The sequence below is a fragment of the Phascolarctos cinereus genome, unplaced genomic scaffold (assembly GCF_003287225.1).
Source record: "Phascolarctos cinereus isolate Bilbo 61053 unplaced genomic scaffold, phaCin_HiC Scaffold_4;HRSCAF=312, whole genome shotgun sequence".
Classification (NCBI taxonomy): domain Eukaryota; kingdom Metazoa; phylum Chordata; class Mammalia; order Diprotodontia; family Phascolarctidae; genus Phascolarctos; species Phascolarctos cinereus.
Genome location: NW_027555847.1, coordinates 647,513,166 through 647,585,254, shown reverse-complemented (window position 1 = coordinate 647,585,254; position 72,089 = coordinate 647,513,166). Strand labels below are relative to the sequence as shown.

At 40.2% G+C, this 72,089-nt stretch overlaps 2 pseudogenes; both read left to right on the top strand.

Moving 5' to 3' along the window:
- Nucleotides 1-23,378: 23,378 nt before the first annotated feature.
- LOC110214292 (lysine--tRNA ligase-like) lies at nucleotides 23,379-62,708 on the top strand (annotated as a pseudogene).
- Nucleotides 62,709-69,066: 6,358 nt separating this feature from the next.
- On the top strand, nucleotides 69,067-69,532 carry LOC110214446 (thioredoxin-like protein 4B pseudogene; annotated as a pseudogene).
- Nucleotides 69,533-72,089: the final 2,557 nt, after the last annotated feature.

Sequence of the window (72,089 nt, the reverse complement as noted above, 5' to 3'; positions counted from 1 at the left end):
TATGAGCCTCACTAAGGATATCTTCTTTGCAGTCAACATGGGGGAGCATAATCAGCCTTGGCCTGAGAGTCAGGAGATTTGGATTCTGCTCACTACTTTGCTTTTAGCTCCCTGTGCAACTGTGACAAAGTCACTAATGCTCTCTATTTAATAATGAATGCATAATTAAGATAGGAATAGTATTTAAAAGATGCTATATAAAATCTATTTTCAAAGTGCTTGTTCATTTATGGTGTGCTTTGCTCCCATATCTCTATGATATGGGTAATATGAGTATTATCATCAGCCCTAACTGAGATGAAGAAACAAAGATTCAGAGGACAGAAGGGATTCTCAAGATCTGAGAGTATATAGAGATTGTTTCATTCTTTATATTTATATCTCTGAGGACTCTCACAGTGGCTGGAACATGGTAAGTGCTTAATAAATGTTTGTCACTTTATTGATAGAAGGTCATAGCTCTCAAGCTGGAAAGGACCTCCCCATAGATCACCTAATCTTGGGGTTCCTAAACTCTTGGGTCTCTTGGTGGTCTGGTGAAGCCTGAGTGCCTTTTCAAAGTAATGTACTTAATGCATAAAATAAAATACATGGGATTGCAAAAAAAAAAAAAAGCCCATTATATTAAAATATTGTTGGGGCAGCTAGGTGGCATAGTGGATAGAGCACTGGCCCTGAAGTCAGGAGGATCTGAGTTCAAATCTGACCTCAGACCAAACACTTGACACTTACTAGCTGTGTGACTCTGGGCAAGTCACTTAACCCCAATTGCCTAAAAAAAAATATGTGTGTGTGTGTGTGTGTGTGTGTGTGTGTGTGTGTGTGTGTATATATATATATATATACACACACACATACACGCACATAAATATTGTTAGCAAAATACATATATTTAAAAACCAAGTTCACAGTCCCCAGGTTTAAAACCTTTGTTCTAGTCCAGGACCTTTATTTTACATATGAGAAAACTAAGCCCTGGAGAAGGAAAAAGGGAGAAGGAACAAACATTTGTTAGGCACCTACTATGTACCAGGTACTGTCTAAGTGCTTTACAACAACCCTGAGAGGTAGGTGCTAGTATTATCTTCATTTTTCAGTTGGGGAAACTGAGGCAGACAGAGGCTAAGTGACTTGCCCAAGGTCACGCAGCTCTTAAGAATGTGAGGCTGGATTTAAACCCAGGTTTTTGGAATTCCAGATGAAAGTGATTTTTTTAAGGTCACACAGATACTAGGTGGGAGAGTTGGTATTTTACCCCATGTCTTCTGACTCCCAAAACAGTGTTAATTCCACTGAAGTATGTTGCCTCTAATTGGAGCCAGAATACAAACCCAGGGCTCTGCCTCCAGGACCAGAGCTCTTTTCCCTACTTTGGGCAACTTATTCCATCACCGTCCCACACAGCCTCTGGTAAAGTTCACCCCAATCTGCTCCCACAAAATTGTTGTGAGGCTCTGACGAGACCACGCATGGGAAAGTCTTTGGTGAACCGAAGAGAGTTGGCTTCTTCTAAAGGGTTGTTATTCTTGTGTTTTGGGGAGATTTCTTTGGCTGTCTCAGCTGCCCCTGCTGCCATTGCAAACTTTGTTCCATCACTCCCTTAAAAGCCAGGCCTTCCGAATAGGAAGAAAAGCAAACCTTTGAGCACCTGAGCAGGCAGTGATGCCCAGTGTTCTTTGCACTAAAAACCCTCCCTAATTAAAAGTGTCTGCTCTAATTAGTGACCCCATGAACCATATCTCTGGTAAACCCACCTACTAGGAACACGGGACCATCATATAGTCCCCACCTTCTACTTGCTAGCAAAATTCCTAAATTGCAGGCCGAGGACCTGGGAGGAAATGAATAGTACATGCTAGCCTTGCTATTCCCAACATGTTATTATTATTATTATAAATAATTGCTGATACCTGTGCAGGGTTTTTAACTATAAAGCACTTTTCTCTCCTTTATCTCCCATGACCCTCACTGGTGCCATATGGAGTAGGCATGGCAGAAATCATTACGTTTATTTTGCAGAGACAGAAACTGAGGCCAGGAAATATAACGTGGTATGGTCACACCAACAAGTAAGAGGGCAGTCAGAATTTGAAAACAGTACTTCTGACTCCCATCACACTATTATTTTCCACAATATTATGATACTCCTTGGTAAGATAACAAAATACATCACATCCCTCCACAGAGACGGGATATTAAAAAAGTCAGCAGCCTTTGTTGGCAATATCCTGGAGAGACTATCTCAAGGCAACATCAGACTTAGAAACAGACCCTTGAGATAAGACTCCTCTTTCTATCCCAGGGCTCAGAAATGGAGGCAAGTCAGAAGCCAGGAGAGGGAGGGCTGAGCTTTGATCTCCATATACAATACATGGCCTTTTCAAAGTGTCAGCCCTGAATCCTAGGTAGCCATTGGGCCTGCGTGTATACAGAAGAATTGCATTCTTGCATCAGCTAATGATTTAACATGAGTCTGGATAGCGTATTAGACAACCCCCTGGTAGGAGATATGGGAAATAATGATTTCATTCTTTGCTTTACTTCAAATTTGTTGTGTCATCATCATCATAATTAGCTGGTATTTATACAGCACTGTAAGGTTTGCAGACTATTTATAAATATTATCTCTTTTGATCCTTACAGCAACCCTAAGCGGTAGGTGCTATTATTGTCACCATTTTACAAATAAGGTAATTGAGGCAGGGAGAGGTTAAGTAACTTGCCCAGCTAATAAATAGCAAAGGCCAGATTTGAACTCAGATCTTCCTGACTCCAGGCCCAGAACTCTAACCACTGTACCACCAAGATGTCCAGATAGAATTGGTACAGTGGCATATTTAAAGAATCAGAGAAAAAAAAAAGAGAATCACAAAATCACCAAGGACAACCTTTTAAAGGAGTCTATTCCACATTTTTTGTTTGGTTGTGTCCAACTCTTAATGAGCTCATTTGGGGTTCCTTTGGCCAAGATACTAGAGTGGTTTGCCATTTCCTTCTCCAGATTTTACAAATGAGGAAACTGAGGCAAACATAGTTAAGCGATTTGCCCAGGGTCACAGAGCTAGTAAGTGTCCGAAGTCAGATTGATGAGTCAGGAAGATGAGTTTTCCTGATTCCAGGCCTGGCCCTCTATCCACTGCACCACCTAGCTGCCACACTGGGACAGCTTTAATTTTTAGGAAGTTGGTTTTGTTTGTTTTATCATGTACAAACTCTCAACACGCCCTCAAGGAACAAAGGCAGCTAGGAGGTGCAGTGATTAGAGCAACAGGCCTCTCATAGGGAAGACCTGAGTTCAAACGTAATGCTGGGCAAATCACTTAACCTTTGTCTGCCTCAGTTTCCTCAACTGTAAAATGGAGATAATAATAACACAGGCTTGTTGTGAGGACCAAATGAAGCAATATCCATAAAGTGTTTAACACACTACTGGTCACTTAGGAACTGAGGAAATGCTTGTTTACTTCTTTCCTGGTAGAAGAGACAGTATGTAAATAAGTAGGCATATTCGAGATACATACAGAGTAAACGGAAGGTAACTTTAGAGGCTCTAGTATCTAGGGAAATTGGGAAAGGTTTCCTACAGAAGGTGACATTTGAGCTGAATTTTGAAGGAAACTGGGGATGCACTGAGCTGGTGAGGAGGAAGGGCTTTCCAGATATAGAATACAGCATGAGCAGAGGCCCCGCTTTAGGAGGTGGACTGTCATGTGCAAGGAAAGCTACAGGCCAGGATAGCTGGATTATAGAGAGCATGGCGGGGAGGAGAATGGAACACTCCAGACCCAGAAGGCGGTGAGGCTGTGAAGGGCTTTCTGTTTGATCCTGAAGTCAACAGAGAACCACCAGAGTTTATTAAGCCAAGAAAGTGAGCTTTTCAGACCCATGCTTGAGAAACATTGCACCCGATGTCTGCCAGCACCTTGGTTGCATGGAGCCCTTCCCTGCCATGATTTGGAAGTATCCCTTGCTGCCTTACTGTGGAGTCTCATGCCGTATTCCAGTCATATTTCGCCTTTATTGCCCCAGTCCCTGGGTGTTTTTTTAGTCTTTCCTGGTGTGAGTTCAAGCATGCCACTCAGAAAGGCCTACTGTTCTATAAGCAGTGTGTTTCAGGCTGCAACAAATTGACTTAGGTGTTCTGGGAGATATTCACAGGGTCTAGTATAGCTAACACACAGCAGTAGTTCAGAGCCCTATCATCTAGCAGGAGACACTGAAGACCAGTTTCTTTGATGAAATTTAAAAAAAAAAAAGTACAGAGACAGTGTGATATGGCAAACAGAGTCCTAGACCTGGCATCAGAAAGATCTGGGATCAAATCCTGCCTCTGCTCCTTACAAGCTATATAGTATCATAGCCACGTAGCTAGACATGCCATGTAGATCACTTGATTTCATTTTGAGCTTCTTTTCCTCATCTGTAAAATCAGGGTAATAATACCGACAGTGGATAGAGAGCTGTTCTTCGAAACAGAAAGACCTGAATTCAAGTGGCCCACCCCCTAAGCACATACTGGCTAGGTGACCCTGGCCAAGTCATTTAACTTCTCAAGTTCCAGACAACTCTTGATGACTATAAATTCCAGAAAAGGTGCTGACCTGATTTTTTTGGGGGAAGGAGGGAATGGAAGAGGGGAGTTTCCTTATCTGACAGTGTATTTCCTCATCTGGTATATTCCCTATACCAGTAAAGTCCAGAGCCAGTCTCTATCCCCATTTCTACTACTATGCCCAGGTGTTATTAGAGCTAATCCAATGATGGAAAGTGCTTTGCAAACTTCAAAACATTGTACAAATTTTGGTTATCTATATTAATATGCATCCAGTAGCACTTAACCTATTTTTTTCTGTTCTCTCTGGGTTAGGGCAATGGCTATGAAGGTGAGGGAAGACATAGGGAGAGAGCATAAAGAGCATTAGACAGTAAGGTAGCCAAGGTCAAAGCAATGATCTCCTGGGGGTGGGAAGAGATAGTTCTAGGGCTGATTGGTTCCCCAGCCACAATAGTGTCCTGATACTAATTACAAATTAGTTTTGGCTCAGATTTTGGCCACAAATGCAACATGAACCAGGGTCACTAATTGAATCCTAATGCCATTAACAGGTCGAGCCCTAATCCCAAACTGACAGGGAACCTTAGTCCCCAAAGCTGGCCACAGACTGAACCTTAATCCTGTCATCAGACTGAGCACTGAGTCTGTACCCCAAACTGGGCCCTTATGGTATAGATAGGCTGGGATCTAATCTTCTTAATCATAAGGTAACTTCTAACCTCAGCCATATACTAAGTGACAGGCCCACTCTATACTAAATCCTAAAACCAAGTCAGAGGTTATGGATTAATCCTAACTCAGACAACTAGATGGCACAATGAATAGTGACTGTCTAGAGTTAGGAAGACTCATCTTCTTGAGTTTAACTCTGACCTCAGACACTTACTAGCTATGTGACCCTGGGCAAGCCACATAACCTTGTTTGCCTCAGTTTCCTCTTTTGTAAAATGAGCTGGAGAAGGAAATGGCAAACCACTCCAGTATCTTTGCCAAGAAAACCTCAAATGAGGTCGCAAAAAGTCAGACACAGCTGAACAGGTGCACTTCTCCCCTGTTCTAAGGAAGTGAGGCAGGTGAAGCAAGTCATACCAAGGAATAAAGAGTCAAGAATAGTTATTAAGCGATTTGATCAAGGAGTCAGGAAAAAGGCAACAGTAATCAGTATTGAAAGGGGGTTCACCAGGAAAACATTTCATGCACTGGCAAACTGCCAATGAGATTTATTCTGCTCTCCCCAAGCCCTTGGAATGAGATATTTATAAAACATATATCACAGTGTCTGGTACATAGTAAGTGCTTGATAAATGTTTGTTTTCTTCCTTTGTTCCCTTGTCACATATGTCTACACACGACCAGTGCCCACCCAAAGTCAGATCTGAGAACCCATTTGTGAACTTAAGTCAGTCACTCCCTGGGGCTCAATTTCTTTTTCTGTAAAGTGAGGGCATTTGGACTAGTGAAAGCTTTTAAGCTCTCTTCCAGGTCTTAGATTGTATGATGAGTCAGGGCCCCTCTTCTCATGGACCTTATAGTCTAGGAAAAGGAAAAGACATGGAATTGATTTGATTTAATTCAAAAAACATTTATTGAAAGTGTAATATGTACCAGGCACTCTGTGGGATATACAAAGGAAAAACAAAACAGTATTTCCCCTCAAGGAGTTTATGAGAGAAAGAGGTAGGAGGGAGATGAAGACACAGAGAGAGAGAGAGAGAGAGAGAGAGAGAGAGAGAGAGAGAGAGAGAGAGAGAGAGGTGGGAGGGAGATAAAGACAAAGAGAGAGAGAGAGAGAAAGGAAGGAAAGGGGAGTGGAGGGGAGAGGAGAGAAGAGGAAGAAAGGAGAGGAGAGGAGATATGTTTTGTTTTTATATCACCTTTATTTTTTCGATATACTCCTTTTCCATCTTCTATAACAAAGAATAAAATAAGAAATATAAAAAAGGCAACAGAGAAAAACTAGACAACACACAAACTGAGTTCATCAGTATATGCAGTTTTTCATGCCCACAGTCTACCCCCTTGACCAGAAAGGGAAAGAAGTACATTGTCTTATCTCCAATTTGGGACCAATCTTGGTCATTATAATTACATAGGAGCTTAGTATTACTGGGGGCATAGCTCATGTTTAGATGCCAAGGTGACAGATAACTCTCATACCACAATTGTACCAGTGCCTTAGAGAGAAGTGCAGAGCAGAGCACCACGTGAGACTAGCTGAGGTGTGTTGTATTGAGGGGGCCCTTTGAGGCTAGGCGTGGGCTCCCTCTCCATCACTGTTCCTCAAGCCCGAGCCTGTGCAGGGAGGGGGAGGCAGGCTGTGAGTCATTCTCATGCCGAGCAGGCCTCGCTTCGTCCTCACCGCCCGCACAGTTCTCTACGACACGGCTTCTGAAAATGTCAACTTCTTATCTTGCCAGAATTTTACTGACTTGGAGAATTCAATAAAGCAGCCGAGGAAAACTTAAAATAATAATGATGCCGGATATTTCTAGAGCCAGAGGCCCAGAAGAGCCTGAAGCACCTTTCCCCCACAGGAGTAAGCTAGATTGCCACAACACGCATGGCCCAGCAGCTGAGGATTTGAAAATCCCCAAGACTCAGAGGGGGCGGGGAATTTGCCTTGATGGTCCAATTCGACAAACATTTATTAAATCACGGACTCACTGTGTGGCCTCTGTCTAAGCACTAACTAGTACCTAGAGTCCCAATGCCTGCTTCATAGGAATCTGGTCCATAGCATCATGGAACCAGGGGTGAAAGATACCTTAAAATACATATATAACCCAACCCTCTCATTTTACAGGTGAGGAAATAGAAGCCCAGAAATATAAGGTGGGATGCCCAAGGTCACACAGGGAGTGACTTTAACACAAGTCCTCTGACTCTGGAGTCCACACTTTCCCAAATAGTACTAATATCTCCAGAAAGCAGAATTTGAGTCCAGAGAGGAGAACTTCAACCAAAAGGAGGTGCAATCATATAAAGGCAGATTTGAGTCCAATATAAAAGAACTTCCTAATAATAAGAGTGATACCACAGTGGAATGGAATTCCCTGCTATGTGATCAATGAGCATTAAGTGTTTATCATGTCCTAGGGACTTGGCTAAGTGTTAGAAATACAAAGAAAGGCAAAAGCATGGCCTCTGATCTCAAGAAGCTCATATTCTAATGAGAGAGACTACATGTAAATAAACAGTTGTGTATAAAATATATACAGAGTAGATGGAAGATAGTCTCAGAGGTGAAAATGTGGGGAGTTGGGGATGGGGGGCTGAGAAAGGTCTCCTGAAGATGATGGGATGTGAGCTAAGTTTTTTTCAATTTTTTAAAACATTTTTGTTTAAAGTTTTGAGTTCCAAATTCTATCCCTCCCTCTGTTCCTTCTTCCCTGAGACAGTAAACCATCAGGTATAGGTTTTACATGTGTAATTATGTAAAACATTTTCATATTACTCATTTCGTACAAGAAGATTTGAATAAAAGAAAAATTAAAGAAAGCGAAAAATAGCATACTTCACTTTATATTCAATCAATATCAGTTCGTTCTCTGGAAGTGGATTGTATACTTCATCATTAGTCCCTTGGGATTATCTTGGATCAATATCCATAGATTCTGAGAATATCCAAGTCATTCATAGTTCTTCATCAAATAATATTGCTATTCCTGTGTGCAACATTCTCCTGATTTCATTCACTTCACTATGCATCAGTTTAGGTAAGTTTTTCCAGATTTTTTCTGAAATCATCCTGCTTGTCATTTCTTGTAGTGCAATAATATTCCATTACAATCATATACCCCAGCTTGTTTAGCCATTCCCCAACTGATGGGCATCCCATTGATTTCCAATTCTTAACCACTACAAATTGAGCTCTATAAATATTTTTGTACAAATAGGTTCTTTTCTCTTTTTTTGGATGTCTTTGGGATATAGACCTGTCAATGGTATTGCTGGATCAAAAGGTGTACACAGTTTTATAGCCCTTTGGGCATAGTTCTAAATTGATCTCCAGAATGGTTGGATCCATTCATAACTCCAATAACTGTACATTAGTGTTCCAGTTTTCCCACATACCCTCCAACATCCAACATTTTCCTTTTTTGTCATATTAGCCACTCTGATAGGTGTGAAGCAGTACTTCACAGTTGTTTTAATTTGCATTTCTCTCATCAATAGTGATTTAGAGCATTTTTAGATAGTTTTGATTTATTTATCTAAAAACTGTCTGTTCATATCCTTTCACCATTTATCAATTGTGGAATGACTTGGATTTTTATAAATTTGACTTAGTTTTCCATATATGTGAGAAATAAGGCCTTTATCATAGATACTTGCTGCAAAAATTTTTCCTCAATTTTGTTTTCCTTGTAATTTTTTGTTATGTTGGTTTTGTTTGTGCAAAAACTTTTTAATTGTATATAATCAAAATTATTTATGTTATATTTTACAATGCTTTCTATGTCTTCTTTGATCCTAAATTCTTCCCTTTGACCATAAATCTGACAGATAAACTATTCCATGTTCTCTTAATTCCATGATCTCTCAATTACACCCATTATGCATAAATCATGTACCCATTTTGATTTTATCTTGGTATACGGTGTGAAAGGCTAGTCTATTCCTAGTTTCTGCCATATTGTTTATCAGTCTTCCAAGCAGTTTTTGTCAAAAATAAGCTTTTCTTCCAAAAACTTGGATCTTTGGGTTTATCAAATACTAGATTACTATGCTCATTTATATAATGTAATTTGTACCTAATCTATTTCACTTATCTACCACTCTATTCTTAGCCAGTCCCAGATTGTTTTGATAATTACCACTTTGTAATATCGTTTGTGACCTGGTATGGATAGACCATCTACTTGAGCATTTTTTTCATTGATTTCTTTGATATTGTTGAGCTTTTGTTCTTCCAGATCAATTTTGTTATGTTTTTTTTTTTCCTAGCCTTATAAAATAATGTTTGGTAGTTTGATTGGTATGGCACTGGATAAATAGATTAACCTAGATGGAATTGTCATTTTTTTATTATGTTAGCTCAGCTTACCCATGAGCAATTAATATTTTCCCATTGTTTAGATCTGACTTTGTGTAAAAAGTGTTTTATAGTTTTGTTTTGTTTTCTTTTGTTTTCATATAGTTCCTGGGTTTGTCTTGTCAGGTAGATTGCCAAGTATTTTACGTTGTCTACAGTTATTTTAAGTGGAATTTATTTTTCTGTCTCTTATTGCTGGACTTTGTTGCTAACATGTACAAATGCTGATGATTTATGTGGGTTTATTTTGTATCCTTCAACTGTGCTAAAATTGTTAATAATTTCAAGTAGTTTTTCAGTTGATTTTCTAGGATTTTCTAAGTATATCATCACACCATCTGCAAAGAGTGATTGTTTTATTTCTTCATTGGCTATTCTAATTCCTTCAATTTCTTTTTCATCTCTTCTTGCTAAAGCTAACATTTCTAGTGCAATATTAAGAAATAGAGGTGATAATGGGCAAACTTGCTTAACTTCTAATTATATTGGGAAGGCTTCTAGCTTATCCCTATTAAAGATAATGCTTGCTGATGGTTTTAGATAAATATTACTAATCATTTTAAGGCAAGCTCCATTTATTCCTATGCTCTCTAATGTTTTTAATAGAAATGGGTGACGTATTTTGCAGCAGGATTCTTCTGCATCTATTGAGATAATCATATAATTTCTGTTGGTTTTGTTGTTGATATGGTCAATTATGCTGATAGTTTTCCTAATATTTAACCGGCCCTGCATTCCTGGTATAAATCCCACCTGGTTATAGTTTATGATCCTTCTGATATATTGTTGTAATCTCTTTGCTAGTATGTTATTTTAAAATTTTGCATCAATATTCATTTGGGAAATTGGTCTATAATTTTCTTTCTCTGTTTTGCCTCTTCTTGGTTCAGGTATCAGCATCATGGTTGATACAATTATTAATCATATTTGGAAGGACCCCTTCTTTGCCTACTTTTCCATGTAGTTTATATACTATTGGGATTAATTATTCTTTGAATGTTTGGTAGAATTTGTTTCTGAATCCATCTGGTACCGGGAATATTTTTCTTAGGAATTACATTGATGGCTTGTTCAATTTGCTTTTCTAAGATTGTGTTATTTAAGTAGTTTATTTCTTCTATTAATCTGGGCAATTTATATTTTTGTAGATATTCATCCATTTCATTTATATTGTCAAATTTATTGGCATATATTTAGGCAAAATAGCTCCTAACAATTGTCTTAATTTCCTTTTCATTGGTGGTGAATTCACCCCTTTCATTTTTGATACTAGTAATCTTGTTTTCTTCTTTCTTTTTTTAACCAAATTAACCAATGGTTTATCTATCTTACTTTTTTTTTCATAAAACCAGCTTCTAGTTTCATTTATTAGTTCCATGGTTTTCTTGATTTCATTTTTATTGACCTCTCCTTTGATTTTCAGGATTTCCAATTTGCTGTTTAATTGAGGATTTTTAATTTATTCTTTTCCTAATTATTTTTCTGTTGCACTGACAATTTATTTTTTTATCTATTAGTTTCTCTTTATTTTATTGATGTAAGTAATTGAAGATATAAAATTTTCCCTAAGCACTGCTTTGGCTGCATCTCATAAAGTCTGGTATGTTGTCTCATTGTCACCATTTTCTTTAGTGAAATTATCAATTGTTTCTATGATTTGTTCCTTGACTCATTTATTTTCTAGGGTTATATTATTCAATTTCCAATTAATTTTTCATCTTTCCTTACATTATTTATTCTTGAATCTATTTTTATTTCACTATGATCTAAAAAGGATGCATTTACTATTCCTGCTTTTCAGCATTTAGTTGTGAGGTTTTGTTTTGGCTTTTTGTCTTAACATACTGTCAATTTTTTTGTAGGTGCCACATATTGCTGAGAAAAAAGTACAATCCTTTCTATTCCTGTTCAATTTTTTTCCAGAGATCTATCATATCTAACTTTTCCAGAATTTTATTATCTCCTGAACGTCTTTCTTGTTTATTTATCTAGTTCTTAGAAAGGAAGGTTGAGGTCCACCACTAGTGTAGTTTTACTATCTATTTCTTCCTGTACTTCATTCAACTTCTTCAGAATTTTAGATGCTATGCCACTTAGTATTTCATTGTCTATGGTACCTTTCATCAAAATATAGTTTCCTTCTTTGTCTCTCTTAATTAGATCTATTTTTACTTCTTCTGAGATCGTGATTGTTACCCCTGCTTTCTTTGCTTCAGCTGAAGCATAATAGATTCTGCTCTAGTCCCTTACCTTTACCCTGTGTGCATTTGTGCTTCAAGTGTGTTTCTTGCAAACAACATCTTGTGGGATCCTGGTTTTTAATCCATTCTGCTATCTACTTATGTTTCATGGGTGAATTAATCCCGCTCACATTTATTGTGATGGTAACTAACTATGTATTTCCATCCATGCTATGCTTTGCTTGTTTATTTCCCCTCTTTCTTATACCCCATCCTTTCCCTTCTCACAAGTGTTTTACTATTGATCACTGCCTTCCCCAATTCAGCCTCCATTTCATCAATCTCTTCTTCACCTTCTATTATTCCTATCCCTTTCTACTTTCTTATAGGGTAAGATAGATTTCCATATCCATCTGAATGTCTGCCATTCCCTCTTGGAGTCAATTTTGATAAGAGTAAGGTTGAAACTTTGCCCACAACATTCCTCCACCATCTTCCCCTCCATTATAATAGCTCTTTCATGCCTCTTTTATGTGGGATAATTTACCCCCATTCAATCTCCTCCTTCCTTCTTCCAGTGTAATTTTCTTTCTCATCCTTCATTTTGTTTTGATTTTTTGGGGGGAGTATCATCTCATCAAAGTTGCCTTATATCCATACCTTCTGTCTACCTATACTCATTTTAACTGCTCTCATAGTAATAAAGTTGTTGAGAATTACAAATATTATTTTGCCAAGTAGAAATATAAAGAGTTTAAACTTATTGAATTTCTAATGCTTTCTCTTTCTTGTTTCCTTTTTACCTTTTTATGTTTCCCTTAATTCTTGTGTGTGGAGGTCCTTTTTTTTTTTAATTCAGCTCTGGTCTTTTAGTTGGAAATGCTTGAAAGTCTTCTATTTCATTAAATATCCATTTTCCCCCTGAAAGATTATATTCAATTTTGCTGGGTAGGTGATTATTGGTTGTAATTCTAACTCCTTTGCCTTCTGGCACATCAGATCCCAAGTTCTCCAGATCTTTGATGTGAAAGCTGCCTAATTATATGTAATACTGACTGTAGCTCCATAACATTTGAATTCTTTCCTTTTTGGCTGCTTCCAATACTTTATACTTGATCTATGAACTCTGGAATTTGGCTATGATGTTCCTGAGATTTTTCATTTTGGGGATCTCTTTCAGGCAGTGATTAGTGAGTTATTTCCATTTCTATTTTGCCCATTGTTTCTAACATATCAAGGAAATTTTCTTCAATAATCTCTTGAAAGATGTTGTCCAGGCTTTTCTTTTATTATTATGGTTTTCAGATAGTCCAATAATTCTTATATTATCTCTCCTTGGATTTATTTTCTAGGTCAGTTGCTTTTCCAATAAGAAATTTCACATTTTCTTCTTTTTTTTTTCTTTTTTGTTTTATTTTATTGTTTCTTGATGTCTCATAGAGTCATTGATTCCACTTGTTCAATTCAAAACAATTTAAGGAATTGTTTTCCTCAGTGAGCTTTTGTACTTCATTTTCCAATTGGCCAATACTATTTTTTAGGGAGTTATTTTCTTCAGTAAATTTTTTTGTATATCTTCTCCCATGCTATTGACTCTTTTTTCTTGATTCTCTTACATTGCTCTCATTTCTTTTCTTATTCTCTAATTGTTCTTCTATTTCTCTAATTTGCTTCTTAAAATCCTCTTTAAACTCTTCCAGGAATTCTTTTTGCCTTAAGACCAAATTGCATTTTTCTTTGACACAGTTGTCCTCTTCTAAATTTATGCTTTCATCCTCCCTATTACCACAGTAATTTTCTGTAGTCAACCACTGTTTTTGTTTATTGCTCATTTTTTTTTGACTTTTTTTTTTTTGGTGACTTGGTATTTTCATGTGAGAGCTGGGCTCTGGTCCTACACTGTCCCAAGCTTTTTATTCTTGGGCTCTGGGTCTTACTGCTGGCTTTCACTGGGCTTCAAAGCTTAGCTGCTTGCTTTCTCTGGGGGATGGGACCTCCCTGTTGGTCTCCCCTAGGTGTGGGGTATAGCTTCTGGATTGCTCCAGGGGTGAGGCCTTGCTACTGGGTTGCTGTGGAAACAGGGTCTCCCTGCTAGGCCCCAGGGGCAGGGTCTTGTTGTTGGCCCACACTGGGGGGGGGGGTTCACTACTGGTTGGCAATAGGGTCAAGGCCTGGATGGTGCCTTGTGCTGCGGGTGGGGTCACAGGGGTGAGGCCTTACTGTGCTGCGCAGACTACTCACTTGTCTAAGGGGCTGTTGATTTGCAGAAGAGTGGGTCCTCACTGGTGGATTGCCCCCAGCTTGGAGCCATGATGTAGGCCTCCTGCTGTGAGACTGGCTGCTGCTGCTGCTGCTCTTGGACCTTACTCCCCTCCCACCTTAGGGAGACAGATCTTATCCTGCTGATAAACTGCTTCCCTTCTCTTAGATCAATTCTTAAATGGTTTTCTAGTTGTTTGGAGGGGAATTTGGGAGGGCTTCTAAGGGTCCCTTCCTTAATCTGCCATCTTGGCACCAGAAATCTGTGAGCTAAGTCTTAAAAGAGTCCAGCTAGAAGGAGCTAGATATCAAAGGTGAGCAAGGAGAACTTTTCAGCCTGGGACATGGCCAATGCAAAGGCAAGGAGGTGGGAGGTGGAGTGTCACATGCAAGGAATGCCAACTAGGGCAATGTTGCTGAATCATAGAGGGCATAACATGGAATAAAGTACAAAGGGACTGAAAGGGAAGGAAGGGGGATAGCTAGGGAAGAGTTTTAAATGATATTAGAAGGAATAGAGAGACACTGGACTTTATTAATTTGGGGCAGGGGGAACTCAGGGTGATACAACCAGACTCTAAATAAGACACCTTGGCAGCTGAGTGGAATACGGATTGAAGTGGGGCAAGACAGGAGGCAATGGGATCAATTAAAAGGTTATTGCATAGTCCAGGCAAGGATGAGAGCTTAGGGGCAGCTACATGATGCAGTGGATAGGGCACCAGCCCCGGATTCAGGAGTACCTGAGTTCAAATCCGGCCTCAGACACTTGACCCTTACTAGCTGTGTGACCCTGGGGAAGTCACCCATTGCCTAGCCAAAAAAAAAAAAAGGATAAGAACTTGGATTGGATTAGGGTGGTGAGTATGTGAATGGAGAAATGGGGATGTATCCAAGAATTGTGAAGATGGAAATTAAAAGTCTCAGTGATGTGGGATGAGTTAGAGTAAACATCTAAGGATAACATTGAGATTGCAAAGCTGTGCAACTTCATACTTAGGAAGAGAGAAGGATTTTGGGGAATAGATAATGGATTCTGCCTTGAAAGTGCTAAGTTTGAAATGCCTATGGAACACTTAGTTCAAGATGTCCAAAAATCAATTGGCCGTGTCCACTGTACTTAAGGAGAGAGGTTAAGGCCATATATATAGATCTGGGAATCATTGGCATTAAGATGATAATAGAAACCATGGGAGCTCATGAGATTTCCAAGTCAGAGATATATAGAGATAAAAGAGAACCCAGGACAAAGCCTTAGAGTATAAACAGGGTTAGTGGGCGTGGTCTGAAGGAAGATTAAGCGAAGGAAACTAAGAAGGAACAGTCAGATGAGTAAGAGGACAACCAGCAGAGACCAGTGTCATGAAAAGTCAGAGAGGTAAGAATATTGAGGAGTAGGTAATCAACAGTGTCAAATAATCAAGAATAATCAAGGACAAGTATTCAGCAAAGGTCTTACATTCGGCAAATAAGAGCTCATTGGTCATTTTCGAGAAAGCATTTTCAGCTGAATGAGGAAGAGGAGATGGAGATGGAGGAAGCTAGACAACAGAGCATTTAGGAAGGAGTGAGAGGAAAGTGGAGACACCTAGTCAATGACTTTCTCAAGGAGTTTAGCCACAAAGCAGAGGATAGATATAGAGAATAGGTATATTCTATAGATAGATAGAGGAGAATAGCTGACAAGGATAATTAGATCAAGTGAGGAATGTTTAAGAATGAGGAAGACATTGTTGCTGTCCTTTGTTTTCAAAGAGGACCAAAATGACGTCACCATGACAATCAAGTTCCAGTGTATCTAACTGTAGCTGATCGGACCAATATGAGCTTGCAATATTCTACTACAGGTCAGGCACAAATAGTCCGTGTGAGCCTTTGGGGTGGCTTCTCCAAGTTTGTGTATCTCGTGTTTCTCTTGAGCTATCTCAATTCTGCTTTGCTCATGGAGCACAGCATCTTCTCTGATGTGAGCACCCCATGCTGGGTGGTCCTGTGCCAGTGTCTCCCATGTCACACAATCAATTCCAGAGTTCTTAAGAGAGACCTTGAGAGTGTACTTGTATCACTTCTTCTGACCACCATGTGAATGCTTGCCCTGTGTGAGTTCTCATAAGAATTGGAAAATGAGCTGGTAGTTTGAAAATAAGAGTGGGAGTGGAGATTATAGTGACCTACTGGAACAGAAACAAGTAGACGGGATCAATGATACGTATAGAAGAGTTAGTTTTGACAAAAAGAAGGTCCACTTCTTTATCCAAAATTGAGTGGAGGATATAGTGGGGTAAGGTATCTGAGCGAAACAAGGTGAGGAGGAGAGGATAAAAGGAAGCATTAGATGAATGTTCTCAATATTTTTGATGAATTCTGAGGTACGTTCCTTGGATGAAAGGTAGAAGGGTGGGGGTATAATTGGGGGTGTGAGGGATAAAGGGCTTTCAAACAGGCTTTATGGAAGTTAGATAGTGAATTGCTTAAGTAGGGGGTGGAATTATTGCCTTGCAGTAGTAAATGCACAAATGAGATTAGAAAAACTCCCCCACCAAAAAAAAAATGAAGTGAACCCATTCAGAATGGTTTCTTGATCTCCATCTCTGTTCAGTAGCATATTGATAAAAGTGAAGGAGGCAAATAGTAGGAATAAGCCCTAGCTGCAAACTGGCAATAGGACATGGGGCAAAGGACTCAAGAGTAGAGAATAGTGAAGGGTTGACTAAGTTCACCAAAGGGTGGAGGTAAGAAAAGAAGGAGAGTCTAGCCAGTGTAAGGATGATTATTTGAAAAAAAAGTAAGGGGAGAAGGCAACAGAGGTCTCAGTGAAATTGAAGAGTAGGGTTAAGGGTACTAAGGCATAAGGAAAGATAAAATGAGAAAAGATTATGATCAGGTAAATGAATTTCACAGTACATGAATATGGAAGTGGAACACTTGTGGTTAACAGTAAGATCAAGGGTACAAGTTGGAGTGGAGAAGTAGGTCAGGGAACTGACTGAGTAAATTGAGAAACTAGGAAGTTAGAGTATTTGAGGAAGCATACGTATACACACACACACACACACACACACACACACACACACACACACACATACATTTTGTCCCATCAATTTTCAGTCTTATCCAAATCTTCATGAGCCCATTTGGGGTTTTCTTGGGAGAGATACTGGAATGATTTGCCATTTCCTTCTCCAACTCATTTTATAGATGAGGAAACTGAGACAAAGAGGGTTAAATGACTTCTCCAGGGTGACCGAGCTAGTAAGTGTCTGAGGACAGATTTGAACTCAGGAAAACAAGTCTTCCTAACTCCAGGCCTGCCACTCTATTCACTGTGCCACCTAGTTGCCCATCAAATATATGTACATATTTGTGTGTGTGTGTGTGTGTGTGTGTACGTACGTATCTATGTATGTACGTGACATATATATATGTACGTATGTATGAATACAAAAATATGGATAACAAACATGTATACACATGTATACATATGTGTTAAAATGCTCATAGTATGAAGTCAAGAGTCAAGGAGAAGATATGATGAACAGGGCACTAAGCTCACTTAGAAAGGAAGGAGAATGTCCTGGGAGTTGATTGATAATGCCCGTTATGATCTGGATTGAGTTATAAATTTGTATAGAATGAGTCTCAAAGGAGGAGAAATAACTATGTGATATCCATAGAAATATTGTCTAAGGGGGTGGAGCCAAGATGGCAGAGTAAAAGCAGTGCCTTGCTTCATGTATCCCCTAAACCCCTCCAAAAACCTGTAAAAATGGCTCTAAACAAATTCCAGAGCAGCAGAACCCACAAAAAGACAGAGCAAAATAAATTTCCAGCCCAAGACAACCTGAATGGTTGATTGGAAAGTCCTATTGTGCCAGGCTGGGAGTAGAACACAGTTCAGCATGGGCATACAGGCAAAGACCAGGCCTCAGCGAACCTGGGGCAGAGGACTGAATCATGATTGGCTGTGGTGGTTTCCAGATTTCTGAACCCATAAATGCCAAAGACAACTTAGAAGGTTAGTATGAACAGTCTGTGACCACAGTGATAGAGAAGCTTGGTCCTAGCCTCAGTCCTCACACAGCCCCAGGGAGATGGCTGCTTCTTGAGCTCTGCCTATAGACTAAGGGGGAAGCGAGTGGCTGATGAGAGGGGCATTGCAAGGATGTCTTTGCTGGTGCTGAGGCAGGATTCTCTTGCTTTGTTCATGCTTGGATCTGGGTCACAGTTCTGGGTGGCAGTGTTGGAGAGGTGGAGCTTATAGTGGCAGTAAAGAGATAATCTCCTCACAGTTCCAAGGCAGAAAAGAGCACTTGTGGTCACTCTTAGACCAGAGCACAAGCCAGAAAAGGAGTAAATATCTCTCCCTTGATCATACTACCTTGGAAAAACTGAAAATTTACAGGTTCCTAGAAGTATATCTGAAAACAGCTGCACAAAACCCCTGAAGCTTGGGATAGTACATCTCCCGCACTAGAAGCAGAGACCTACCTTAACAAAGAGTCAAGTAATTGGCTGAGAATATAAGCAAACAGTGCAAAAAAAGTCAGACCACCCAGTCTTACTTTAGTGACAAAGAAGATCAAAACATACAACCAGAAGAAGACAATAAAGTCAAAGCTCCTACATCCGACGCCTGCAAGAAAAATATGAATTGGTCTCAGGCCATGAAAGAGCTCAAAAAGGATTTTGAGAAGCAAGTAAGAGAAGTCAAGAAAAACTAGGAAGATAAGTGAGAGTGATGCAAGAAAATCATGAAAAAAAAGTCAACAGCTTGCTAAAGGAGACCCAAAAAAATACTGAAGAAAATAACACCTTTAAAAATAGACTAAACCAAATGGCAAAAGAGGTCCAAAAAGCCAATGAGGAGAAGAATGCCCTAAGAAGCAAAATTGGCCAAATGGAAAGGGAAGTCCAAAAGCTCACTGAAGAAAATACTTCCTTAAAAATTACAGTGGAGCAATTGGAAGCCAGTGACTTTATGAGAATTCAAGATGCTGTAAAACAAACCCAAAAGAATGAAAAATTAGAAAACAATGTGAAATATCTCATTGGAAAAACAACTAACCTGGAAAATATATCTGGGAGAGAAAATTTTAAAATTATTGGACTATCTGAAAGCCATGATCAAACAAAGAGCCTAGACTTGATCTTTCAAGAAATCATCAAGGAAAACTGGCCTGATATTCTAGAACTAGAGGGCAAAATGGAAATTGAAAGAATCCACTAATCACCTCCCCAAAGGAAAACTCCTAGGAATATTATAACCAAATTCTAGAGTTTCCAGGTCAAGGAGAAAATATTGTAAGCAGCCAGAAAGAAACAATTCAAGTATTGTGGAAACATAGTCAGGATAACACAAGATTTAGCAGCTCCTACATTAAGGGACCAGAGAGCTTGGAATATAATATTGCAGTTGTCAAAGGATATAGGATTACAACCAAGAATCACCTACCCAGCAAAACTGAGTATAATCCTTCAGGGGAAAAATTTGGAAATTTAGTGAAATAGAAGACTTTCAGGCATTCTTGATGAAAAGACCAGAGCTGAATAGAAAATTTGACTTTCAAATACAAGACTCAAGAGAAGCATGAAGAGGTAAACAGGAAAGAGAAATGATAAGGGACTTATTAAGGTTGAACTGTTTACATTCCTGCATGGAAAGATGATAAATGTAACTCATGAGACCTTTGTCAGTATTAGGGTAGTTGGAAGGAAAAAAAAATTAAATGTAGATAGATAGATAGATAGACAGATAAATAGAGGGCACAGGGTGAGTTGAAGGGAGTGATAACTGGAGAATAAAATTAAGGGGTGAGACAGGATTATACCAGTAGGAGAAAGGGAGAGGTAGAATGAGGTAAATTATCTCACATAAAACAGACAAGAAAAGGCATTTGCAGTGGAGGGGAAATGGGGGAAGGTGAGAGGGAATGAATGAATCTAATTCTCATAGGATTTGTCTTAAGGAGGGAATTACATACACACTCAATTGAGTGTGGAAATCTATCTTACCCTACAGAAAAATAGGGGAGGAGGGGATAAGAGAGCAGGAGGTTGATAGAAGGGAGGGCAGATTGGGGGGGGTAATCAGAAACAAACACTTCTAAGGAGAGACAGGGTCAAAAGAGCAATAGAATCAACAAGGGATGGGATAGGATGAAGGGAAATATACTTAGTTTTTCACAACATGACCAATATGGAAGTGCTTTACATGACTACACATGTATAGCCTGTATTGAGTTGCTTGCCCTCTCAATGAAGGTGGGTGGGGAGGGAGGGAGGGAGGGAGAAAATTTGGAATCCAAAGTTTTAAAAACAAGTGTTAAAAATTGTTTTCACATGCAACTGGGAAATAAGATATATAGACAATGCGGTATAGAAATTGATCCTGCCCTACAGGAAAATAGAAAAGGAAGGGGATAAAAGAAGCAATGGGGAGATAGAAAGGACGGCAGATTAGGGGAAGAGGTATTAAGAATGCACACCATCTTTGGGTAAGGGGGAGGGATAAACTGGGGAGAAAATTTGGAATTCAAAATCTTGTGAAAATGAATGTTGAAAAGTAAAAATAAATTGATGAGAGAGAGAGAGAGAGAGAGAGAGAGAGAGAGAGAGAGAGAGAGAGAGAGTTTCTCATTTGCAAATTGTGAGTTCCAACACTAAAAAAAAAAATACTATCTAGAAGTGGCAGTGGGGAACAAGGTTGTTCAGACCCCCCATCTCAACCAATGAATGAGTGTTATGTTGAAAATGTAGCTAGTATGAGAAAGAATATTGAGGGAAGCAGTGTCATTGGGAGAGTGCCACATCTCCTCAAGGGCCAGAGGATGGAAGGAATAAGACAAGAAGAGGTTTAAGATAAATAAACCTTGATAATTATGGAACAGACTTTCTAGAAGGCACAGTAGAAGAGGTGGGCTAATCTGGAGTAAGACATTGTGTTTCAGATGATGGAAGTAAGAAGGCAGTAGATAGTATTAGAGGATGAAGTTTGTACATCAACACCCAAAGCTTCAGAGTCCCTAAGATGGGGAGACTCTGTGGAGTTGGGTATATTCTAACCACTGAGGAGTGCATCCAGTGACAGTATCAGTGGTTAGAGAGAGGTTCATTGAGGGAGACATGTTATTATACCATTCTAGGACCTCACTTCATGTCCAGCCTCAGAGTAGATGATGATGTTATGTCCTGTGAAGATCTAAGAGGGTGACTTCATAGCAGGTAAGAGCAGGAGGAAGCATGTGAGCCTAATTAGAGGGCAGAGGTCCCTTCCAGTGAGAGTGGGAAACAGGAGGTGGAGAGTTTCTTTATGGTGCATCAGGCCCTGGCAATGGCCTCGCAGAGGACTTATAGAGGCCAGAAGCAGATGTCAGAGTCTTTTCCTTGAGAACAGCCGGTCAGGGTCATATACATCCTTTTCCCTGGAGCATAAACTTCCCTACCCTCACACCTTTCTCAGAATGATAATTAAATCAACATTAGCTTTGCTCTTGAGAAGGTTATAACAGCCTATTGCCTGATGACTACATTCAAGATCCCTATGATCCAAGTTATCACTTAGGTTGCCTAAGCAAGAGTTTCCTTCTTTCACCATCATTCACAGTTCTCCTTCTACCTGTCTGGTCATTACTTTAAAGTCTGTTTTGGAGGATCATTATCCATGTCCTAAGTACCCCTTGTGTGTGTGTGTGTGTGTGTGTGTGTGTGTGTGTGTGTGTGTGTGTGCATATGCCAAGGCTCTGCCCTGAGTGTCCTCTCCTTTCCTTTTCTCTCTCTCTCTCTCTCTCTCTCTCTCTCTCTCTCTCTCTCTCTCTCTCTCTCCTAACTTCATCAGTTTCCACAGGTTTATTTATAATTCATATGCAGATGATTCCTAGTTCTTTATAGCTAGTTCTAGTCTCTTTTCTGAATTCTAGTGCATCAATGTATCAATAAAGCAGCATTTGTTTAGTGCTTACTATGTACTAGGCACAATGCTAAGTACTGGTGATAAAAAAAAAAAAAGAAAAAAAGCAATCCTTGCCCTCAAGAAGCTTATAGTGAAATGGAGGACACAGTATATACTGTCCATAAATCAGTACGTATCCTATAAAGGCAGAATAGCGATAGAAGCTAGAGCTGGGGGCACTTGGAAAAAGCATTCTAGATAACCAGCTGCCTATTAGACATGTCAAACTGTAGGAATTGTAGGAAATTATTTAGAACTTATCTAAAACAGAACTCATTATCTTTCCTCCTCAAGCCTTCATTTCTTCTTAATGTCCCTATTTCTTTTTGTTCTGCTTTTTTCTTTTTTATAATTTATTTATTTTTTGTTTTCAGCATTCACCTGCACAAGATTTTGAGCTCCAAATTTTCTCCCCATCTCATCCCTCATCCTTCCCCCATCCACAATCGCATGCATTCTGAATACCCCTTCTCCTAATATTCCCTCCCTTCTATCTCTCCCCCCACTTCTCTTATCCCCTTCCCCCTCTATTTTCCTGTAGGGCAGGATATATTTCTATTCCCTGTTGGAATCTAAATTACTTATGGGTTGACTGTTTCACTTTTGTCTTTGTATTTCCCAGATCTCTGCATAGGGCATGACACTTAATAATCGTCTTTTCATTCATTAGTCACTATCACTATGACTACCAGCACCATCATCATCATTAATTATATCACAGCATTATAGAGGCAGAGAGGACCATAATAAGCTACAATGATGAGGCATTTTGAGTATTGACAAAGAGTAGAAGGGGAGCATGATCAAAAGCTGAAAATGCATTGAGGACTTAAAGAAGGGGAGCCAATGCTTATTAATTCCCCAAACATAAAACATTAGAACATAAGCCCTCTCTTGAAGATGAGAGGAAATGGTTTAAGGCCCCAGTTCTAGAATGCAATCCTTCCAAGTAGAGAGAAGGGGTGGAAAAACAAATCACAAAAGGGAGATAACAGGGACTAAATAAGTCCATTTTCGCCTTTAGGGTGGTTGTGCCAAGTTAGGGTGGGAGCAGGGGGAGGAGAGACATCAGAAATGCTTTAGAAGCTCTGAAAGGCATTCTCACCAAAGACTCAGCCCTCTCTTACCGGAGTATTGATGGTGCATGCACCTACAGGAGACACTCTGATCTATTAAACACACGTGCACACACACGCACACACAGGTGCTTCCTTGGTGCTCACTCCCTGGGTAAGAGATGCTATTATTTGTCCTACGTTCTCAAGGAAGACCATGACATCTGGAAGGTGATGGCATAACTTCCAAATAAATTGGACTTAAGTGAGAGAGGGTTGTGCACAGTCACCAGCCTCACTTTCTCCTCCAGAGCCGTTTGGGTCCAGTGTTATGAGATGGATCAGGATGACTGGAGATGGCCCCCAGGTAAGAAATGCAAAAGCATGGTCAAGGTAGGGAGGTTTCTTCCTGACAACCCAGACAATGTAGTCATCCTCTTCCTACATCACAGAGATGTGGCTGGATCCAAATCTAACTCTGTGGGCAGTCCCAAAGGTCTAATGACACCAATATCATCAAGCCTACTTGGAGCAGCATCACAGATAACAACCTATTCTCAGCCTGCACCACACTGGACAATGATGCCCCCACATGCTTCCTCAGCATTTGTCTTTTCTACCACTATCCCAGTCACAGACGGAGGGAGCAGTGGACTGAGAACTGAACATGGATTCAGAAGACCTGATTTCAAATTTGGCCTAGACACTTACTAGTTGTGTGACCCTGGTTAAGTCATCTAATTTTTGTTTGCCTCAGTTTCCTCAACTGTAAAATGGGGATAACAGTTCCTAATTATATACATATATGTGTGTATATGTAGGTATGCATGTATATATACTCATGTATGTGCATAAATCCATATTCTATCTATTCCTTCCCTCCAACCCTTTATCTAAACCTCTTCTTCATCTTTACCATGACTGTCAATTCTTCGATCCCTTCCTGCTGTCCCTCTCCATTACCACTGTTCTTATTTCTTCCATCAGTTTTAACCCCCAGTTGACCAATTCAATTATATGCTATCCTATATTTCTGAATCCTTTGCCTCCTTACTCAATGACCAGTCATGCTTTTCCAATCTCATCCCCATGGTTAAATGTTCATTGTTGTACAGATATTTTTCAGTCACGTCCAACTCTTCCTGACCCCATTTGGGGTTTTCTTGTCAAAGATACTGGAGTGATTTGCTATTTCCTTCTCCCAACATATTACAGATGAGGAAACTGAGGCAAACAGGATTAAGTGACTCACCCACAGTCACATAGCTAGTAAGTGTCTGAGGCCAGATTAGAACTCAGAAAGATCCAGGCCTATCCCTCTATCCACTGCACCACCTAGCTGCCTACAGTTAAACCTACCATTTGCTTTTTCTGGATATAGATAAGGTGCAGTACCTCCATAGATGGACAATCAGAATAGCAAAGATTCTCAAGCCCATGCCACATAAGCTGAAGGAAATGCAGACACTTAGCCTGGGTCAGAGAAGACTCAGGGAAATATGATAGCTTCCTTTAAGCACTTGAAATGCTGTCATGTTGGAGAGGAATCAAGCTTGTTCTATTTGGTGTTAGAGAGTAGAGACAGGAGCAATGGTGGGATTTGTAAGGAGACAAATTTAAGCTTGATGTGAGGAAAGACTTACTAATCATTTGAACCATCCATAACTGGAATGGGCTGTCACTGGAGATCTCCAAAGGCTAGACGACTATCAATGTGTTGTATAATAGGAGGTATTCTTGCCTGGTATGCAGTAAGTGCTTAATAAATGCTTCTGACTGACTGGGAGGGGGATGATTAAACGCTCACTGAGGACCCTTGTAAGTCTGAACGTTTATGTCTCTAGCTTCAAGCCAGGGAACATTTTTAACATTGTTAGGTTATTACTCAAGGGCATAGATTCACTTGTTATCTGAAAACTCCACAGCCAAAGAAACCAAGAAATTTCTGTTGCTGCATAAACTTTCCCTAGAGTGGTAATCCACCCTGCCTTTGGTCTCCTAAGGTCAATGACCTCCCCTTTGGTAGCTGATTTTACCTTCCATGCAACACTCCTTTGAGGTTGAATTTTCCACAGGCTTTTGTTTAGAGATAAAAACAGGGTTGGTTTATGCCATCTTTTCTTCTAAGAAGATTTAATAATAACCCTTCACATCTGTCTCAGTACCAGGTGACACAATCACCTTTGGAGTATAAAAGCATAGAATCACAAGAGTTAAGAGCAACCTTTGACCATAGGGAGAAGGGGAGGGAGTAGTCCTATGATTTCACTGATGAGGGGAAATCCTGAGTGAGGAAAGTCCCTTTACCAATTCAAAATGGCACTTTCTTTGTTACTTATAGTCTTGAGGAGTTGCCTAGATTATTGAAAAGTTAAGTGACTTGCCCAGGGTCATACAGGCAGCATGTGTCAGAGGGCAAATTTGAATTAAATCTTACTGGCTTTGAGGCCAGACTCACTATTCTATCGTACTTCCTACTGTTTGGGTGCCCGGTGACATCCATCAACTTGATCATAAAACCATAGATAATCAGAGCAAGAAGGAACTTTTGAACATAGAACATAGAATCTCAGAGCTGGGAAACATTTTAGAACACAGAATTTTAGGAATGAAGTCCACTTTGGAAGCTAGAACATAGGTTGTTAAATCTGGAAGGGACTTCAGAAATTTTTTTAAAAATAGCATATTAGAGATAAGAAGCAAATTAAAGCATAATATAAGGAATTCCCAAGCTAAAAGGGGCCTTGGATATCGCCAAGTCCAACTAAGCTAGATGAGAAAACTAGGGCCAAGACACTAAATAGGATTTCTAGAATTTGGAGCTGGAAGAAACCTGAGATTGACTAGTCCTGTTCACCTTCCACTGGAGGAAACAGATTTGCCTGGAGAGATGAAGTGATTTACCCAGTCACAGAGGTAGTAAGTGATAGAGCTAGGATTTGAATTTGGGTCCTCTGATTTCAAGTGGAATGCTCTTTCTACCATACCATCCTATTACTCTTTTATAGATGGGAGAACTAAAGCATGTAGAATAATTTGCACAACGTCATAGGATGCCAGGTCTCTAGAGCCAGAGAGGGCCTCAGAAGCCATCTGATCCAACCTCCCTCATTTTACATGTAACCCCGATGGTCACCAGACTAGGCTCATGTTCTGATGCCCAGATGTAGGAATTCTACCCTTGGGAATGTAGTTACAAAACATGGGAATAGTTTGTGAGGATACACCCAATTAGAGAGGGGAAACTCTACCAGGAGGCTGAAGGATTGAGATCCTAGCCCTGCTCTAGGAAAGGTCCCTCTGCCCCTTGCAGCTTGCAGGTTCTGCCTGATCCAGGGCATGCTGGGTACAGTTCAAACCAGAGCCAATTGTTAAATATTTCTAAGTGAGCATTTGCATCTTAGAAATTGACAAACATAAATATGGATTTGAGTCATAGTTTTATTGATGTTCTAGACTTTAGAAAATAGGAGAAAATGTTAATAATTCCATTTAAAAGTGAGTGGTACATTTTCTTCATAGTTGTTAAACATTTATCAACACACCACTGCCCCACACCTTCATACTGTGAATAAAGGGACATAAGGACATGTGAGAGGCAGAATCAACCGCAAATGTTTATGAGAAATAAGATAAGATCAGTCAGAGGAAGTCTTTAACAGAAAAATAGAACACAGAGAAATGAATGCTAGTTGCACTCATATGAAGGATGGCAAGGGAAGAAGGAATCAGGAAGACTCATCTTCCAGAGTTCTAATCCAGGCTCAGACACTTACCAGCTGTATGACCCCAGGCAAATCACTTAACCTTGTTTGCCTCAGTTTCCTCATCTGTAAAAATTAGCTAGAGAAGGAAATGGCAAAGCAGTCCAGTATCTTCACCAAGAAAACCCCAAACAGGATCATAAAGAGTTGGACACAACTGAAACAATTTAACAACAACAGCAGAGTTATGAGTCATGGGGCTGGGAACTGAACCCAGGCTTCCAGACTCTTTGCCCCATGAGAATCTTAATCTACCATGATGCTTCTACCACCCAGTATAAGTTCCCCGAGGGCAGGCAGAGTGAGGCAAGGTGAAGAAATAAACCCAGGCATTCTGGCCCCTCGGCCCAATACTCTCTTTGCCATCACCCAACATTTTTTGCAAAGTAGGACACATTCCCTCACAGACCTCTGGCACTCCCAGAGTGAAAACCTGACATGTTGCCAGAATGAAGACTTCCTCAGCATCAGTTCCCTGGGAGAAGAGGGAGTAAGGGAGGGTAATTAGTTCCAGCCATACATAGAGTCTTCTTAGAGAGATTCAATAACAGCTCGATAGGGAAAAGTTGTTGACAAATGAGAGGGGATTCAGAGGAAAAGCAACTTCAATGAGTCAGGGGCTCCAGGGACTAACTAATAAGGGGGGTTGGAAGAGTAGCTTATGCAGGGAAGGTCAAGTGATTGCTGGGGAGCCAAGCTGCCCTGAGGGATGCTGGTAAGCTGCCCTTTGGTTCCATCTAACCTCCTTTTTAAGAAAGGATTCTGTCAGAATCATAAAACATAGACTCCTAAAGGCAGCAGTAACCTTAGGCATTATTTATTTCAAGCTCCACTCTAAACAGAAATCTGACCCCTACCCAAATCATCAATGCTCTCTACAACACCTCTGATCGGTGTGGTCATCTGGAAGCTACTTGAAGATGGGGAATGGGGGAACTGACTACTGCTCGAGGCAGCCCATTCCATTTTTGGCTGACTCTAATTGTTCAAAAGACTTTCTTCATTCTTTGCTGAAAGTTGCCTATCTGCAGCTTCCACCCTTTGTTCCTAATTATGCCCTTTGGGGCTACACAGAACAAAGTTTGCTCCCTCTACCCTGTAACAGCTTTTGGAATACTTGAAAAAAGCCACAATATCCCCCCTGAGCCTTCTGTTCTCCAGGCTAAACATCCCAAGCTCCTTCAACTGTGCATCAGATTTACATTCAACATCCATCCCTTCATTCATTCATTTGTTCATATATGCATGAATACAGCAAACATTTATTAAACAAACAGTCATTAATCATTCTCTGTGCCCAACAGAAGGGGAAACAAAGTTTACATAAGACTTGGTCCAGATCCTGATAGAGCTTATAGCAGACCAGTGAGAGGCACAAGCAAAAGACCATGTAAGGCCATGTGAGATCCAAGGCGTGGGAGTAGTCTGTTGCTGAAAACAGATTCCCATTTCCCAGGGAAGATATCCTACAGAAGGTGGTACTTGAGTTGGGCTTTAAAGGATGGCCAGGAATTCAAGGAGGGATGGCTAGGCATTCTAGGCCTAGGAAAATACAAAAACGAAGGCAGGAGAGCCTGGTTGGACATAGGGAGGGCAGGGTGGGTAATGAACTGTAAAATTAGGGTAGGCTGTTGGACATATAGAAGATAGTTATACTGGAAAGGTAAGAAGACACAAGGTTAAAGGTTGCCTTGAATGAACACAAATATGATTGAACTTTACTCAGTAAACAATAGGGTGCCATTAAAGAGTTTTGAGAAATGTGGACATTATTTGTATTATTCTGAGAGTTATAAATGATGGATTAGAACAGAGGTTCTTAAACCGGGACATGTGAACCTATTTTTAAAAAATATATATTTTAACAACTGCATTTTTTAATAATTGTTTCTTTTGTAATCTATATATTTAATTTATGCACCCTGAAGCCTGATTTTGCAAAGGGGTCCATTCACCATACTACTGAAAAAGGTCATGACACAAGAAAGTGTGAGAACCTCTGTATTAGAGAGAGACAAGGTACCACTAGAGTTTAAATGACTGTCATCTCTCTCAGAAATACTGTTTTGATAGGGCTGTCTATGCCTCAACTTGAAGCATTGTCCAGAATAGTAAACTCCCTGGCACCTTGCATGTCCAAGGTATCTTCCCAAAACTCCCCCAAAGAGGAAGCACCCTATCAATTCATCAAGCAAGCATAAATTAAGCTTGTACTAGGCATCCTGTGGAGCTCTAGGCACTGGGGATACAAAGACAAAAATGTAACAGCCCTGCCCTCAAGGGACTTACATTCTAACCAGGGCAGACAATATTTACATATAAATATGTAGAAAACACATAAATACATGTGCCTAAAGCTCATATAAAAGCTTTCCCCCTTGAAGGGAGGCAAAAATACTTGGGAGGGTGAAAAACATGCTATAGTCATTTTGTGTACCAGCACAACCTCTGGGCTCCTCAGCTGTCACTCTTCTTGCTACATTATTGTCTGCCTCTTTCAATGCTTTTAAAATTGGAATGTTTCCCAAAGGATTTCTTCTTCTCTAACTCATCTTTCCAACTTCAACTTCTTCAGTGCCTTTTCAGTTTTATCATTTGTTACTCCATTGTCATGATGATAATAGTAATAGATTGTCATGGAGACTATGAAAAGTCTGTTCCATTTTATGTCTCTTTGTTTTCCTTCTAGAAATGTTCCTAAGTTGATTTTGCTTAGCTATGTCTCATGCCAAACATTCTAAAGATGTGTTCTCTCCCCCATTGCCTTTTGCTACTCTGTAAGGCTCTACCTGTCATAAATGTCTGCCATCATCCACCATATTGTTTTCTAGAAAAATCTGTATGTTATGACCTGACAGCTGACCTCAACTGTCATGTCACTCCACTTGTCAAGGAAATCAATGTGCTGCCTTGGATGATTTCTGGGCCTTTATTTTCTTCTCTGTTATTTGTGATTCCTATCAGTCATACCTCTACAGGAAATGATGATGACTAAAACCAATTTCTTTATGTTTGTCCATTTATTATTTTTAAGCAAGGATTACTTTTGTTTGAATAGGTCAAGTTGAAGTTATTCCAGTTGAAAGCAATGTGTTATTTTCATCTTTATCGTTTCTTTCCATATGGTGTTGATTTTGACATTTGCTATAACTAGTCCATGGTCTGACTGTATACAGATCACTGATTCAAAAAATGACTCCCACATCAGCCAGTAGTCATTTCCTGTCAACTTAGTTAAAACATTTCATTTCTTCTAATATTACATGATGGTCACCATGTCCGTTACCTTTCGACATTATTTTTGAAGAAATAGTTCTTTTTAAAAATACATACATGAGCCTTCTAAATAGTCTACTAGCCTTTGAAGTCATTCACTTCTTAATCCTAAAGCTTCATGATCAATATTTTTCACATTGTCTTCTCTCTGAAATATGCCTAATCATTGTCATTAAGTATCATGGTACGTGGACACTCAGTTTGGAAGACCTTATCAAACTCTGTAGAATTTCCCTTTCTTCATTTACTGCAGTGACTGTAGGCACATTAACTATAATTTTCTTCAAAGTAGTCTTCTTATTAATTCTCCCCATGAGCACTTCAAGGTGCAATGAAAAGGTATCCCATGAAATTATATTTCTTTGGCTTTAAGGGATATGATGAAGTTAACTCCATTATTTGTATCTATGAGAAAAATCTGTGAGTCAGCCTGCCGTTTTAGTTACACCTTTCTCATGCTTTGTGGTTTCATTTATTGCAAGAATGCCAATATTGCTATGTTTCAGTTCTTCCATTTGTTGGTGGCTGCATAAAGGTCTCATTTAGAGTATCAAGAGTTAAACTAATATCTACAAACTATTGTAAATATGTAAGATTATTAGCATCATCTGATGCCATTTCTGCCCCAATCCCTAAGGAAGTAGAAGGGGGGGAGAGGGCATACATGACTGAGGAGAATTTTGTGTTTGGCTTTATTTCATCACTAAGTGGCCCAACTATTGATGATGAGCCTTTCAGTGATTCGCTAAGCAGATCCTTAGGCACATCCTGTCACTGGGACAGTATTCAAAGCCTGTTCAACTTAATTAAAGCTGCCAGAATGTATATTCTGCTAATGTAACTCTAAGGCATCTATGATCACCTCTACGTTATGAGAACTTCTCAGATTTCCATAAGATGGAATCAGCAAGGAGCCAAGAATGATGGCTTCTAACTGTAATCTTAGCTACCAGGAGCCTGAGGTTGGTGGATTACTTGAGCTTGGAAGTTTTGAGCTACAGTAGGCTAAGCCAATTAACTAGCCACTTTTAAGTCTGGCATCAGTATGGTGAAGCCCTGGGAGCAGGGGCCACCAGGTGACCTAAGGAGAGACAAATTAGCCTAGGTCAGAAATGGAATAGGTCAAAGCTTCTGTGACAATCAGCAGTGGAACTGAGACCATAAGTGATTGCTGTATTCCTAGACTTAGTGAGATTGGGACAACCAGTATTTAAAAAAAAAAAAGACACTAAGGGTTAATTAACCAACTTACTATTACCCATAGTCTAAAGTATAAACTCATTATTTCAGGTCAACCAATAAATCATCAAGCATTTATAAAGCACTTATTATATGACTGGCCTTGTGCCTTGCACTGAGAATACAAAGACAAAAGCATACAGTTCCTGTCTCAAGGTGCTTACATTCTTGCCAGAGGAGACAGCACACACTCGTATAGGTATATGCAAAACATATATAAGATAATTATAAGGATCAGGCACTAACAGCTGGGGAATCAATCTGGCTCCAAACTAACTTATTTTCTACTGGCTCTGTCTTACCTGTTAGACTCCAGCAAAACTGGCAAACTCCCTTTTTTTAAAAATTTCTTGCCTTATTTCACCTGTGAAAGGAGGATTAGACGTTGTCTGCTTATGTACAAAGAGCCAAATCTCAGCTCAACATAAGTCAGTCTTCCTAACACTCAGAAGTGTACAGAAATGGAATGGGTATCCTCAGGACACTGTGAGTTCTCCATTACTGGAAGTTCCATAGGATTTCAAAATAAAAAGGACTTGAGAAATTAACCGATCCTTTTTATTTTATAGATCAGGATATTTGGGCCCGTTCAGAGAAAATGAGTTGTCCAAGGTCATCTGGAAAAATACTAGGGCTGAAATTCGTACCCAGGTCATTCTGATTCTAAATCTAACATTCTTTCCCCCTTATGTGATAGTCAAATGGAGACTGGACAGTCTTGTTTAAAGTGATGTCATAAAAGCAATTCTTGAAGGGCTGGATAAGAAGATCTCTGACACCCCTCCCATCTCTAAGATTATTCTAGATTCTATCAGTAGGAGGCATTAGCATCATCCTAGCCAACGCAGGACATTTAGTAGGTTGTAATCACGGGAAGTAGCTTCATTTCTCTGACCCATTTCCTCAACTATAAAATAAAAATATTAAAATGTGCACTTCCACGTGAGTATTATTTTGTAAACCTTTAAAAAGTATAGAAATGTAAGCACTGTTATATCCATCATCAACATCACTCTCATCATTATTGCCACTGGCTCCACTGTTATTAGCAGCTCCATCAGCACCATAATGATCATGACAGTCAGCAGTAGCAACATTATCACCATTACTACCATAACCACCATTTTGCAAAAAAAAAAAAAAAAGACAGCATCATAGAACTGTGGAGTCATAGACTAAAGGGAAGGTAGGAAGGTTCCGGGCATTTTGAAATAATAGAGGAGGAAATGAAAAGTGAATTGCATGTGGAGGTAGAGGTGGGAGGGAGTAGAGGTTCTCCCCAAACCAAACTTTGAATTCTGACCAAAGCTTGCACTGTCCTCTTGACCACTATAATCAAATTTGGTCCTGGCTGAATTAATTTAAATCGTTATCATCTGGGGGCTCAGGAGACTGGTGAGATTACAGCTCCAAGTCACTTCACCAGCCTCCAAGAGCTCTCCTCTAGGAAACAATTCATCACAGGTCCCCTCCTGTTCCAGGCCTTTGCCTAATCACTCAGCAGCACATCTCTAAGTGATATTACCCCATGATTACATTAGCTGCAGTATTAGACACCAGTTAAAGCTGCCTAATTGGGCCATAATTTTGACAAATGCGTCATCTCGGCCATCCTGACTGAGGAGCTAACCGCACCGCATACACATACGCCTGGGCCTGCCTGGCTTGCTCCGTTTTCTAAGAAAGGAAGAAAAAAGGTAGGTTTTGTTTCCATCCACGCGGGGCTTTAGTAACTAAAAATCGATCAAATTGAATGTCGATAAAGGCTTATGGACAATAATAAAAATACCCCCAGTTTCAACAGTAGTCTAAAGTTTATAAAGCACTTTCTTCAAAAACAGCCCCAGGAGGGAAGTAGCGCACTTCTGAGTATTTCTCTTTTATTGTTGTATTGTTTTTGTTTTCATTTTTAAAATCCAGACCCATGATTTCATTAGCACGTGGAATTTGTGGCCCAGAAACATACTCCACTGATGTTAATCACCTATTAGTCTACAAACAAATGAAACAATATCTGTAAAGTGCTTAGCACAGCGCCAAGCACATAGTAGGGGATTAATAAATGCTGCTTCCCTCACTCCTCCCCTCTCTACAATTGTATATACATATATATGACTTATTATATGTAATTATAATATTATATATGATATATAATAACTAGAACTTTTATAGCCACTTCAAGTTTATAAAAACCTTTACAAATATTATCCTATTTTATACTTACAATAACCCTAGGAATTAGATATGATCATTATCCTCGTTGTATAGTTGAGGAAACTGAGGTAGACTGAGATTAAGTGACTTGGCCAGGGTCATACAATTAGCAGGTGTCTAGGTCAGATTTGGGGTATATGGGCTGTTCAGGAAGGACTAGCACCTCTGGGGTGGGGGTTTGCTGAGGCTTTTCAGGGCTGCTCATTTACCTTTGATATCCACCTTCACCCAGTTCTCACCTTTGGCTCCAAGAAGCTGTAGCATATACAAAGGCTACACCACAGTAAAACCATCTCAGTAGATAGGCTAAAACAGGTTGAGGGTAACCGACAGGCTTCAAACTTGGCGCTGAGGGAGATAGTATCTACCCCACATATGTGAAGACTTCCCCTGGTGGCATGCGCAGATGAGAACAGTTTGTTCCAATCGCTACCAAGGGGACTGAAGCAGGTGCTGTGAAACACTTAGAGCTTCGTCAGACAATGAAGATGCCAAGTTCATCCACTGAATCTTGGGCCATCAGCAGTCATCTTGACTTTTCTCTTACCACTGGACTTCAGTGACTGCAGAAGAAAGTATGAGGGCAGATAACTTTGTGCAACTCCACCTCACTTAAATCCGATTCACATCCAAGTCATCAGCCATGATGTCATTGGTCCTCTTTGAAATGAAGGACAAAAAACCAGATTTGAACTCAGATCTTCCTAAGTCCATGTGCAGCGCTCTATCCACTGTGCCACTCTGCTGCTTCAGTTTCCTCTGCTTATGAAGAGTCGATTGGGGCACTGAGACAGTAGCTCTCTTGCCCTTGTGACACAGCTAGTAGGTGTCACAGACAGGACTGAAAATCAGTCCTTCTTTCCTGTAAACTTGGTACTCTTTCTACCATATTATGTTGTCTCTCTAGTGCAAATCCTTGCGCCCTCATGAGGTTGTTGGCATTGTACTGATGAGGAATCTGGACCTCAGGGAAGACTCAAAAACTCATTTAAGTAAAAGCAGTAGGAGAATGAGCAGCAGCAGCAGCGACAGTAGCAGCAGCAGGAGTAGACAGGCTTGGAATACTCTGGGTCTGCACATCAACATAGGACTCACGAAGGCAACAGAACAAGTGTCAGAACCAGGAAGTCATTCTAGGTCCACTGACTCTGAGTCTAGAATGATATCTTCTATGTGGCACTGCCATGCAGTGCCCTTCCCCTGAGGCAGTCCTTGTGATGGAAAAAGGAGTGGCCTAAGACCATGGTTCCGTTTTGTTCACGCTATCTTGTGCAAATTATTGAATTCATCCCAAATTACATCTTGAGCTACTGTTATGATCACAACAGTGACTGGCCATTAGGCAGAGCTAAAAGAAAGCTAGATCATCTCAAGGATGCCACTGGGTGGCTGTGAGGCTGCAAGCTTGGTGCTCCCACTGCTGGGCCTCAAGCCGGGAAGGGGGAGGAAGAGTAAGGGGAAAAGCATTGATTTAGTGCCTGCTGCGTGCCAAGCACTGTTTTAAGTGCTTTTTACAAATATTATCTCTCTTCACAATAGCCCTGGGAGGTGATATCATCATCCCCATTTTATAGTTGAAGAATCTAAAGCAAACAGAGGTTAAGTGACTTGCCCAGGGTCATACAGCTAGTAAGTATCTGAGGCTGGATTTGAACCCAGGTCTTCCTAAAGCAGCTAGGTCATGCAGTGGATAGAGCTCTAGGCTGGGAATCGGGAAGATGGGCATTCAGATTTGGCCTCAGATACTTACTAGCTGTGTGATCCTGGGTAAGTCACTTTACCCTGCTTACCTCAGTTTCCTCATCTATAAAATGAGCTGGAGAAGGAAATGGCAGTTTCCTTGCCAAGAAAACTCAAAATGGGATCGTGAAGTCAGACACAATCAAGCCAACTGAACAACAATAACAGATAAGGAAACTGAGAAAGGTTCACTGACTTGCCCAAGGTCACTCAGTAAGTATCAGAGACAGCATTTGAATTCAGGTCTTGTCTACTTCAGGTCAGGATTTTATCCACACACACCCCAGCCACCACTAAGCTACCATTCTAATCTTACTTAGAATTTAGAACAGTGAATGTCAGAGGAGGGAGAGATCTTGAGGATGAATATAAATATAAATAAATAAATATATATATAAATATATATATATATAAATATATATATACACACACATACACATGTATGTATGTACATATGTAAATGTATATGTGTAGAAGTGTGTGTGTATTGTATGTATACATACATGCATATGGACCTTAGAAAGAGAACACATTGTTCAAATTAAAATGGGTCTAAGAAAACAGAATACCAAATTCAGAAAGGACCTTAGAACATAATGGATTGTTAGAGCTAAAGGAAACCTTAAAACATAGAAGACAGAAGTGAAAGGGACTTCAGAACACTGCATAGAGAATATTAGAGCAGGAAAGAACCTTAGACCTCATCTAGTCCAAACTTCTCATTTGACAAATGAGATATTCTCATTCAATTGAGCCCATTAAATAACACCCTTCATCCCCTCCCTCCTCCAAACCCCCTCCAAACGCTTGTCTTCCCAGAAAATCATTCTCTTGCATACACTGACAATCCCTCGAAGGCCAATTGAGTTGGCATTAATTGGTACTTTCCCCAATCAGAGCTTGACAGCCAATCAATAGAATAGAAGCTGTATTCCTTGATAATTGCTATTCCTAGTCACATTCTCCCTGCCTCATTCCTTTGCAGTGTTGGGAGATGTGGGCTGATGTCAAGGTCTAAGAGGTCACAGGATCCTAGAACTATGGAATGTTACTGAGAGAGAGAGAGACAGAGACAGAGAAAGAGAGAGAGAGAGAGACTTAGAGACCTTAGGTCATTAGAAAGCTGAGGCTTTAGGAGGGGGTAGTAACCATCCAAGGCAGCACAGCGAGAGTCAGCAGCAGATTGTATTTCCCAACTCCCAGACTAGGGTTCTTTCCCTTTGCTCATTGGGATAACAGAATCAAAGAATGTCAAGGCAAGACGGGGACTTGGAAATCACTGAGTACAACCCCATCTTGTGACAGATGAAGAAATTGAGGCAGCTTCTAGCACGGGATAAGCACTGGAGTCAGGAAGTTTAGTCATCTTCAGTCATGTCTGACCCTTCCTGACCCCATTTGGGGTTTTCTTGGCAAAGATACTGTACTGGTTTGCCACGTTCTTCTCCATCTCATTTTACAGATGAGAAAACTGAGGTAAACAGCAATAAATGACTTGCCCTTATTTGTTAAGTGGGGATAATAATAGCATCTACCTCACCAGATTGTTGTAAGAATCAGAAGAGATAACATGTAAAGCATCTTGTGAACTTTAAAGAGTCATATAAATGTTAGCTATTATCATTAATAAGATCCTTTCATCTCTGGCATTCCATTCAGTATGCTATATGGTCCTCCCAATTAGATACTCTACAGTTGTATTATTCCACTTCCAAAGATACTGCCCGGCTATTGCTTTCTCTGCTCTCAGGAAAGAATCCTTCTCACCGTCTCTGGCTCTCTAAGGCCTTCATTAAATTTAATTCATTTCAAAATCTTTACTAAATCAGAGTCTCCTAGGCAGCTCTGTGCTCAGCTAATCTTGGGGGACACAGGAGAAAAGATGGGTCTTAGCAGTCTCACAATTTGGTTGGAGAGTAAAGGCTGCCTGAACTTTTCCACTAAACTTGGAATCAGTGGCAGCTAGGTGAATAGATCACCAGCCCTGGAGTCAGGAGGACCTATGTCCAAATCCAGCTTCAGACACTTACTAAGTGACCCTGGGCAAGTCACTTAACCCTGATTGCCTTTAAAAAAAAATTTCGGAGCCTTGAGAGCTGAGTCCTGGTCCCACATCTACCACTGAAATGGAATGTTGCAGTGGGAGAGGAACCCTTGAAAAGTTTTTGAACCTCTCTTTTCCTCAGTTTTCTCAACTGTAAAATGATGGGGACCTCTGTGGTCCTTTCCATCCCTAGATCTAACGTATTATTCCTCTTGAGTTAATCTTCAGTGCAGCCAAATTGGCTTTCCCTCTGTTTCCGTAGGATATATTGATATAGATATACACGCACATATATATGTATAACATATACACGTACACATTTGTATATGTATACATATCTATATACATATCTATATATGTATAGATATATATGTGTGTATGTCACACACATACACACACACACACACACACACACACACACATGCATGTATTCCATCTCCCATCTTTGGGACTTTCTCTCTCTGAGTCCTCAGTCTGGAATGCATTCCCTTCTCAACTTTGCATTAAAGAGTCTCTCCCTTCCTTCAAGATGTATGTCAGGAAAAAAAAAAAGATGTATGTCAGGTATTACTTCCTTTATGAAGCCTTCCTCAATCCTACCAAATGTCTCTTTGATGTTCTTTGAACCAAACATTCTACCTTCCAACTCTGAGCATTTTCACTGGTTGTCCCCCATGCTTGGGATGCTTTCCTTCCTCACCTTTGTTTCATCGTTTCCCCGTCTTCCTTCAAGTCCTTGCTAGAGGATCCCCCTCTTAATGGTAGTCCCTTCCTCTGTGGGTTATCTCCATTTTGTTCCATCTATTTCTTCTTTGTATAAAGTTGTTTGCATGTTGTTTCCCCCTCTAAACCATAAGAATGCCTTGAAAAGAGGGGCTTTTTTTGGTATATCCAGCATGTATCAAAGTGTCCTGCACATAGTAGGCATGTTAAATTGTTTGTTGACTGACTGACTGGCATGAGGCCTCCATTACAATAACTTATGTATCTGTGCTTAGTTCTATGTTGCTTAACATTTTTATCAGTGATTTGGATAAAGGCAATGATGGCACACTCAAATTTTTAGATGACACAAAGATGGGAGAAGTGGCTGATAAACTGGGTCACAGAGTTAAGATCAAAAGGGATCCTAGTAGGTTAACAGGGCTTCTTAAACTTTTTTTTTCCATTCATAAACCCTTCAGCACTTACTAAGTTGTGGGTTGCAACCCCATATGGGGACCCAGAGTTTAAGAAGCACTGGACTAGAGCATTTGGACTGAATCTAATTACATGAAATTGAGTAGAGATAAATGTGAAGACTTTCACTAAAGTATACACAATCAACTGCATAAGGATGAGATAAGGGAGAGAATTTCTAAAAAAAAAAAAATCCAGGACTTTTATTGTATGCAGCCATAATGTCAATTAGTTGCGTGATGTGGCAGCTTATGAAGAAAAAACATAGCATGATGTTGAGCTATATTAAGAGGGCTATAGCTTCCAAGAAGAGGGAGGTCCAGTTCCACTGGACCTCATCTGCAGTACTGTACTCAGTTTTAGGGGCCATCCTTGAAGAAGGATATAGAGAATCTGTCCAGAGGAGAGAAAACAGAATGTCGAAGGGTCTTGAGCCCATGCCAAATAAAGATTAAATGAAGGAACTGGGTTTGCTTGGCCCAGAGAAATGAAGATTAAGGGTGATGGGTTAGGAAGATATTGTAGCCTTTATCAAGCATAAATGTCATGAGAAAGGGCTGAACTTCTTCCATTTGGATCCAGAGGATAGAATCAGGAAATCAGGATCAAAGGCTGTAAAGAAGATAATTTAGTCTCTATTTCAGAAAGGAAAATAAAAGCTTCCTGATAACAAGAGCTACCCAGGAGTGGAATGGACTGACCAAAGAGTGAGTGTATTCTCCCTCCTTGGAGATCTTCAAACAAAACTGGAGTGGACTACTTAATAGATCTGTTATGGTGGCCTCAATGAGCCCTTTCAATTTTCAAATGATCTAATTCTATAGCTATGTTGAATTGATTTTGCACTTATTCTCCATTTACTTAGATGTGTACAAATTTAGAGTTAGGTAGGATGAGGGTTAGGATTAGGGCTCCATGAGAGCAGGGATGGTCTCATTTTTTTTGTCTTTTCATCCCCAGCACCTAACACCCTCCCCAACACGTAGCAATGGATACTGATCCCTTGGATTGGTTGGTTGCAGTGAGCTCAAGATTTTAAATGAGGTCAGTGTCAGTAAACATTATGTAGGCACACCATCTCTTCTTCACAACACTCGGTTTCCATCCCTATCACTTTACTGAAACTTTCCCTCCACAATTACTAATAACCATCTATGATCTTTTCTAATTCTTAGCATCCTTGCCCTTTGCAGCTTTGGGTGCTGCTGGTTAAGTGCATTGTTCTAATGGATGCCCTCTCCTCTTTTACCATCAGTGACATTATTTTCTCTCCTGGTTCTCCTCCCTTTTCTCTGACTCCTCTCTTTTTCAGTGGATCTTCTCAAGTCTCCCTGAAGTATGAACACACTCTCCTTTTTGTTTCTATCCTCTCTTCCTTGACATTGGCAGTGACTTTTATGTCTTCTACTAACCTGTCTATGCAGACAACTTTGGACAAATTCTTTTCTCTCAATGAGCACTAGTTTCCTTCTCTGTAAAATGAGGGGTTTGTATTTGATAGTCCCTCAGGTCCCTTCTAACTAACATTCTGCTGGATGTTTTGGTCCTTTCTAGTTCTGATACTGCATGCTCTATTTGAAGGTCCTCTCTTGTTCTATGATTTTGAAATGCCCTTGAAACTAAGCTACCTGAGCTGGCCTCTGGCCCAGTGCCTAATGAGTTAAGTAGACAATAATTAGAAGATCTGCCACCCCCAGGAGATCAACAGCCTTTTCTTATGTGAAAACACAGATATCCTCAAATGAAGGGCTTTTGAATTTCACAGCTTTGGGGCTTCATTTTCCTCCTTTGTCAATTGGAAAAGAAAATGGAAGGTTAGACTAAGTGATCAGTAAAGTCCCTCCCAGCCCTAATATTGTATATTCTATGACGTGACAATATGGTAAAATAACACTGAACTTGGAATCTTGAGCCCGAGGTTCAACTTTGAGTATTGACCTTAATAGCTCTATGGCCTTGGGCAAGTGACCACTCAGGAGTTAAACAGAAAGAGCAATAGCCATGACACTGACTTCTCATCAACAAGCACCTGCCATGCTGCAAGGATTTTTATAATAACAGTGCTTTGTAAGCCTTAAAAAAAATTTTTAAAAAAGTAACTGTGAGAGCTAAGTCTCAGGGCAAGAGCTAATTCGGAGGGCCACTGGACCTACCATTATGACTCGTAACTGTCCAGCAAAGCTCTTTTGAATTATTTTTCCCTTCACTAAAGCCTGATTGAGTCACCAGCCCCCCAAGTACTACAGGGAAAAGTGAGTCATGGGACACATGAAACTGCCTTCCTGGGAGCTCTGCAGATCTAAATTTCTAAAAGGCTATGGGATATGCCAGTCTGGATAGCAAGTAGAGACTGGGTAATGGATTTCAGGCAACTGTGCCCCTGGGGGAAGTGCCAAGCCCTAACAGAACCCATGGGGCACCTTACTACAGGGCTAGATCCAGTAAGGAGGTGGCAGGAGGAAATTTTACTGTCCGGTTTTATTTCACAACCTGGTACTGAATTGAAAGTAACTGCTGCTGCGGTGCTTTTTATATTAACATAGGAAAGGCATTCTTGCCAAGCTGCAAGTGCTATTGAGCAGTGTTAACTCAGATCAGAACACGTTCAGTCTATTTGGGAGAATACTGATAGACACCAGATGAGGCAATTGAACTTGGGATGATTCTAGGTGCTGAGGTCCTGCCCAGCTCTGATGTTCAACATTCTATGTTCACAAGGTCATAGATTTAAGGGTGGGTGGAACCTCGAAGACCATCTGGCAGCATCCACTCGTTTTACAGATGAGGAAACTGAGGCCCAGAGAGGTCCTGGTCACAGAGTTGATTAAGTTTCTAAAATGGAATTCTTCCTAACCCCAAGTTTACTGGCACATTGCTGCTGCTGCTGCTGTTGTCGTCCAAGACTCTAAGTCCAGAAGGTAAAACTACAAATAGAAAGGGAGAAGAAAAGACAAGTGTCTGCAGATTCCAATTATCTTTAGCATGCAAAAATCTGCTTCTCTCCAGGCTGAACATTGCTAGTTCTTTTGACTGAACTTCACTATGGCATGGTCTACAATCCTCTATGCAGTTTGCGTGCTCTCTCACAACAATCCTATGAGGCGGCATAGAAGACATTGTTATCCCTATTTTCTAGATGATGAAACTAAAGGGTCAGAGAAGTTGTTCGTTAGCCATGGTCATACAAATAGTAAATGGTAAGGACAGGATTTAAACTCAGGACACTTAACTCCACATCCAGGTCTTCCACAAACTGTACCATGACACCCCAAGTGCACAGAAAGCATTTGAAAAAATAACAAAAGCTCTGGCCTGAGAGTCAAAAGATTTGAATTCAAATCCAGAGTCCTCTAACAGAGTATGATAGTGCCGAAGGCCCCAAACCTGAAATCAGCAGCCTTGGATTTCAGTCCCACCTTTGATACTTTGGAGTTGTGTGACAGTTTTGCTACTTTGTCTCTCTGAGAGCATTAAAGCTATCCATGGGCTGCCCCTGTGGACACGGGGTAGTGAGCTCCCCTTCCCTGGAGGATTCCAAACAAAGGCTGGAGGGGCCATTGTTGGGGATGTTGTAAAGGGCATTGTTCTTTAGCTCCAGCTTGTAGGTGACCAGCTCTGAAATTCTGTGAGTCTGTGACAATCAGAGATGATTTAGCCCAACCCCCTTCCCCTCATTTTAGAGGAATAAATTGAAGCCTTGAGAGGGGGACCAAGTTCTCTAAAGTCACACAAATAACCAGCCACACAGTCAAAACAGAAATGCAGGTTTCCTCACTCCTACAGTCCCACACTCCCCTCAAATGATCTAAGACTATCTATTGTAAGCTCAACTCTGAAAACCACATGTACACACTTTCTGTCTCTGTAAAATGAAATTACAACCAATTCAATGATCACTTATTAAGCACCTACTAAGTGCAAGGCATTGTACTGAGTGACGGGGAGATAGACAAAAACAAAGCAGTCTCTGTCTTTAAGGAGCTTACAGGAAGGTGTTGGAAGGATAATTTCTCAAATCCTTCTGACTTTTGTCTTGGAGTGCTATCAACTGGTTTTTGTTTTTTAATCTGCCATATTCCCTTTTTTTTTTTTTTTTGGCTAAGCAATGGGGTTAAGTGACCTGCCCAGAGTCACACAGCTAGCAAGTGTTATGTGTCTGAGGCCGGATTTGAACTCAGGTCCTCCTGAAATCCAGGGCTGGTGCTCTATACGCTGTGCCACCTAGCTGCTCCAATCTGCCATATTCCAAGACAGCTAAGTGGCACAGCCTCTTAGAAAGGAAGCAATAAAGTCTTTCAGATTAGGTGGGAATTCTGGCCCTAGCATCAAGAAGACCTGAGTTCAGATTCAACCTCAGACCCTTACTAGCTGGGTGACCCTGGGCAAGTTACTTAACTTTTGTTTGCCTCATTTTCCTCAACTGTAAAATGGGGATAAAAACAGCACCTACCCTCCCAGGGTTGTTGTGAGAATCAAATGAGATAATGTTTGTATAGTACTTAGCACTGTGCCAGGCATGTAGCTGGTGCTCTATAAATGCTTCTTTCCTACCTCCTAATGATTATTAAAGAGTTCAGAAGAACAAGAGAAGGCTGAGATCTAGTATTGAAAGCTTACAGCAAGAACCTAAGTTAAAAAAAGAAAAAAAAACCCTACCACAGAGACGCAAATATAGTAAATGAAAGATGTAAATAATTAAAAAGTAACTAATGAGTAGTTTGCAACTCTGGGATTTAGAGTCCTAGAAAGGAGGCAATGAAGTTGTTTTTCCAGATTGGGTGAGAGAGCAGTCCTAGAAACATAAGACCAAGGAATACTTAAGTTGGAAGCGGCCTGAAGAGACCAATGCTTTGGACGGAGGTGAAAATTGAGACCCAGAGGAAACAAGTGGCTGTCCTCAAGATGCCCAGCTAATGTGTGATTGTAGAAAGAGCCCAAGGTTTGGAGTCAAAAGCTGTGGGTCTAATCCCTCCGCTAGCACTGAGCAGTCATGTGTCTGGACAACTCATTTCACCTCTGAGCCTAGAGGAGACAGGCTATGTATATGCAGTGGCAGTAATATGTTGTAGTAGACAGACTTTTGAAGATGGAATGCCTGCATTGGAATCCTTGATCCGATACTGTGTATTGTTGGGCAAGTCATTTAATCTAGCTGTGCCTCAGTTATCCTCTTCTGTCAAATGGAATTAATAACACCTTCATTCCTTATCTCCTAGAACTATTGTGGGGTTCATGTAAGAGAATACACATAAATCACTTAGCAAATCTTAAAGTCCTATATAATTGTCACTTACTACTTTTATTTCATAGATGTGCATTCATAATATTTGTTGTTGTTATTTGGTTTTTTCAGTCATATCCAACTCTTCATGACCTCATTTAGGGTTTTCTTAGTGAAGATATTGGAGTGGTTTACCATTTCCTTCTCTGGCTCGTTTTATAGATGAGGAAATTGAGGCAAACAGGATTAGGTGACTTGACCAGGGTCACACAGCTAGGAAGTGTCTGAGGCTGAATTTGAGCTCAGGTCTTCCTGATTCTAGGCCTGATGTTCTATCTACTATGCCACCTAGCTGCCCTCCATAATGCTATTAAGGAGTAACTAATAATTTCAGCCAGTCTCTCTTAAGTGAACGGTACCAATAACAAATGTAAGTGATGAAAGAACATTTCACTGTGAGCTGGAGCAGGCTTTCTTGAAAGGGTAATAATTGGATGGGGTCCAGAAGAAAAGTAGGAGTTACATGAATGAAGAGGATTAGGGATGGGAAAGAATTTCAGACAAGGGAGACTACATAAGGAAAAGCACAGAAGATGAACATATAACCTGCAGACCAGCCTCACTTGAGAGGAAGTAGAACTGGGAGGATGGGCTGGGAAGGTGAGTAGGAGCTAGATGAGGGAAGGCTTTGAATGCCAGTAAAGTCTTACCTGCTCCAAGAAACCTTTCCCAACTATCCACAGTACATCTTAATGTACCCTCAGAACCAGAACTTGTTAAATCTGCTCTGGCTTAATTGTTTCCTAAACAGGCAAATTCTCTCCCTATTTTCCTCATGCGCTCCTGAAGGGGAGATACCTTGGCCTTTCACCAGCTATGAGAGCAGGGCTAGGGGGTCAGGGCTCACTCAGAGAAAGCATGGTACAGTGGAAGGATCACAAATTTGGAGGTAGATCGATGTTTGAATCCTTTCTCTGACATTGACTAGCCATGAGACCTTAGATATCACTCTTTCTCTGTGTCAATTTCCTCCTGTATAGAATGTTAATTTCTGGGTTGTTCCTGAACTGTCCCAGATACACTTTGTCCTCCCCACAAAAAAATCATTTCAGTTGATTTGCTGGAGACATAAACATTTAACTTGGGGGAAAAGGAATGTCATTTTTCCCATCGCAGTTCAGTTGATATAATCCCAGGATGTAATCATATATGGCAAACTGTTTATCTGTTAGCATCTAGTAATACCCAATGCCTTTATAAACTATGACTATCTCTGTCACTGTCTCTGTCTCTGTCTTTGTCTCTATTTGTTTTCCTGTTGTATGTCACTGCCACTGTTACTGTCTCTGTCTCTTTGATTCTCTCTCTCTCTCTCTCTCTCTCTCTCTCTGACTCTCAGAAGGGTCAATTGGCTGGGTACTTCAAGCCAAGCCTTGAAAACAGTCAAAAGTCAAATTGGCTGGGTACTTCAAGCCAAGCCTTGAAAACAGTCAAAAGTCAAGACATCAGCATTTCAAGAGTTCAAGGGAGTTTAACCCAAGGGTAATCTGTGAAAGATACCTTTATAAAGGGAAGAGGAGAAGGTTTCTCTCCCACACACCCATATTGGCCATGGTGTCTAGCAACAAAACTACTTACCCAGGAGCACTTGTGAAGCATTCAGTTTGTCACAGAGCAGAGAAGCCTTTAGGTTACTATATACGTTGCCTTTCCACTCTGAGCAGTTAAAGAGTCAGTTCTAGAGTTCTAGGTACAGTTAAGGGAGCAGCAACACTCACCCCAGAGAGATTCAGCTTTAGAGAAGGTGTTAATTGATGACTGAAGCAGCTTAAAGGAATGTGACCCCAGGCAGCACAGAAAAGAGCCAGTTATGGAAGAGAAAAAGATAGAGGCAAAGAAAGACAGAGATGAAAGAGAATAAGAGCAAGAGAAGTAAGAGGGAGAAGAGAGAGGTAAAAGAGAGAGAGAGAGAGAGAGAGAGAGAGAGAGAGAGAGAGGAGAGAAAGAGAGATCTTGCAACTGAATGTTGAGTTTTATAAGGTCTCTAATAAGACAGAAAAATCTTTGAAGCCCTGTTGTATCAAAGGAGTGAGTAGCCTTGACCGCATGTTTTCCCTATGCATCTCCTTCAGTACCATTGTACTCTATTTGTGCCAACTATTCCCAGAGATACCAAGCATATTGGTAGGAAATTGCCTCTCATATTTTGGTGGGAAAATATTTTGTATCTATTATTTTTACTATGCCATCTTAGTAAATTACTTTTTTTTGAGCTAATTGTGTCTTCTGGCTGACTGTTGCTGGAAAGCACACCAGTTGGGACTTGGGATCTATAGTTATAAGATCTAGGACATGAAGGGCACCCTAGAATTTATGAGTACAATAGCTGTCCTCTGTGAAAGTAGCACAGAAAGGATGCTACACTTGTCCTGCCTACTTAATAGGATGCCTGGGAAAGAAAGCACTTTTCAGTCTCTAAGCTGCTATATTCAACTCAATAACTATCTATTAATTCTCTATGTGCTGCCCCCTGTGCTAAGAGCTGGGAGAGATAGAATGTTTAAGTAAGATTCAGTCCTTGCCTGCATGAAGCTTACAGATTACTATGGGTATAAGACTCAAGCACAGATAAATACATGGTTAGTAATAATAAATCTCATTTCTTAATGTGCTTTGTGGCTTATAAATTGTCTTTTCTCACAACAGCTCTGGGATAAATCTAATGTAAACTTCATTGTCTCCATTTTACAGATAAGGAAAATGTGACTTTGAGAGTTTGTGTGACTAATCTGTAGTCACTTAAACAGAAAACACCAAATCCAGGAATCTTACTCATTATACACCTACTGATAACTATATCATGGTTCTGCCACATATGACCTGTGTACTCTTGGAAAAGTCACCTAGCCTCAGTTTTCTTACCTGTAAGATGAGATGTATTGAACTAGATGACCTCTACGGGCCATTTCAGCCCCAAATCTTATGATTCTATGATTATAAAAATAGAAACAAAGTGTTATGTGACTTTTTAGAAAAAATTATAATAATTATGAGAATAACAATAATGATAATAGAAATAATAGCAAGAAAGAAGAGGAGGAGGAAGAGGAGAAGAAGAAATTAGATTTCCTTCCTCCCAGTTCAGCATTCTTTCCACTGTACTGTGATTTGACTCATCACCTCTTCTGCTGACTAACAGCTATGTAAAATGAAATTTTGTCTAATGGCAAGCTTCAGAGGAACCTCTGCTCCTGGATGAATTATTCGCATTTTCGAGGAGAGAGGAACCTTGGTCTCCCCCATATGTGTTTCCATGCTTTCCCACTGGTGAGGAGAGGATCCACTGAGGTCTCTAGTTAGCCCAAGGAAGATATAGTACTATAGAAGGTGCCCCACAAGCCAGTTAGCAACATTGGGAGATTTCTGGATTAGTTGAGAGGGAGGCTAGGATTGGAGGAGTAGACAAATGACCTTGAGCTAGAGAACCCAGGTGAAATAATACAGTTTGACATAATTGTAACAGGGCTGGATTTGCAGATCTGGGTTGGGCTCCCTGCTATACCACTTATTGACTTTGTGATCTTCCTTTCTCTGGACCTTTTTCTTCATTTGCAAATGGAGTTAATAGGCACTTCTCTACCTACCCCTTAGAGTTGTTTTGAGTCCCCAGTGAGCTCACTAATGTCAAGTATTGCCTAACCAGAGTCAGGAAGTATTAAAGAGGTGTCAGCTGGTCTTATTATTCATTGATTGACTCTCCCCTGGTCCTCAGCCCCCCTACACACATATTTAACAGAAGCTCCTCCAAACTTTCTTCTTCTCAACTCCCACATCAAATCAGGTCTCCTTCTGCCCTGGGGTTCAACGCTGTCCATCAACCCGCCTTCTTCTCTCCTTCCCCAGGCTGGGAAATGGATTTCAGGCAGCAGAAGCATGTTCAGATGATGTGCACCTGGCCCACATATGAATTGCTTCTTGTTCTCCAGAAAGCTGACAAGAGACAGAGATGAGAGCAGAAATAATGACATTCCCTCAGCACAATGTGAGAATTAAAAGGAAGGAGGGTAAAAAAAAAAATTAAATTAAATTAAAAAGAAACTATCAGCAGCCTCTTTTTCAAAGAATGGAAGAAGGACTTTTTATTATCTCTTTATTATTGGGGGGCCCAATGAAGAGCTCTGGAGCTTTGTGTTTTGGAAGTCCTATTAATGCCACCCCCTCCGATCGCCATCTTTAAGGTCAAGCCGTTGGGAGGAGAATGGTAGGGATGTGGAGAGTGGAAGGGAAATCCCACTCCCCCCAACAGTATACTCCTCCTTAGCCAGAGTTAACATACCAACATTTAGACTTCCTAAATCGTCAGCCTTAGCAGCCATGCATAGACACCTCACAAGGGAATTCAGGGCAAGGGGAAATTCTCAGTTTGTTTCGTAGGAGAGGGGCCATTAGATTCTTTGACACACTTTGCCATTCCAGATCAATCATTAGTTATTTTTCTCTCTTAATAAGCTGCCAACATTATCTTCAGACCCCCCAAGCAAAGAGGTATCATGGTCCTCAGCCTTCAAGGATTTTTTTTTAGGAAACTCCACCTTCAAATCCTTGCCCCTTTTCCTGAATTGATCTCAATTCTTAAAAGAGGAAATGTGTTACAATATAAAGAAAAACAACAACAGATTTAGAATCAAAAGACCTGGGTTTAAGTGCCAGCCCTCCTGTTTACAAGCTGTGTGATTGTAGGCAGTAGCTACTTTTCTCTGAGGTACAGTTTCCCCCTCTCTAAAATGTGGTTGGACTAAGTCAGTCATTCTTAATTTTTTTTTCTTGTGTCATGGGCCCCTTTGGGAATCTGTTGGAACCTATGCACTACTCAAAATAATGTCTTTAAATGAAAATAAAATACGGAGGATTAAACAAGAAACCAGTTATATCCAAAGAAATATATCTTCTCTCCCTACCTCCCCACCCTCATCCAAGTTCAGGGATCTCCTGAAAAGTGTCCTTGATTCCCTTGAAGGCCTTAATTCCAGATTGAGAACCTTGCACTAGATGATTGTAAGGCCCCATACTACCCCAATTACCCATGGTGGGACATCTTATACTCTAAAGGCTCTAACATTCTATGATTTTGTTGCGATGGCATAAAGCTTTACCTCATACAGCAACTAAGACATAGGTATAAGGCATGTCTGTACAACTTTCTGGGCAACCCAAGTGACGTGGAAAGTGCTTCAATAGCTTCAGCGACCTGCCTAAACCTGATTCATTCTCCTTGTCCTGCTTCCTGCAAACCTTCAGAAAAGTGGGTTATCTCTATATTAATTAATTGGTTGGCTGGTTTGTTGGTTGGTATCCTTCATTCTTGAAGAGGATCAAAATGACATCACTATGTTGACATCACTGAACACACATGAGATGCATACATTTAGAGACATCTCCACCTGAAATGTTCCTGTGAACTATTTGTGCCTGACTGTAGTAGAGCATTCTGAGCTCGTGTTGGTCTGATCAGCCAGCGTCTCATGTGTGTTCAGGGAAGACTAGTACCTCTGGTGCCAGGGCCTTGGAGCCCTTTTCAGGCCTGCTCATCCACTTTGGTGTCCATCTGATCCACCCAGCTGTCACCTGTGGCTCCAAGAAGCTAAAGCGTGCACAGCATCCATACCCTGTTAAACCATTTTGGCAGATGGGTTAAACCAGGTGGAGGATATTAATTAACGAACCAGTGAGGGAGATCCTCCCTGGCCCCAGGTTCATTGTAGATCTAGGGACAATATAATAACGTTCAGAATTATTGAAATATGAAAACCTCAATGACTCTAGCCTCCATGCCCATTTGTCTGGGAAATTTTCTTCTTCCTATCGATTGACTACATTCATAAGACTCTGACAATTGGGTTTTTGTTGTTGTTTTGTGGCCACATGTCTTAATAAATCACAGTAAAGTAAAGGTTTAAGAAACTGCCAAACCTAATCAACTCCTAAACTGAAATCTCCTCTCACTGAGCCTTCTCAACTTTTGTAGGGTTGGGGAAAGATTTAAAAAAAAAGAGGTGCATTTCTGGGACCCTGAAATCAAAACAGGAAGGCAAAGTAGTGTGGAGGAAGTGGTGAATCTTCTCCCTCCTCTCTCACCCCCACCCCAGTTCACCAACCACATAGATTTTTCAGAGGCTGGTGAAACACTCAGTCTAGTTCAGAATTAATATTCTGCATCCTGGCTCCCAATTAAATATCTGACTGCTGGTCCATTCCAGTTCTCTTGCCACAGGATCCCATTATCTACAGATATGAGTGAGAATCCAAACTGTCTCAGTGGACTTGGGGGCTCACACCTTAATTATCACTTTATTGGCACTCAACAAGGAAATATACTGAGTCTCCTTCACTTGTCTCCCTTCAGGGCTTATTTTGGTGTATGCGTTTAGTAGGTGTTCAAAAATACTGGTTTGATGAGTGAATGAATGAATGAATAAAGGAATGAATGATGTAATATAGTGGCAGTAAATCTGGATTTGGGAGCAGGGGATCTGGATTTGCATCTTAGCCTTAATATTAACTAGTTGTGTGACTTTGGGTAAGTCACTCCATCTCTTATAACCCCAGTTAAATTTACAAGTTTACAAGTTAAGTTTATAAGTTTACAGTCATCTGTAAAATGAAGGGGCTTAATTAAACGTGCTTTAAGTTCTCTTCTAGCTCTAAATCTATAATTCTATGAATGAATACGTACATGATTTTTAAAGGACCACAAGCAATGACAGACCCCAGTGAGAATTCTGAGTTCAAATCCAGGCACTGTATTTTAGGACAGATGTATGGAAGCTCTTACATGTCTAGAAGACTACCATGATGGTGCAAGTCTTAAGGATCACACCATATAAGGGTTGGTTAAAGGAATACTTAACCTGGACAAGATTACATTTGGTAAAAATATGATTGCTGTCTTCAAATACTTAGCAACCTGGATTTATAGCTCCAAGAGACCTTAGAGACCATTGAGTACAACCCCCTCATTTTACAGACAAGGAAAGAGACTAAGAAAGGGTTAGTGGTTTGCCCAGATGATTTGCCACACAGCTAGCAAGTAGCTAAGGTAAAACTGGAACCCAGGTCTTCCTGATCCCAACTCCAAGTTCAGCAAATGATTCATGATACCATACTGCCTCTCCTTATTTACAAGGCTTTCACGTGAAGGAGAGAGTAGACTGGTTCTCTTGGACACTAAAGGGAAATACAAGGAGTGATAGATAGAAGTTAAAGTGAAGAAAAGTTAGGTGTATTACAAGGAAAACACTTCCTGATCATTAGAGCCACCAGAAAGAAGAATGCACTACAGCACAGTTATGACTTTCCCTTCACTGGTAAAAGAAGTACTTGCAGGGGACAGGAAGAAAGAAACATGCATTTATTAAGCATCTACTAAATAATAGGCAATTTACAAACATTATCTCATTTGGTCCTCACAACAACCCTGAGAGGTAGTTTCTTTTTCATCCTCATTTTACAGTTGAGGAAACTGAGGCAGACAGAGGTTAAGTGACTTACACAATCTTACATAGCTGGTAAGTGTCTGAGGCTGGATTTGAACTCAGATCACCCTGACTCCAGACCCAGCTGTCTATCCAGTACACCACTTAGCTGGAGGGTTTTAGCAAAGGCAAAATAGAGGGAATTCCTATTCAAGTCTAGGTTAGACTAAATTGCCACTGAGGTCTCAACTCTGAGATTCTGTGGTTTTGACCCAATTCCTGGTGCTGAGTATCACTAAGTCTTGCTAGCTGGCCCAACATATGAGACAGTGGTTTATCCCTCAGTCTGTACTTGCAACATTTCCCATGAGATCTGCCATCCTGGCACATAGAACACTCGGATGGCATACTCACTTACAGGAGGCACCACAAAAAGATTTCAGTTGAGGTTGTTTAAGATGACTGTTATATTCAGAATCACAGAGGTGAAATAAAATTGAGAGGCTATCCAGTCCAGCACCCACCTGGAGCAGAAATTCCCCTAAGCAGAGGTCCTTAACCTGGGGACTGTAAACTTTAAAAAATAATGTGTTAATTATATTTTAATTATTAATTACAATGTTAATTAATTGTATTTTGTTAATTACATTTTAATACAATCGATTTGTTACTCTATGCATTTTATTGTATGCATTTAAAAGTATTATTCTGAGAAGGGACCCATAGGCTTTACTATACTGCCAAAGGGGTCTATGAGACCAAGCAGGTTAAGAACTCTTGTTCTGAAACCTGGAAAGACTTACCTGAACGGATGCAAAGTGAAGTGAGCAGAACCAGGAGAACACTGTACACAGTAACAGCAGTATTGTATGATGATCACCTGTGAATTACTTAGCTATTCTTAGGAATACAATGATCCAAGACAATTCCAAAGGACTTATCATGAAAAATGTTACACACATCCAGAGAAAGAACTGATTGGGTCTAAATGCAGATGGAAGCATACTATTTTCCACTTTTTTTTTTCATGTTTTTGTTTTTTGGTCTGTGTTTTCTTTCACAACATGACTAATGTGGAAATATGTTTTACATGGTTGTACGTGTATAACCTATATCAGCTTGCTTACCATTTCAGGGAGGGGAGAAGAGGGAAGTGAGGGACAGAATTTAGAACTCAAATTTTTTTTAAAAGATGAACAGTAAAAATTATTTTTACATGTTATTGGGAAAAAATAAAATATTATTCAAAAAGTAAAAGAACTCTGTTCTAAAATAACAACTCAATCATATGTCCAAAATTCTCTCAGACACACAAGTCACTTCACTCAACAGCAATTCTTTGAGACAGACAGTATAATTATTTAATCCCTTTTTAATACATGACAGAAGTGAGGCTCTGAAAGATAAGATTACTTGTCCAAGTGCATCCAGCTCAGGCAATCACAGCCCAGGTTTCTTGATTCCAAATCCATTATTCTCTCTAGTGTACAGTAGCATGCTACTTCTACAAAATGCTCAGAAAGTGGCCATTCCACTTTTTCTTGAACACTACCAAGGACAGAAGGACACTACCTCTTTACCTAGCCCATTTGACCATCTGAAAGCTTTTTCCTATGATGGAGAACACATCTGGCAGAAAAATTAATCTAGTTGATCAACAAGAAAACTGGCATACTAAGGGAGAAGTGGCTGATAAGATTGGCCAAATCCATTACTCTGCTTTGGGAATTGCCTATTATAGGACCTGCCCTAGTGGTTGGAGAACCTAACCATGATGAATTGGAGGTATCAATGATCTGGTTTGGGAATGTCAGCTGCTACCCTGATGTTTTCCTTCTCTGATTACTTCATATATATCTCTGGGATCCCAACCTTGGATTGTCTCCCCAAGCCTTAAGCCTCTCTTCATCAGAGCTAACACTATCCCCTCCCAATAAAAGCCAGATTCAGTGTGTGTGTTTATGTGTGTGTGTGACAGAAAGAGACAGAGAGAAGGCAAAAGAACTCATGAAAGTTCAGGAGATTCCACCCTTCAGTATCCTGCCTTGAGAAATACCCACAGGGATTTAGCAAATATCAAGGATTTCTTACCCTGGGTTTGCTCTTCAGCATTAATGATCAGCAAGTTTCAAAAGGACTTTTCCAGATTATATCAGTAGTGCCAGCCCACTCCTTCCCCTGGGTTGTTCACTGAGCCAGCAGGAAGCTCTAACTTACTAAGATGTTACAAAGATAATGACCAGACATTCCATCCATTTTAGAGCTTCTGTTCAAAAGCATGAGCTAAATAATAACCTTGTTGTATTTATCTCCTAGAGATCTAGGACACTTTTTTTTTCCCAGTTGAAAAATACAACATTTTTTCTTTAAAATCTATATGCCTTTATCTAATACCTAAACAGAACTAATCTGAGGGGTAGGGAGGTGAGCAGAAAGCTTTCCTTAAAATTTTCCAAAGGCTCTCACATTACAGCAAGAAGAGAAAGCTTGTCTCGATGGGAAGACCAGGGCATAGGATTGCTCTCTTTAAATATCTAAAAGGTTATCAAATAATCAGAAGGGGCAGATGTGCTCCATGGACCTAAGAAGAGAATTAGGGAAAAGTAAAGAGGAAGACAATTTTTTTTTCTTTCTTAACATAAAGATATAGATTGGGTCCCAACAAAGAAACTCCCCATACATGAGTTTCACCCAAGTCTGGTATTGATTAAGTTACCCCAAGAACTTTTCCATCACATCCAGATTTGATTAGGAAGGCCTACTCCCATATCTGGCACCAATCACCTTTTTCACAACCTAGCCCATTCTTAGCTATATATTTTGCCATCTGAACCCCAACTTTGAGAATGTCTCCTCCTTGACACATTTCCCTTACTTTTGCACTGAGACAAGTTTCTTGCAAACATGGGGATAAACCTCTATCTATTTATATTGTCATATAGTTTCTGTATATATATACATATATGTGTATGTATATATGTATATATGTGTATATGTATGTCTATGCATATATATGTATGTATGTGTGTGTGTGTGTGTGTGTATAGAATTCAGGTCTTAGCTTTAACCCAAGCCATGGGGCCAAATCAATCACCTCCCCAACCCCTCGACCAGAACATGACTCTGAAGGCATCACTGAGGCACTGACTGGAAAAGCCCCACATAGTCTCCATCCCTTCTCCCTGACTCCATCCTTGAACCTCAGGAAGGGCACAAACCCCCTCACTTCCAGAACCTGGTACTTGTATTGGCCTCACAAATACAGCAGACTCACTAGGAATATTACCCATCCAAAACGTGTCTTAGTAAACTCACTACTTGGACTGAAAGAATACTTGAGTGGTCAAATTCTTTCAAGGCAGACTCCTACGCTGTACCTTTGCATTTCAGGATTCCTAACACCCCTAGAATGCAACAGTTCTGCTGTGATACAGTGGAAATGACACTGATTTGGTGGTTAATAAGCATTTGAAAAAAAAGAAAAAAGAGGGGGAGCTGGGTTCAACTCTCACCATAACTTTCTACTTGTATATCCTTTGCTACGTCACGTCATATCTCTGAACCTCAGTTCCCTCATCTATTAAATGAGCTTAGATTTGCTGACCTCTAGACCCTTTACAGCTCTAAATCTATTTTTCCTATTATGGAGAAAAACATATCTGGTAGAAAAATTAACCTAGTGGGCCAATAAGGAAACTGGCATACTAAAGGGAAGGGCTCACATAAAGGAGAAAAGACTGGTAAGTTTGGCCAAGTAAGGCAGTGTCATCACATTGCAGAAGCCCTTGAATGCCGGGTGGCTGAGGACTATCCCATAGGCAATGAGGAGCCATGGGAGTTTCTTGAGCAAGGAAATCATATGATCAGAGTAATATTTCATAAAGATGATCAGGACACTGTGGGCAGGATTGAAGAGATAAAGAATAGAGGCAGGGGTACCAGCAAGGAGACTATTACAATGATCCAGGAGACAAGTAATGAAGGGCCTGGACAGAAGTAGCAGCAGTGGAGATCAAATGAGGGAACCGAGGAAAGGTACTGAGGATGTAGAAGGGACAAGACCGAATCTATGGGGTAAGGACAAAGGATGAGGCAAAGATGATTCTAAAGTTATCAGGCTGCATGAGCACAAAAATGCTGGTGCCATGGGAAATAAAATCAGAAGGAAGATGAGGAGTTCCATAGGCTGAGTTTGAATTGAGGGCCAGCAAGATATCTAGGTAGAAAGAAATGACCAGATGAGGAACTGGAGATTTGGGCCTTGAACCTAGGTAAGAGTTCAGGGCAATGTGGTCAACCAACAAGCATTTATTAAGCATTTATGATGTGCCAGGAATTTTGCTAAACACTAGTAATGTGCATAAATGTAGAAAGACAGTCCCAGCCCTCAAGGAGCTTATATCCTAATTTAGCTCCAAAATCCAATGATCCTATGTAGATTTGAGTGCTTCAGCATCGTAGCTGAAGATGTGAAAATGAAAAGAGCATCAAGACGAGGGTAAACGCAGAGCCTTGAGAGGTAACTAAATAGGAGGAAGGGAATGGGGTCAGAGAAGATGGGAACAGGAAAAGAACCTGAGAATGGATGGTCATAGAGTTGGAAGCAGGATAGTGCAGAGTCACAGAATGAAAAAAGAAGCCCATCATTCTTGGTGTTACAGGGTTGTGAGCTCGCAGAACACTAGCTGATCCAGTTTAAATCTTTTGATTCACTAACAATTTATTTACTGAGTGCGGCTGCTTATGGACCTAATAACATGTTGAGTGCTCTGGGGGAACACTTCAACACTTCACACAGCTGTGATTTCATTTGTGTGCATCCTTCCTTCAATGAGGCTGATTGAAACCCTACTACGACTTGGTACACAGTCTTTAGGTCTTCCTACCTGCCTTTTCAGTTGTGTTTTACATCATTCCCTTTCACTCACTATGTTGCTCCCCTTAAATGATATTCCATCATCTCGTCTTTGTACATTTGTGCAGGTAGACCCCATATATGGAAGCCATCCCCTTCTCACTTTTGCCCCTTAGCATTCCTACCTTTCTAGAACTGGCTGCCCTATGGATATCTTACTCAAAATCTCTAAAAGTGAATTAATTATCTTTTCCTCCAAACCATCCCCCTCTTTCTAATGTCTCTACTCCTGTCAAGGATACTACTATCTTCCCAGTATCCTCGGCTCCCAATCTAAGTGTCATCCTCACTCTCTGTCTCTCTCTTCCCCAATATCACAGCCTGTTAATTTCACCTTCATAATATCTCTCATATATGCCCCTCGTCTCCTCTGCCCCTGCCACCAATCTAGTGCAGGCCTCATCACTTCATACCTGGACTATTGCAATAGCCTGCTAGTGGGTCTTCCTGACTCAAGCCTCTCCCTGTTTGAGTGCATCATCTACTCAGCTGCCAAAGCAATCTTCATAAAGAGCATATCTCCCCACCATTTAATCAATTCCACTAGCTCCCTGTTACCTGCAGAATCATATATAAAATCCTCCAGTTGTCTTTTAAAGTACTTCATAACCTGACCCCCTCCTACCTTTCCAGTCTTCCTATTCCTGATTCATCCCCAACAAACTCTGCACTCCACTGGTGCTAGATTCCTTGATGTTCATTACATAAGGTACTTTCTCTCTCTACTCTGGCCATTTTCACTGGCTATCTATTCCTCATACCTGGAATTGTCACCCTTCTCATCTCTACCTCTGGACTTCCCTATCTTCCTTCAAGTCTTAACTCAAATATCACCTTTTACAAAAAGCCTTTCCTGATCTTCCTTAATGTCAGTGCCTTTCCTCTGAGGCTATCTCCAATTTGTATATGTATATACACATAGATAGGTACATAGATATAGATAGATAGATAGATAGATAGATAGATAGATAGATATTCTTGTTTATATGTAGTTATTTGCATATTGTCTCCTCCATTAGAATATGAGCTCTTTGAGGGCAGGGAAAGTCTTCACCTTTTTTTTTTTTTGCATCCCATGCTTTGCACAGTGCCTGGGGCATACAGTAGGTACTTAATAATTCTTGTTGACTTTTTCAAAATAGGGTGAAGGGTAGGTGATTCCTTCTGCAGGAGGCCTATCCTGATGCCTCTGGTTATTTGTGTTCTTTCCCTTTTATTCCTTTGTATAACTTTGTGAATATTAGACATTTGATTATCTATATACACAGTTGATCTCCTCAGTAGAAGGAAAGCACCCTGAGGGCAGGGAACATTTCATTTCTTTTTCTTTGTTTTCCCAGTGCCTAACAGAATTTTAGTCACAGTGAGGCCTTGATAGAAATCAAGAATTCTATTATCTATAATAATAGAATTTAAGAGAATAGAATTGAGTTATTAAGACTAAAAAATTATCCACCGCTTTCAAAGCTGGTATTGGGCCTCTCCACATTGGTTCTTAGATGACAGATATACCAACAATTGTTTGAACCTTACATAAAACCATTTCTTTAGCTGGGTAGGTCTAATCTGAGCCTGTACATTGCTGGCATAGCCTCTCATGGTCCAGGATTGCCAGCACTCCACAGTGCCAATCATGTAGTGACAATTACTACTGGACCAGATTTAAAGCTTGGAGGGACCTTGGAGCTCATTGAGTCTAATCCCCTCATTTGACAGATGAGATAACAGATGCCCACAGAGGTTAAGGGACATTAGTGGAGGATGTGGAAAACTACAGATGCAAACTTTATCATTATGTTGTTTCCTTAAATGAATTCATTGTCAAATTGGGGAAACCGGACACATACACATTAATTATGGCACAATGATTCCATTACATGAGACAGGACTAGATTGGGAGTCAGGACACTTGAGTTCTAATCCTGGTTCTGTCACTGATTAGTTGTATGACCTTGATCAAGTCACTTCCTTCTCATGACCTCAATTTACTTCTCCATAAAATAATAGACCACTCGATCTCTAAGGTCCCTTTTATAGGCCTAACATTTTAATTTCCATAATGTAATGAGCTTCTCCAATCCATCATCCACTCAGCTGTCAAAACAACTTTCCTAAGGCATACATCTAACCACATTGCTTCCTGGTTCAATAACTGCTAGTGGTGAAGGCCTACCTGCCTGCAGGAGAAAATGCTAGCACCTGTGGAGGGCCTGGCATTTAAGGTCCTCCACCATATCCCTCCAGCCTATCTTTCTATCCTCTTTTAATATAAGTCCCTATCATGTATTATACATCGGAGTCATGCTGATCTCAGACTCAGCAGGCTTAGAGTTAGCTCCCCAGTGCATTTGCAGAAACCATAGCTCCTGCCTGAAATACATTCACTCTGCATTTCTGTCTTTAAGATTACTTATCTTCCATTAACACTAAGCTCAGGTGGCAACCCCTCTGAGAAAGCTTTCTTGATCCCCTCCCCATTCAGTTTCCAGTGCTTTCTCCCTTCTCAAATTACTTTGTATAATAATTATAGTGACGGTGCAAATGTATCCCTCAGTAGAATGTAAGCATCCCGAGGGCAGGGACTGTGAGCATTTTTGGTTTTGTGTCCTCAGTCTGAAAGGAGTGAGGTACCTTGAGGAGAGTAGGTATTTGCTGAATTAAGCCAAACGAGTTTACCTGAATCCTGAATTCACCGGAATGAGCTCTGACATCTCATGATTTCTATTCTGCCATTCTGGTTTTTTAGGACCTCTTCCAGCTCGGCCATCCCCTGGTTCTATGAACCAGAGGCAATGGACATTGAATTTACTGTTAGACCCATCTGTAGGAGAGAGAAGTGGAAAGATGGAAAGCACAGAGAGGTCCTGCCTGAAGATATCAGAGGCCAGACGTGTTTGTTCACTATCAGAGCCTGTCAGTAAGAGAAAAGGTAAAATGAGACCTTGTGAAGTGATAAGGTTGTCCTTGAAATTTGCTGGGGCTGTTATCAACCCAGCTTGAATGAGCTTTCCAGGGCACTTTCTCCTTGACCAAGCTAAGCTTGAGCAAAACTTTTCAATGGATACTTTTCTTTGGGCTGTGGCATTGTGGAGATGGGGGGAGATAGGAAGCATCAATTTCATCCCTCAGGAGTTCCTGCTTTCTCTGTCCCACTACTTCCTTGGCAGAACAGCAGCCCCTTCTGGGCCAGAGAGTCCAAGGATTTTGTCTTCCTGTCCCCAACCAGCTCCAGCCAATCTGATCTCAGTAGATGTAGACACCCACACTGATGGTTTCCCTACCCCCTCTCCCTTCCCATCCCAACACTATTCTCAGGAAACTCATTCACGCTGAGTGATCTATACAAGGTTGTGTTAAAGAAATTGGCATTAGAATGGAAACCAAAGTTTAAGCCAAAGGAATAAGTCTCTAATGTAGAATTTTGGTTGGGAGAGTGAGAGCTGATATTTCTCTCTGGAACTTTCAAAGTTCAAAAATAAAATCAAGGAATCCATTTGCCCAGGGAATAGCGACATTTCTTTGAGTCATGTCTGTAGCTAATCTATAAAGTCAGATAATAGGAGAGACAGTGAGGACCAGCTGATGTTTCTATAAAGGTCCAGCTGATGTTTCTATAAAGTATACTAAATAATTATTTCATTTGTTCTTCACAAGAACCCGTTGCGGATAATGTTCAAAGTAGTCTTCCCTATTTTACACTTCTCTCGAAAATGTGGAACTTGGAGAAGTTAACGAAATTATCTGTGGTAACAAAAAGGCTAAGTAGCAGAAAGAGAATCAAAAGCCGCTTATTTTCCAATCTTGAGTCCAGTGAACTTCCCATCATCCAATACTGACTCTTACCATAGTAAAAAAGACTTCATTATCCTCACAAATATCACTTCAAGGATATGTGTCTAAATATGGGCTTAATAAATTGTGTCTAATAGAAACAATATGATGGAGCTAAATAAAGAACTTTGGGGAATTTGGTCCTAATTAGAAAGAGTTGACTTTCACTGTCAACCACATTAGTTGGGTTAAAAACAAACATGAATAAATAATAATAATAACTAGCATTTATATAGCACTTTAAAGTTTGCAAAACATTTTACAAATATTATCTCCTTTGATTCTCATTACAACCTGGGCTAATAGGTACTATTTATTATCCCCATTCTACAGATGAGAAAACTGAAGCAAACAGAGGCTAAGTGATTTGTCTAAGGGCGCACAGTTCCTTTCAGAGGCCATATCTGAACTCAGATATTCCTAACTCCAGGTCTGGTCTGGTTGGCTGTTGTCCTTTATTCTCAAAGAGGACCAAAATTGCATCACTATGTCGATATACAATGTGTCCGGCTGTGGCTGACCAGACCAAAAGTGTCCCAAATCCTTGGTTGGTTAATTGTTGTCCTTCAAGCTTGAAGGGGACCAAAATGACATCATTATGCCTGAGTCAAGGTGCAGCGTGTCCAACTGTGGCTGATCAGATCAATATGAGCTTAGAAGGCTCTACCACAAGCTGGACACAAACAGTGCACATGAATGTTTGGAATGGAGATATTTCTAAATGTGCACATCTCATGTTTCTTTTGAGACACTACAATTCTGCTTAGCTCATACAGAATAGTGCCTTCTTTGATGTGGGCACACCATGATGGATAGTCCTGTGCCAGTGTCTCCCATGTCTCACAATGGATTCCAAATTTCTTTAGAGAGCTCTTGAAATGTCTTTTGTATTGTTTTTTTCTGACCTCCTTGTGAGTATTTGCCTTGTGTGAGTTTTCCATACAAACAATCTTCTAGGCAAACTACATTTGGCATTCAAACAATATGGCAGAGAGTTGTACTCTCTGCATTAGAGTTTGAATGCTTGGCAGTTTAGCTCAAGGAAGGACTTCAGTGTCTTGCCAGGTGATCTTCAGAATCTTCCTAAGACAATTCAAATGGAAGCATTTCAGTTTCCTGGCACGGCTCTGGTATACTGTCCAGGTTTCACAGGTATACAATGGTGAGGTCAGCACAATGGCTGTGTAGACCTTCAATCTGGTAGGCAATCTAATACCTCTTCTCTTTCATGCTTTCCTTTGGAGCCTCCCAAACACTGAACAATCTATGGTAATGTGTGCACCCATCTGATCATCTATGTGTATATCCCTCAAAAGTATACTGGCCCCTCTCTGGTCAGGACTTCAGGTGAAGATGGCAGAAGTGCAGGTAGCCATAGTGACCAAGGACAGAACCGAGATGAAATTGAGCAAAAATGAGCTCAAGAGGGGCAGCTAGGTGGCACAGTGGATAGAGCATTGGCCCTGGAGTCTGGAGGACCTGAGTTCAAATCCAGCCTCAGATGCATAACACTTACTAGCTGTGCAACTTTGGGCAAGTCACTTAACTCCAAATTGCCCTCACCCAAAAAAAAAGAGAGAGAGAGAGAGAGAGAGAGAGAGAGAGAGAGAGAGAGAGAGAGAGAGAGAGAGAGAGAGAAAGAAAAGAAAAGAAAAAAATGAGCTGAAGGGATATTTGAAGGGCAGAGGAAAAAATGGCTAAGAAGGAGGCAAACATAAAGAGCTCAGTGATAAGCAGCTAAATCAACCCCTCCACCACCACCAATCACACTGTTGATAATGGCATGCCTGCTAATGAGGAGAGTCTGGACCCAATATTACAAGATCTGCAGCCAGGAAATCCAGCAGCTGAAGGTCAGTGGAGAGGATCTCTATCCATGCAAATTCCACATAGACACATCATCACTCACTTCATCAAGCAATATACTCATTTATAACCAGTTGACCACCTGACTGACATCACCTTGGGAGTGGCAGGCCAGATCCATGCAAAACAGGCTTCTGGGGGAAAACTCATCTTTCATGATCTTCAAAGAGAGGGAGTCAAGCTGCAAGTGATGGACAATTTCAAGAATTACAAATCAGAAGATTTTTTTTTCATATAAATAACAAACTTTGCTGGGGAGACATCATTGTGGTTCAGGGGAATCTGAGGAATACCAAAAAGGGAGAGCTGAGCATCATTCTCCATGTGATTACATTCCTGTCGCCATGTCTTCATATGTTTCCTTGCCTTCATCTTGACCTTAAAGAAAAAGAAACACATTAACATCAGCGATATCTAGATTTGATCCTGAATGACTTTGTGAGACAGAAATTCATCACCTGCTCCAAGATAATTACCTATAGGAGCTTCCTAGATAAGTGGGGCTTCCCGCAGATAGAAACTCCCGTGATGAATGTTATTCCAGGTGGAGCTGTTGCCAAACCCTTTACCACTTACTACAATGAGCTGAACATGAACCTTTATATGAAAATTGCCCCAGAGCTCTATCACAAGATGTTGATAGTTGGTGGCATTGACTGGATTTATGAAATTGGATGTCAGTTCAGAAATGAAGGAACTGATTTGACTCACAATCCTGAATTCACGACCTGTGAGTTCTACATGACATATGCAGGCTACCATGATCATCTCGTGGCGATCACTGAAAAGATTACTTCAGGAATGGTGAAGGACATCTCAGCTAGAAGAGAATCAGCACCAGGCACTTTGCCACATGAATGCCTAATAGCATTCAAAACCTCTTCTTCAGTTGGAAGTTCAGCTAGAGGGGGTTGACGTCAACCTGAGGTAAACAGTCAATGGCTTCAGCATTGATTGCTGATGGTCTATTGAGAACACCATAGAAGGATTCAACCATCTCTCTAGGATCATGTCCTTATCACTAATCAATGTGGCTTCATCGGCACTGAGTAGTTGAGATGCCCCAAAGGTCTTTGGCCCATAAACAGCCTTGAGTGCATCAGAAAAGTGCTTTGGACTGTTACTATCAGCATAAAACTGAATTCCATCTGCCTTCTTACTGAGCCAATAACCTCACTTCTCTCTCAGCTTTGCTTGCACTGTGCATCTCATACAATTAAACACTGCCTTCTTAGAGATGGATGAACTATCCTGCTGGTAAACTTTGTGTAGTTCTCCTTTTTCATTTAACAGCTTCTGATAGAAAGGTAAAGTGACAAAGGTTGGAGGGGATGTAGAAAAATCGGGCGCTAATTTGTCAAACCAGTCTTCATATTTGTGACTGCTCTGGCCCAGAGGAGTAAACGAGGTTCTGTACACTAAACCTCTGTAAGCTGCCCACTTCTTCTCTGCTCCACTGTCGCCAACTGTGTGTTGGCTCAGCTTTCCCTCAAAGTTAACAAATTGTTCACCTTCAGGGGAGGCTCTAATGTATTGACATTAAGTCTTTTGATAGTCATCTTGTCTTGGGGTCACTGCATTGGTTGAAGGCAAATGCTTAGCTTGGAGAGGATAAGCATATGATTGGTTCAACACTCTACATGATACATTGCCTTCATTACTCTCATATCCTGTTTGTCTCTTACAATGACATAGTCTTATCAAATGCCAATGTTTGCTGCTAGGGTATCCAAGAAGTTTTATTGCATTTAGGTAAATGGAAGATAATGTTGGTAATGAGGTCATGAGATGAACAAGTCTTCAGCAGTAAGGGATCATTGCTGCTGCTGTTTCCAACTCCATTCCTCCCAAAGACTCCCTGCCATGACTGATATGGCATTAAAGTCACCTAGAATTACAAACTTGTCCTCTTTTGGCACATTGATAATGAAAGTCTCCAGGTCTTCATAAAACTTTTCTTTGACCTCATCAGGGTTCATCATGGTGAGAGCATAGGCTCTCTCTCTCTGTCTTGATGGCTTTCTTGAAAGTGACAATTGCATTGTCATGAGCCTATAAGTTCACTCCTTTTGGGAGGCATACAAGCTTATTGACTAGATCGGTTTTGATTATGAAACCTATTCCAGCTTCGTGGTACTTCCTATGACAGCAGCCACTCCAGGAAAACATATATCCAGCTCCAAGTTGACCTTCGTTTCACTCAGGGCTTCTATTTGGGTCTGAAACTCACTGAGTTCTCTTGAGCCAAGAGCTGTTTTTCTTTCAAATGCACTGGATTTCATGTTGTCCATAAGTGTGCACGCATTCCATGTTTCAGTGGAGAGTGGAATCATCTTTACAAAAGGTTTTGCACATGTTTCAACCACAGGGTAGAACCCCCACCTGCTGTGGTAAACAGGCCAGAGCTGGGTAAGCAGACACTTTTTGGGGCATCTTTTCTAACCCCTTCTTCACACCAGGAGGTGAGCAGTGTTATCCCTAAAAAAGGCTGCTTAGACACCCAAAGGGCTGCCAAATCCCACTACTTCTTCAGTGCAGCGAGAAGATGACTCTGTGGCCTGGACCACCTGTGTGCAGGGTTATGACTACAGCTCCCAGCGTAGCCATAGCTGCTGCTCCATCACTTGCCCATCACCATAGGACTTTGAGGTCAGTAAAAATGGTAAAACGGTCTTTTGACTTGCACGTAAATTGCATTTAAGTGAGGCAAAGTTGCTCAAAGTTGTCAGCTCCTCTCTCTCTTCCAGAGTCATTGCAGTCCAATGGCAAGACAAAAGTTAACATAATTGATGATGGCTTGGGAGGCAGTGGATGATGTTGGCGTCTTCAATTTCTAACCAAGCTTTAAGCCCTCTACAATGCCTACTTCCTCTGCTTTTATGGCCTGTTGGAACAAATTCTTCACAACCACCCATTCCTCTGGGGTAAGTCTTCACATGCTTAGGGTAGATATCTCCCTAACTTGCCAATGGGTTTCAGGCCTGTTGGTTACCCTCAACCTGGTTTAGCCTGTCAAATGGTTTACTGGGGTGTGGCCACTGTGCATGCTACAACTTCTTGGAGTCACAGGTAAGAGTTGCATACCAGGTAGATGCTAAATGTGGAAAGTACCTCTGAAAAAGGATCTGCAGCCCTCACACCAGAGGTGCTAGTCTTCCCTGACACCTGTATACCCTAAACTCCAGGTATAGCATTCTATCTACTCTATCACAAGGCTGTCTCCAAAATATTATAATATATAATATATTAGGCACTATATTCTCTGTGGAGAAGCACTGTGCCCCATCCTATTAGTCAGTCAGTCGTTAAACATTTATTAAGCACATGTGGCAATAACTGTGCTACATGTTAGGGATGCAAATAAAGGCAAAAGAGAGTCCCTTCATTTTATGAGATCCTCACAAACTCCAAAAGGTGGCAGGTCAGATATTATCATTTTCATTTTACAGATAAGTATTCTGAGGCTTGAGCATCCAGGTGATGCAGTGGATACAGCACCAGGCCTAAAGTTAGGAGGACCTGAGCTCAAATCCAGCCTCCAACACTAGTTCTATCACAGACCCTGGACAAGTCACACAACCTCGTTTGCCTGAGTTTCCTCATCTGTAAAACGATCTGGAGAAGGAAATGGCAAATCATTCCAGTATCTTTGCAAAGAAAACCGCAGATGGGACCACAAAGAGCTGGACATGACTGAAACAACCAAAACCAACAATATTCTGAGGTTCAGAAAATGTATGATCAGGGTCATTTCTTGAGTTAATGATAGAGCCAGTTCTTGACATTCAACCTGGGCAAAAAACTCTTTCTCCCACAAAGACCAGAGTCCTGTAAAATGTTACTTCATAAACACTGTGGATGAGGATGATAAGTATGATGATGATGATGGTAACAATGGTGAAAATAACCCAATTGCCTATAGACACTATTAAATGATATTAAAATAGAAGATTTCAAGCTGTCACCACCAAAAGAACCCTTGTAGGCATTTATCACATGGGCACAGACACAAACAGCCACTTAGTAAAAGCTCCTTGAAACATTTAAACCTGAGAATACTCTCATCTCAATAATCAAGTAAACAAACAAACAAACAAACAAACCAAAAAAATAAGCTCACCTAACACCTAAGACCTGCTAAAGGCCAAGCTCCTTAAAAGGGTCCCATGAAAACCAAGATGGCAGCTCCAAGCTAATCTACTGTGGGTGCCTGGTTTTCAAGGTCAAGGGAGGAGAGAAAGGGCTAAGTATTACAACTAAGTGGGAGGCAGATAAGATTATTCCTGGAGTAAAAAAGAAGTAGCTTCTGGTAATAATTCTAACACGGACATCCATCAGCCTCTCACTCAGTCTAAGTTTTCCTGTGGACTAATGTGAAAAGCAGGAAAATTGAGAACTTCTGGGTGGTGCTCTAGATTGAGCAATTGTGTTGTATTTTAAAATACATTATTAAAGACCATAGATTTAGCACTGGAAGGGATCTCAGATGAAGAAACTAAGACATGGGGATGATAAATGACTTGCCCAAGGTCATACAGGTAGTACGCTTAAGAGGCAATATTTGAACCCATGTCCTCTGACTCAAAAGCCAGCACTTTTTTTTAAGCTTAATATGCTTTATTAACATGTTCTCTATCAATTTCTAGAAAATCAAAAAACAATAAATCAAGCTCTAATTTGTAACATTTGCTGATTTTTAAGGTATAAATGCTCACACTGAAAATTTAACAGTCTCTAAATATAGCCAACATAAGCTATCTCCAGAACACTTATACTGCTATTATTTATATCTCAGTACAATGGACACAGAGAGTTAAATTCACTTCAGTTAGAAAAGGTATCTGTATGGTGTTCTGTACATAATGACTTCTTAATAAATGTTTATTAAATTGAATTGTATTCCTCCAGGCCTAGAGTAAATATAACCTAATATATACCACATTCCCTCTTAAATCTCTCCTGGATACTGCCCTGTGATTTCAGTCTTGAGACAAGTATACCTTTCCTCTACTAGATCTTTCCTGATGCTCAAACATGTACCTACTGTGTTTTTTGCATTTTTGAAAACTTTATTATTTTGCATTTAAAAAATATTTTCACTTCCAAATTCCCTCCCCGTCCCACCCTCTCCTCCACTTATTGAAAATCAAGCAATATGATATCTATTACATATACGAAATCATGCAAAACATTTTCACATTAGCTATGTTAAAAAAAGAAAAAGAAAAAGAATAAAGTGAAAACCAATATGCATCAATCTGCACTTGGAGTTCATCAGTTCTCTCTCTGGAGGTGGATAGCATTTTTCATTATGAGTCCTTTGGAGTTGTCGTGTATACTTGTACTGATCAAAATAGCTAAGTCTTTCAAAGTTGATTATCATTACAATATGGCTATTACCGTGTACAATGTTCCCCTGGTTCTGCTCACTTAACTTTGCATGAGTTTATACAAGTCTTTCCATGTTTTTCTGAAACTATCCCCTTCATTATTTCTTACAACACAATAATATTCCATCACAATCATATACTACAACTTGTTTAGCCACTCCCCAATTCATTGGCATCCCCTTAATTTCCAATTCTTTGCCATCACAAAAAGAGCTGCTATACATATTTTTGTACATCTAGGTTCTTTTTATTTATTTTTCATTTGAGAAGCATATAGACCTAGTTGTGATATTGCTGAGTCAAAGGGTATGCTGAGTTTTAGAGCACTTTCGGCATAATTCCAAATTGTTCTCCAGAATAGTTGCACCAGTTCACAACTCCATAGTGCATTAGTGCATTGATTTTTTACACATTCCCTCAAGCCTTTGTCACTCTCTTTTTCTGTCATACTAACCAATATGAAAGACATGAGGTGACATCTCCGAGTTGTTATAATTCTCATTTATCTAATTAATAGTGATTTAGAGCATTTTTTCACATGACTACAGATAACTTTACTTTCTTCTTCTGAAAACTTGGAATGGCTCTTATTTGTATAAATTTGGCTCAGTTCCCTATATATTTGAAAAATTAAATTTTATCAGATAAGTTGCTATAATATTTCCCCAACTCCCTGCTTTCCTTGTTTGTTTAACAACTTTTTAATTTAATGCAATCAAAATTATCCATTTTACCTGCTGTGATCCCTTCTATCTCTTTGATTATGAACTCTTCCCTTATTCATATATCTGACAGGTAATTTTCTTCCATGCTCTCCTAAGTTGTTTATGATATCACCCTTTATGTTTTGATGTTATCTTGGTATACAATATAAGATGTTGGTCTATGCCAATTTCTTCCACACTCTTTTCTAAGTTTTCCAAGCAGTTTTTGTTGAATAGTGAGATCTTGCCTCAACAGTTTGGATCTTTGGTTCCAAGGTTACTGTGGTCATATATTTCTATATATTATGTGCCTAATCTATTCCATTGATCATCCACTCAATTGCTCACCCAGTCCCCAGCTGTTTTGATTATTACAACTTTGTACTATAGTTGGAGATCTGGTATTGTTGGTCCACCTTCCTTTACCCTTTTTTCATTAATTCTCTGTTATTCTTGACCTTTTGTACCTCTAGATAAAATTTATTATTTTTCCTAGCTCTATAAAATAATTCTTTGGCAGTTTGATTGGAATGGGACTGAACAAGTAAATTAATTCAGGAAGCATTAGCATTTTTATTATACTGACTTAGCCTACACAGTAGCAATTAATATTCCCCAATTGTTTTGATCTGTTTTTGTGTGAAAAGTATTTGGCAATTTTGTTTACATAGTTCTTGTGTGTGTCTTGGCAGGTAGACCCCTAAATGTTTCATAATCTGTGAAGTTATTTTAAATATTTTTTTTCCTATCTCTGCTGGGGTTTGTTGGTATTATGTAGAAATGCTGATTATTTTTAAGGATTTATTTTTTACCCTCAACTTTGTTCAAATTGTTCATTGTTTCAATTACTTTTTTTGTTGATTCTCTAGAATTCTCTAAATATTCCACCGTATTGTCTACAAAGAGTGATACTTTTGTTTCCTCATTGTTTAGTCTTATTCTTTCAATTTATTTTTCTTGTCTTATTGCTAGAGCTTTAATGATGGTGACAATGGACATCCTTGCTTCACCCTTGATCTTATTAGAAAAGCTTCTAGTTTATCTGAGATAATGAATACTCTTGGTTTTAAATATATACCACTTAGAATGGTGTCTTCCGTCAGCTGAGCTGCAGAGAGAGCCAGGAATCGGAGCATGCCTGATGCCAGGAAACTCGAGGTCTGGTAGTAAGAACTAAGATTTGCATTGGTTCAGGATGAGTCTCCTGCTGCCCAAACTTGCATCCAAAAAAGAAGTAGACCAGGCAATAAAAAGTACTGCAGAAAAGGTTTTGGTTCTCAGATTTGGAAGAGATGAGGATCGTGTCTGTCTGCAGATAGATGACATCCTTTCTAAGACTTATCATGACTTAAGTACAATGGCTATGATATATCTGGTGGATGTGGACCAAACACCAATTTACACCCAGTATTTTGACATCAGTTATATTCCATCTACTGTCTTTTTCTTCAATGGGCAGCATATGAAAGTGGATTATGGGTCTCCAGACCACACTAAGTTTATGGGAAGTTTCAAAACTCAACAAAACTTCACAGACTTGGTTGAAGTAATCTATCAAGGAGCAATGCAAGGAAAAGTTGTCATCCAAAGTCCAATAGATACCAAGAACATTCCTAAATATGACCTTCTTTATCAAGGCATTTAAAACATTGACTTGAACCAAAGTTGATGAGAGAACTGCAGTTGAAACAACACATATAACCAAACATGCTGTTGTTGTATGACCCTGTTTTCCTGAAGAGATCACACACCAGAGAGGGGAGGAGGGTAGAAAAGGTTTGAATTTTATATCAAATTCTAAAACGGTGTCAGACCCCTGATTAAGAGATCATATCGAAATTGTTGGTGCGGGGATGGGAGGAGGTGTCTCATCAGTGATAGACAAGTTTTGTTCTAGAGCCTTTGAAGTGTTGTAATAGCTTGAAATCTGTATAAATTTCTGCAACAGTGCCCTTGTACAGATCATGATGTAACACTTATTATTTGTACTGCTCTGTATGAGGTGGTAGTTCTTATGGTAGCTGGAGGCTCAGACTCTCACCATTCTGTACCTCATCTAATTCAAGCCCAAGCTTGAACCTTTCATTGGATGGGTCTCCCCTAGTACTCCGAGGCTCAAAAGAAGGAGAAACTGAATTGGATTAGTAACAGTGGTAGGGAATCACCCTATTGGCTTCTGGACTTCTAGAATCTCCTATTCTTCCAGAACCTCAGTGATGTACCCTCTTTCCTCAAGAAACACCATATCTCCATTTGTACAAGGATCATTACTCTAGTCACATCTCTTCTTGAGAATTTGTGGGAATGCTTCTTTGGAGTCCTAATTTCCACAAATAGTTCTTTCTGAAGCGCCTACTTAGGGGAACAAGGACCAGATCTGTGATTTCATTAACAAATGAAACTCCAAGAGGAGGAAATTCCCTCTCCCAATGCAGGTGTCACTTTCTCTGCAACAAATTAACCAATGGTTCATCTATTTTTTTTTCATGAAACCAGCTTCTTGATTTATTCATTAGTTCAATTTTCTTTAACTTTCAATTTTATTAATCTCTCCTTTGATTTTCATTATTTTTCTATTTACATTCAATATTTTCTAGACATCCATAATCAGGTTTGCTTTTGTTTTTGTTTTGTCTGAGATCGTGAATGCCATCTCTGCTTTTTACTCCAGGTAAAACATAATAGATTCTGCTCTAGCCCTTATTTTAACTCTACATATGCTTTAAGTGTGTCTCTTGTAAACAGTATATTGCTGGATGCTGATTTCTAATTTGCTATTACTTCCTATTCTGTTATCTACTTGTTTTGCTATCTACTTCTGCTTTTTGGGTGAGTTCATCCCATTAACATTCACAGTTATGATTGCTAACTGTGTACTTCCCTCCATCTTATTCTCTTTTGTTTATTTATTTTTTTTACCCTATCCCCAACTGATAGGAAATTCTTGTTGGGCTTATGTCCAATCTACATTTTTCTTTGAGCTTTGCTTGTAGATGTCTTCAAGTCATTGTTTTCTGAGTTTGTGTCTTGAGCATCTATGTCACCATAGTAGCTTTTTTTTATTATCAGGTTCTTTCTTTCTTCCTTCCTTCCTTCCTTCCTTCCTTCCTTTCTTTCTTTTTTCAGTTGTTTGCTCATTTTTTTCCAGTCTGTTTTTTTGTTTGTTTGTTGTGATCCTAGGAGACATGTAGTCACTGCTGTCCTGTACTATACTCTGCTCCTTACCTAGTCAAGGCCCCTGCTTTATTATAACCACAACTCCTCTCCAACCTGAAGCTGTGACTGCTACTCAGGTTGGGCCCCTTCTCCCTTGCAACTGCAAGCATTCCTCACTGCCCAGGAACTGCAACCCAGTACTGGGTAATGGATAGTGCACCATCTGTGCCCGGTGCTAGCACAAGGGTCCTCAGTATTCTCTCTCTGACCAGATGTTCAATTCCCTTACTGTGTCTGAGCACTGAGCCCACCTGCTGCTATTGCTGTTGCTGCCACCAAGGCCCACAACTAACGTTGCTTCTGCTTCACTGCACTCCTAGATATTCCCTGTCCTAGTGTCCAGAGACCTCTCTTTCTGACCTCCCAAGTCTTCCTGGGCTGGGAAAAAAAAATTACTCACTCAGGCTTTTTGTTGGTCGTGCCACTTAAAATTTGATTTGACACATTTTTTTAAAAGTTGTTTAAAGGGGAACGTTGGGAGAGCTTCCAAAAAAAAAATGCTCCCTTTACTCATCCATCTTGATGGTGCCCCCTCACCATCACTCTTTTTTTTGGGGGGGGGGTAAGGCAATTGGGGTTAAATGACTTGCCCAGAGTCATACAGCTAGTAAGTGTCAAGTGTCTGAGGCCAGATTTGAATCCAGGTCTGAGGCTGGATTTGAATTCAGGTCCTCTTGACTCCAGGGCCAGTACTCTATTCACTGCACCATTTAGTTGCCCCACTCACCATCGCTCTTAAAAAATCATTATAATTTTTTTGGTGTCACAATAATTTTCCTAATTATCCTTTCTCTTCCCCACTCTAAAAGAGCTAACCTTTAAAACAAATGATATTTCAAAAGGGGGAAAAGAGAGGGAAATGAGTAAAACTTTACTGAACATACATTCAAACTAGCATACCCATTGACCTCCCACCTCTACAAAGACTTTAAGTAGGGATGTCTTTTCATATCTCTTTTTTTGATCCATAAACTAGCATTCTTTCC